General features: G+C 40.6%; 5 protein-coding genes across 5 annotated transcripts; 2 read left to right on the top strand and 3 right to left on the bottom strand.

Moving 5' to 3' along the window:
* The first annotated feature begins 10,003 nt into the window (after window positions 1–10,003).
* On the top strand, window positions 10,004–19,113 carry LOC140998279 (sodium-dependent neutral amino acid transporter SLC6A17-like). Its single transcript, XM_073468509.1, has 11 exons — window positions 10,004–10,286; window positions 13,995–14,152; window positions 14,820–14,946; window positions 16,151–16,332; window positions 16,422–16,532; window positions 16,623–16,864; window positions 17,106–17,298; window positions 17,381–17,573; window positions 17,847–18,006; window positions 18,103–18,265; window positions 18,697–19,113. The coding sequence occupies exons 1-11, from the start codon at window positions 10,004–10,006 to the stop codon at window positions 19,111–19,113; spliced, it is 2,229 nt and encodes a 742-aa protein (XP_073324610.1).
* Window positions 19,114–24,572: 5,459 nt separating this feature from the next.
* LOC140997706 (tripartite motif-containing protein 16-like) lies at window positions 24,573–27,763 on the bottom strand. The gene is made up of 6 exons (XM_073467686.1): window positions 27,341–27,763; window positions 26,660–26,755; window positions 26,354–26,587; window positions 26,002–26,275; window positions 25,614–25,685; window positions 24,573–25,114 (listed from the first exon to the last, which is right to left on the bottom strand). Exons 1-6 carry the CDS (start codon window positions 27,761–27,763, stop codon window positions 24,573–24,575), a joined length of 1,641 nt encoding a protein of 546 aa, XP_073323787.1.
* A 1,251-nt stretch (window positions 27,764–29,014) lies between these two features.
* strip1 (striatin interacting protein 1) lies at window positions 29,015–37,876 on the bottom strand. The gene is made up of 20 exons (XM_073468805.1): window positions 37,749–37,876; window positions 36,173–36,242; window positions 35,981–36,055; window positions 35,755–35,889; window positions 35,489–35,609; window positions 35,215–35,390; window positions 34,994–35,121; window positions 34,715–34,897; window positions 34,058–34,278; window positions 33,778–33,843; window positions 33,598–33,661; window positions 33,436–33,507; window positions 32,956–33,030; window positions 32,367–32,464; window positions 31,837–31,963; window positions 31,575–31,675; window positions 31,411–31,477; window positions 31,219–31,323; window positions 30,930–31,134; window positions 29,015–30,444 (listed from the first exon to the last, which is right to left on the bottom strand). The coding sequence occupies exons 4-20, from the start codon at window positions 35,762–35,764 to the stop codon at window positions 30,197–30,199; spliced, it is 2,067 nt and encodes a 688-aa protein (XP_073324906.1). The 5' UTR covers window positions 35,765–35,889; window positions 35,981–36,055; window positions 36,173–36,242; window positions 37,749–37,876; the 3' UTR covers window positions 29,015–30,196.
* A 486-nt stretch (window positions 37,877–38,362) lies between these two features.
* Window positions 38,363–51,978, bottom strand: LOC140997797 (S-adenosylhomocysteine hydrolase-like protein 1). The gene is made up of 17 exons (XM_073467831.1): window positions 51,497–51,978; window positions 47,235–47,346; window positions 46,889–47,032; window positions 46,601–46,701; window positions 46,160–46,262; window positions 45,412–45,506; window positions 44,835–44,941; window positions 44,598–44,714; window positions 43,662–43,725; window positions 43,254–43,342; window positions 42,924–42,994; window positions 42,738–42,832; window positions 42,492–42,590; window positions 42,018–42,086; window positions 41,773–41,851; window positions 41,452–41,572; window positions 38,363–41,251 (listed from the first exon to the last, which is right to left on the bottom strand). Exons 1-17 carry the CDS (start codon window positions 51,674–51,676, stop codon window positions 41,245–41,247), a joined length of 1,653 nt encoding a protein of 550 aa, XP_073323932.1. The 5' UTR covers window positions 51,677–51,978; the 3' UTR covers window positions 38,363–41,244.
* Window positions 51,979–54,683: 2,705 nt separating this feature from the next.
* srsf3b (serine and arginine rich splicing factor 3b) lies at window positions 54,684–59,753 on the top strand. Its single transcript, XM_073468769.1, has 6 exons — window positions 54,684–54,763; window positions 55,513–55,723; window positions 55,813–55,953; window positions 57,911–57,949; window positions 58,747–58,833; window positions 59,065–59,753. The coding sequence occupies exons 2-6, from the start codon at window positions 55,521–55,523 to the stop codon at window positions 59,090–59,092; spliced, it is 498 nt and encodes a 165-aa protein (XP_073324870.1). The 5' UTR covers window positions 54,684–54,763; window positions 55,513–55,520; the 3' UTR covers window positions 59,093–59,753.
* The last annotated feature ends 220 nt before the right edge of the window (window positions 59,754–59,973 follow it).

The raw sequence follows: 59,973 nt of genomic DNA, 5'->3' as shown, positions 1-59,973 counted from the left end.
AAATCAAAATGTATCAGAGACAAACATCAATTTAACTTTATTGTTTTTCATTAAATTCTTTTTCATTCTAATTCTTTGCTCTCAATAACTTTTAATCTGTATCCCTTTATTGTCTCACCGGGTCTGACCCTGTTAGTTGTTGCACCAACAATTCTTTGTCAAAAAAAACCCAAAAAAAAAACAGTGTGCTTTGCTGCAGGGGTATTTTAAAAGGATTATGTTGCCCAAAAAAATGGGGACGAGAGCTTTGCCCTCAACCCTGCGAGCTGGACTGGCCCCTCTTTGAGAGACCATCTGGTGAAATTCCTCTATAGGCTGTCACATGACCCCGTGCAGGCCCAGCAAGGCAATCTGCCACCCAGTATTAAAATGGGTTTAAAATTGTGTGTAAAGATAGTATGAGGGGGGAAATTTGTTCCTGCTTTAAATCTCGTTCCAATATCCAGGTCAGTTGTTTGTTGATCAACCAAAGCATTCAGTCATTCAGCTATGAAGTACCTCAACAAAACTGTGTTTACATATAAAATGGTGGCAAACTCATTTAAGGGAATTATGAATGATGAAGCCAGTCAAAAACCAACAGGAAGCGTGGATCAACGCTGTTTTAAACCATCTCAAATTCACCAACACTCACATGAAACCTTGAATATGTTGCAACAGATAGGCGTTCCATCTGTTAATAACCATCCGAAACAGAATGGCACACAGGCTTTTTTTGTTAATGAGCTGTCAAAGAGGAAATCTGCAAAGGATTAGTGAGGGGAGAAAACAGCTTTTAATGAGTTTCTATTTTTATGTGTCGCATTAAGGTGAACAGCATGGCCTGACCCACTGCACCCGCTGCTTTCATGTGAGACAGATGCTTAGTAATCGATCTGTGTGTCCATTTCTGTCATCAAGCAACCAAAACACAACCAGATGTTCACCTGTCCAGCCTTGGATAAAGCTGAGGATCACCTACTGCAGTGTATCATGGCATCCAGCTGGTTTTTATTCACCTTTATGTTCCTCACGATATCTTGATGCTGATTTAATGACACGATCTTTTTATTACAACCATCCTGGCGTGTCTCCGTATGCTGGAGCCCTGCAGTGTGACCCACTTACTCCACTGTCTGAACACCTGCACAACACCAGCACATCCCCTCACACTGATGCACTCTGGGAAAGCAGGAGGTGCTACAGTCCTGTGAGGATGCATCTTCGGATAAAGCAGGAACCAGAAATAGTTGGATTTCTTTGTGAACTAAAACATGAAAAGTTCTAATGCAGGTGTTGTGTGAGGCTGATGTGGTAGCAGTGTGAGAACAAGCCTGTCTGACAAACACAGCTCATCCAACATCAATGAACTTTAACCCTCTCAGCTAAAAGAGTCGTTGAATTATTAGTGCATTGATCACAGAAAGCCTGACAAACATCACTTGCTTTAACTCATCCCTTCACATCTGCCAAAAGTGCTGACATTCACTGGCTTTCAGCGGGAATTATTTGGATGCAATTATGTTTGTTGAAGTGCTTGTACAGAGAATAATGGACTAGATAAGCGATACCACAGAGCCCAGTGCAGGCTGAAGCTTTTTTTAGGAGCTGAGAGTGACCCAGACAGCGCAAAACACAAGGGGAGAAACAGGAGGGAGGGAGGGAGAGGGTGGGAGTAAAAAGGATGGGGAGGGGAGAATATAAATGAGACTGGAGTGAAGGAAAAGTACTGGGCGGATGTGGTGGTGCAGATGCAGAATGCATGAGCGCACGTGAGTGGAGAGAGGCGTAGGGGGAGCACAAAAGAAAGCGGGTGGTGCAAAGCGGCGGGGGGAAGATGAGAAGTTAGAGGCGACTGAAGGTGAACAGCAGAGAGGGGTGGAAACGTGTTGAGAGAGGGTGCTGACGTCAGACAGCGAGGACCACGAGATACAACCAAAAGATCCCAGAGAGAAACAGTGCAGAGGGATTGTGCCAAAAGGAAAATGATACAAATGCGAAGAGATCAAGATAAAATTCACAGATAGGAAACACTGTTCGTGAAGCTTTGCTGCTGTTTAGCTGAGATTTATGCTGAGTTAATTAGTCATCAGGGTTGAGTAGTAATGGACTAACTGGAGATTACAAAAATAAGTAACTATGATCAGTCCAGATTACATTAAAAAAAATGTAATTAGATTAAAGTTACATTATCAAGGATTATTAGATTGATTACATCCTTAAAGCATTGCATTTTTTTAAACAGCATCATATTGTAGAATACACGCAGTACACTTGTAGTTTGTGCCAGTGCAGAAGATACATTTGCTCTTAACAACCCACATCCTGCATTCGTTCAGAGCATCTGCTGTGCACGTCCTCAGAAGTTAACGCCACGCGTCCGTAAGCTGCAATACAAACATGAACAGTAGGGGCAGTGCAGGGCCAGTATGGGGATGTGACAGGATCAGCAGCTGGGATATGCGGAAGCCCTAAAGGGCCATGCATTCATACATTTTATTTCCTCCGTTTTCCCGTGATAACGAGTTAATTTCATTTATTTTCTCGAGATCTCGAGTTATTATCTCGAAATAACAACTGCCGTTTTCCCGAGATAACAGGATAATTTTCTCGAGATCTTGTGAAAGCAAAACAATAGTGTAGTATATTAAATCATTGCAGGAAACATCATTCAGTGTAGCAATGTCAGAGGAGCAGGAGCATATTGATCACCGCGTCACATATCTTTTCAATCAAGGCCTGACACAGGCTGAAATAGCATTATGCCTTGCTATTACAGATAATACACACATTAGTGTGCATAATCTAAAAAGATGGTTAGCAAGGCTTCAGCTATATCGGCGGCGCAATCTAAGTGAGCCTGATGTCGTCATTAACTACATAGCTGACCAGCTATATAGTTAATGACGAGATCTCGAATTAATTATATCGTTATCTCGGGAAAACAAAGTTTCGTTATCTCGAGATCTCGAGAAAATTATCCCGCTATCTCGGGAAAACGGCAGTTGTTATTTCGAGATAATAACTCAAGATCTCAAGAAAACAAATGAAATTAACTCGTTATCACGGGAAAACGGAGGAAATAAAATGTATGAATGCATGGCCCTTTAGGGCTTCCATAGAGACAACAAGCTAACGTGTGTCATCTATTTTCCAGTAATGCGTAGCGTATAGGCTAGTATTGTATGTTTGTTTATGATCAAATACCTGCAAAATGACATTCCCATCAGCCTCTGCACTTTGTGTGTAGTGTTAATTAGCAAATGTTAGCATGCTGACACTCTAAACTAAGATAGAGAGCATGGTGAACACCTGCTAAACATCAGCTTTGTTAGCTTCAGCATTAGCTCAGTACAGCCTCACAGACCTGCTAAAATGACATCTGGTACTGAATGAACATATTTCTATTGTTTCACCAAACCACACACTGCATTTGATCACAGTGGGAGTGAAGTGGAAGTATGTGCATTAGAGGCAGGTATGAGTGAGAGGACATGGGGTAAGTGAATGCAGAACAAAGCAGCAGCTCTTCCAGCCCAGATGGGACTGTTCGGTCATTTGCTAACCAGAGAGGGCAGCAGCGCCGCTGTGCCAGCAGTCCCACAGGCCTGCAAGGCTGCTGACGCAGGCTTGATAAATCCTCGAAACATTGTGTGAGTGTTTCACTGAGTGACACACCACTGTCCACTTAGCAGATGCCCTGAAGCATCTGCTACTAGTTTTTGTGGAAGTATTAGTTTACAGTCACCTCATTGTCATGCTTTATGATTGCAATCCTTGTTTTTAAACTGGTTTTATCAGATTGTATCGTTCTGTCCAGCTTGTTTCAGATATGTCTTCCATTTTCCTCTCTGATATTTCTTGTCAGACATTTTCTCCCAAGAGACGAGGTGACAAAAGGTTGTAAAAGCAAATGTGGGGTGAGAAAACACTCCAGATGATCATCTTTGATCCACTTGTGAAACTTGCTCAAACAAGAGGAGAGAAGTCGAGCTAAGGAAAGAGATGTGACACAGTGGATGAGGAGCTATCAGTATAGTTTAATCATTAAAATACTCATGATTTGGATTAAATAAATATTGATCTCCATCTGTCACCTATAGGTTGCCACAGAAACTTCAGACCCAGCAGGTCACACCTGCATTTCACATTGTTCACAAACAATTTATGGAGGGGGGATGCAGAAAGGAGAGTGCAGAGATGAGACGTCTGTCATATGATCCTGAGGTTGCCACAGCAACTGCTCCCGGTAGTCAGCCTGGAGAAGGTGCGTCAAAAGCGTCACCGAGCGAGGACCAGATGTAGAAATAGAAAAGACGGATCAGACTCTGAGCTCGACTTGGATGCTACACTGAGGTGTGTTTTTGGTAAGAATATGAGATATGAGCTGTGATTCAAATGCACTGTAGAGGTCATATGTTATGGAGTCGGTTCAAAGTGTGTTAGTCAAACAGGAGTTAAAAGTCACTTAAATCCACATATTTACTGCCCTTTGTTATCTATCATCACTTAGACCAAACTCCACAATGATGATAATGATGCAGATGAAAAAGCAACATCAAGAAGCAAGTGAGGAAACACATCTGATTAAGACGACCGAGGAGGGAGACATGGGGGACAAAATAAATCCATAAGGTCAGGATGAAAAATGGCCTCTTCCTCCTCTATCTCGGTGGTATTAAAGAGTATTCTGGTGGCTGGTGCATGATTTATGGTCCCCGGGGTGACTGTGTCTGCTGCAGCCATGTCGCGTGTCCAGTGTCTAATAGAGAAACGACCACCCGGTGAAAGTCCAAAGATTTACAGGTTGATGGGGGAGATAAAGCAGTTAGTCAGAGATTAATGAAGAGAAGTCATTTATGAAGAGAGTAGATTTCTGTCTCAACAGATGATTTTGATAGAAACAGACTTTAATATCGATAAAATTGTTTTAAAATTACGGAGAGGGCAGTGATAAAAAGTAACTAAGTACATTAAGTCAAGTAATGTACTTAAAGGGTAACTCCACCAATTTTTACACATTAAAGTGTGTTTACAGGTCTCAGGGAGTACAACTACATATGTGATAAAGTAGTATGAAGTCTTTTGTGGCTCCAGAGGAAGCTGCATGTTATCTAAAAAATGCCTCCGGTGATGTCACTGAGTGACTAAATTGCATTGTGGGTAATGTAGGTGCCAGGTTTTAAAAAGGAAGGAGATTATGAGTGGACAGTATGAGAAAACAGATGTTTTTTTTGAGCACTAAAGCATGTAAACATATTCTAGTAGTGACCAAAAACAAAATGATGAACCTGAAAATGAGCAGAATATGTCTCCTTTAAGTAAACGATCTGAGTAGAAGAATGATAAACATAGAATAACAAGAATAATAACATATTTTCTCTTCTTCAAGTACAAAATGTCCTTCTTTTATCCCTTTCCCTGTATAATTCATTCATTGTCCATGCATTTATGATGAATTTAACTAATTTATTGATGATCATTCATTGTCGTGCAGCGGGAAAAGGATACAGCTCATCTGTTTCTCAGTATGGACAGTTAATACTGTGAACAGACTTCACTGTCACTATTATTTATGACCTTTACTGTGTTTTGTTTTTTCCCCTCTCTTCTATCCTGACAGGCGAGGGTTGAATGGCTTCAATTTTTTATCAATTGAGATGGGGTGTGACGAAAGCTGCGTCACACACTCACTTCCTCAGGTAGGAGTGGATAACCTTGACAAAACACGCTCACAGTTTTGCCCTCGCCCCCCCTCATCAGCATCACACCTTTTCACGCAGAGACGCTTGTGATGGCCGGAAGTGTCCAACAACAAGTGAGCGGCAGGTGATCGTTTGTCATTGTTGGTAACGAGCAGCACTCTGTGCGTCACGGTGCGTCCCGGACTCTCCACCCTGCATGTCAATTGTAGGCAGAGCAGCATGTGATGCTCCGTCCGTCCTCCAGTGTCCTGCGAGCGCTCACTCACAACCACAAGTGCTGGCCAGCGGATGTATTGATGCCTCTCTGCAGTTTTCCTCTGACATCTGTGCTCACAACAAAGCCTGGATATTGTTGATCGCTGCCAGAGACTCACGGTGAGAACGATTTTTTATTCTTACATCCCTTTAAGAGAGGCAGGACAGAGCAGCGTGTCGCCACCCGGATTCAGGAGGATGTTTATTCCTGCGGAAAGTTCACAGACAGCTGCTAAAGAGTTCAGCTTGCTTTCTTCACGCAGAGCTACGCTTGTTTCGAGTCCTGTCAAGTTGTTTGTGATCGTGTAAAATGTGCATCATGACCGAGGTGAGCTCGGGTAAACAACAGAGGTCAGGGAATAATCGCGTGTGACCTTGGGGGGTGTTTAAAAGTCGTCGCATCACTCGCGATGAGCGGTGAAAATGAGAGCTCTGCTGTCAGCATCAGCACCAGATGTGTCACATGAAGTGATCTGTGCGCAGGTGTTGATGAGTGAGGGCACCCAGGAGCTTCACAGCTGCCATGTGCGGCTGGATGCTGGAGTTTAAAGAGTCTTCATGAAGAAACAATGTTGATGATTAATTTCCTGATGTTTTACATCAACAGTGTTTAAAGTTTGGAGATCTGACATTGCCAGTTAATTTTAAATCTGTGTCAATACCAGTGAAACAGCTGATGAACCACTAACTGTAGTGTGTGTGATCAGACTTGTAGATGAGGCTGGTAATCACAGGATCAGTAATCGATTAATGAACAAGCCTGGACATTTAAACAAGACTGATTAGAGAAGCTGATACCTGCAGGGTCTGCTCCGGTTCATCCTGCTACGTGTTGTAATGTGTGACTGGACGTGGCCAATGTAACTCAAAGATAGATGTTGGTGATTTTGTGGCATGTTCTCAGTTAGAAGTGGTCGGGCTTTAACCTGCAGTGACCTTGTTGGTGCTGGAAAGTTACCAGAGTGAAGAATTAGTTCCTAACAGGGACTCTGATGCAGGAACATGCTCACAATACTAAAGTATGCTGTGAGAAAGACCCTGTGTTATTTACAGTCACTCAGATGGTCATGATGTTGCTTTGAACTGTGTGTCTTTGTGAGGGCTGACACAATAAGTCAACTTTCAATTACTTTAAAGCCAAAACATTTCAAAAACAAAACATTTCTTTATTCCAGGATGTCATTTGTGTCATATGTGAGAGGATGTCCTTTGGTTTTTGGACTGTTGGTTGAACAAAACAAGCAATCGGATGTTGTGACAGACATTTTTAACCTTTTTTTATGTTTTAGTAATTGTTCATGTCAGCTGTACTACGGCCAGGCTTTATATCAGTATCGTTTTGTGATATGAGACTATTATCTCAGATTATGGATATTTGGATAAAGGGTCAAAGGACAGAGGATGTCGTTCACTGTACAGATGATAAAGCCCACTGAGTCAATGTGAATGTGATTTCGGGCTATGTAAGTACGATTAGTCATACCTAATTAAACAGCACAGTATTGATATTAGCAGTGTGGCAATGTCACGATATTGAGGATAATTGTGAATTAAACAATGAAATATTGATATTGTGTTGATAACACATATATGATGATATCATTGAAGATGTTCGGTCTTGTGCGTCTTTTCTTTATGAGTTCATCTGGTTGCCTTTTTGCCAATAATTGACTGTAATTGTTCTTTTTGTGTGCTTTTTTTTTACAGTTATGGTTACAGACTCTCCCCACACTCGTATTTTGAGGGTAATGCATTTCCCAAAAAGAGACAAAAGACAGAGTAAACAAAGTTAAAGATAGATTTGATTGCTAGCAGTTTTTGCCCAAATTTCCAGAGATATCGCGATAATATCGTTATCGTGAATTAATTTGGCCTTCAAGATAATCGTGGAGTGAAAATCTGATATTGTGAAAGTTCTTGATTATTGATATCAAGGTACATCGTCAAAAATAGCATGATGATTTTGTTGCCCAGTCCAAGCATGTTTGAAGTGGTTTGGTGGAGATTTCAAAATATTGTGATATATATTGTGTTTCGCATTATTTTAATGCCTAAGCACTCGTCTTGGTGCACCCATTCTTCAAGTCCCATGTCCAAAAACATTGAGTCACAACAGAACATATGACATGGAGGACTGTTTTCCTGAACATTACCGCACATGTTATATTGTTCTTTTTACTTTTTGTACTTTTAACAGTACATCATTGTTGTCTTTAAACAGAAAATTAGTCTATAATGCCCCTTCTGCTGTGGATGTGTCCAGCTCATTGTGGTTTTTAATAGAAGTGACGTACACTATGTGGTAGTGCTGATAGTGGTAGTAATGATGCAAGCAGACTAAGAATAAATGACAAAGACGAGGCAGATGCTTGCACAAGTTATACAGTCACGGGTAAAACAGCTCTAACTCAGTACTGAAAATGTAGATCATCTTCCGAGGACGCAGATGTGCTCGACACAGGAGAAAGATAACATCGCAGGCTTTTTCCTGCCATGAAAAACGTGCCTTCACTGTGGCATAAAATCCCTCCACACTGACAGACTCTTCGCCGGCCAGGGTCATGTGAACTGTGTGTTTTTGGATTATTGGTTGGCTGAGTTGATGTGTTTACAGTTTGCCCGTGTTGGCTGGATGATGCGGCCTCTGATTGATATTACGTGTCTTGCATACTGTAGGATGGGATTGAATGACAAGACAGAAAAGCAGCGCTGGGGGCTTTACAGTTAATGCACACAGGATTATGAAGACTTGTGAATGGCTGTGGATTATTACATCATAGGCTCATCTTAACATGCACAGAGGAGGAAATCTGTTGTGGTGATGAAAAATATATAAGTGAGGGAAGCAAGTGCACAGTCTGAGCACCAAATAAGGACTTTGTGAGTGTTTGTGGCTCTCATGTGTTCGGAGTTTGAGTTTAGTTTTTGTCTGATGTAAGCAGTGACGACGAAGGCTTGTGTGCATCACTGCTGTTGCGTCATACCAGAGGTGCAGCATCATCCTCCTCCTTCATCCTGTAACAGGATGATGGTGACTTAATCTGTCACTACTAACACAGAGGAACAAAAGTCTTTATTCACAGTCTTTTTTTCTGTTCTGCATCTTTTTCCTCCTGCGTGTGAAACAGCATTTAAACAACCCACCAGCTTTGCAGTTTTACATTTCAGCACACGTCAGATTTTTATAATGGACAACGATTCACTCAATAAGTAATGAGCCTACGCGGGGGCTCGTGATGTGGATCAAGAGGAACACATGACGGCACTTCATCCAAAGCATCATGTTCACTTCCTCCATTACGTTTGGGTCGAACCAACCACTCCCTGAAAGAGAGGGGTGAGGATGGATGTTGCTGCGAAGCTTCCGAGGATTATGGGGGATTTACAGAGGGGGGGGAAAAAAAGCTTCACTAAAGTTAAGCTGTGCAGAACAGGGAAATTAAATAGAACAATTTGCAGGATTGGGAATTTTTGCGATGCAAAAAACGCTGCGTGAGAGACAAAGAGATGTGGTGGAGGATTTTTTTTTTTTGTTGTGTTTATTTACAGTATAAAGATTTCCCTGTTGAGTTTTTGTTGAAAGAGAAGGTTGAGTTAACACGCAGGTGTGATAAATGGTCTCCTGTCTTTATGTTGACACCTTTCATGGCTCTGGAGAGGCATAACCATGTGTTACAATCCTTATTACAAGCCTAACCAAGCACTAAATGGAGGAATAATTGTGTCAGCATCTGTGTGAAGTCTTATTTAAGCATCACAGCCTGTAAAAGGAAGCTTAAAATGACTGTACATCATATGATCCCTGTGAAACCTTCTTTTATTTATGTAATTTTTCTCCAATAATGTTTAGATGATGTCCTTGAAACACACATTTACTATGTGACCTTTCTGTTTCTCTGATGCAGGACTGAGCCCCTGACCTGAAATCACTCTCCAGCACCTCCCTCACAGCCACATCCATCCATCTCTTCTCCACTCTCTGCCTGTATCACTTCCTCCTGTTCGCACCAGTCTCCGTCCCCCTATCTCTTTCTCTCTCCACCCCCACCCCCTTCCCCACCCCGATGCCTAAGAACAGCAAGGTGACGCAGCGCGAGCAGAGCCATGAGCACGTCACGGAGTCGGTGGCCGACCTGCTCGCACACGAGGAGCCGCTCGACTACAAGAGCAGCGCCCTGAACGTCGGAGGGGCCGCCGGGAAGAAAGTCCCGCAGCTAGAGGTGCCCGAAAATGACGGACGCCCCGCCTGGAACAGCAAACTGCAGTACATCCTGGCCCAGGTGGGCTTCTCTGTGGGCCTGGGGAACGTGTGGCGCTTCCCTTACCTGTGCCAGAAGAATGGAGGAGGTGAGTCAGTGGCACAAAGGGACTGATTACATTACTGTCACTGTGCTCGACAAACAACATTTAATACAGAGTTCCTTCAGATGTTGTTGAAATCACAGACTTCAGCTGAATTTAAAGCCCACAGCGTTAGGATATTACCATGACCCTTGTGATGGTGGATAAAAAAAGGCAAGATGGCAGATTTAATGACACTGAGGGACACTGGGGGGCCTGAAAGCTTTACTAATAAACACGAATAACATCTGAATATTTAAAAGATTGTATAATCACATAAAAGATCTCCACATAGCAAGCTTAAGTTTGTGTAATGGCTCCGATTTTCCACATATAAAATCACATCAATACAGAAAACAACATTTTTCAGCTCTTCATGATTGTCAGAAAACAGCAAAGAATAGACTAACAAGAAGTGTAATCTGACACAACTTTATCCTTTGACCACCACTTCTTGTCCGTACTGAAATATGTCAACAAAAGTTGGATTGTCATGAGATTTGGTGCAGATTTTCACATCCATCCGGGTTTGTTTGATAAAGTGATCAAGAATGATTGTGTTTGGTGTTCAAGAACATTAAATCAGACTGAATGATGTTATATCACACAGGTCTTTTACATTAGTCATGGGAAAGGAGAGCTGTTTGAGTTTTGTTTTTGTATCAAGAAGCACAAAAGCTACAGAATGATGTGTTAGAGTTTATTCAATTTGTCCTATATCAACTTTCAAGTTACAAGTTTGTTTTTTTTTCTGTTATCCAAATTCATTATTCATACAATTTATTTATATCTCCCAAAGTGACAAATCACATTGCCTCAGGAGGATTTACAGTTGTACAGTTCATGACGTCCTGTGTCTTTAGATCCTTGGTTCGAGTGAGGAAACCCTCCAAAAAGAAAACCCTTTTAATGGGGAAAAATGAGAGAAACCTCAGGAAGAGCCACAGAGGAGGGACGTGCAATAGATGTTGCATGTAAAATCAGAGAATATACAGATTACAGTGACAACATTTCTGATGCATGTAGATTAAAATAACATAAAACCTCAAATAAAACATATAGATCAATTCAAAAGTTCTCATACTTGTCTCATGCATCAGTTTTGTGTTTTTCCATATGTTATGTATAAATATGGAAAAAAATATTCATTACACATAACATCAAGATGATTCTCACACTATGTCTCAGCTCTGTTTGACACCAGTGATTTGCTGTTGAAATCTTTTAGTTACATGATTGCTCATATATGAAGTCAACATCTGTTCAGCTTCTTATTTGACTGCCAGTCTTTCACTTTTAGCAGCTTAATAACCTCCAACCATCACAAACTACTTGTGATTTCCTTTCAGTGCAGATGTGCCAAGAGAGCAGCTGTAAATGTGCAGAAAACAGCCAAGTCTAAATATAGCTGCACTATTGATTACTACTGCCGGCAGAGCGGGCCGGGCTGAACTGCTACTCTGGTACACAGAGAAGAACTCGATAAAAAATCCTGACTGTAACTGTATAGTGACGAGCATTTATTTTGGTGCATGTAATCGGAGGCATACATAGTGTAAACCTGTGTTCACTATAGGAGAGAAACACCTCGGCATCATGGATTGATTGACGTGCTTCTGCTTACGTCGATCCGACTCCTTAAATGTTTGTGTGTTTGCTGCTTTACTGCCCGTGTCTGATTTACTGCATATAGGCAGGATTTACTGCCTTTACAGATGATTTATTGACACTAGGCTCCCAGACCTGTCAGGCTATGTGACCTGGCGAGTGGCCATTTTTCACAACGTAATTTTCTGTCAAGCGGCCAATTATAGACACATTAAAGGCCAGTGTTGTTTGGGATTTATCGCTGTGTGGGCTTCTCTCCCCTCCTCGTCACTTCTTCCCTCATTTCTCTCCCTCCATTATCCGTCGTATTTCACATCTATCAGGCTCCAGTTTAAATAACCTGTGATTTAGTGGTTGATCTGACGATCCTGGCAAAGCCCCAACACTTCTCACTACATTTAACCTCACTATCCTCTCTATTTCAGCCATCTTGATTTAGCCTTTCGCCTCCTCTCTTCTCTCCGCCTCATTACTCCTCCCTCTATCAAACGTGTGTTTGCCACTGTATGTAATTCCTACTTTTGAAGTATTAATAGTAGGCTAGTGCATGTTTTCCTGCTATAAGTCCCGGATGATGACTCACCCTTTGCACCTAAAACACAGTTGCATCCTGATTACGCGTCTCTGGATTAAAGCTGCAAAGGGACAAATTTAGACTTCCATCAAAATGAGAACGAAATTTCAAAGAATATTCATGAGTGGAGGCGAGGGTGATATATAAGAGAGGAGCAGGGTGCAGGAGGATGAATATCTCAGTGAATCACCATATCTTATATTGCAAGTTAAAGCAACATTATGTAACTTTTTGACCTTAAAATAACAGCTTCAAATCATGTTGATGGTATAGTGTCCTGTAATAGGATGAATAGTGTCTCTGTCTCAGCCACTCAGCCCCCCCATCACTTGTTTCTGCACAATGTAACTTCAGTGAGAGGGTAGGATCACAGCGGTACATACATTTACTTCAACATACAAGTTTACAACTCATAACATTGTTATGACGTAATGAGTTCTGTTTGTAGTCAGCACCTACATTATGTCTGACAAAGTGTAACAGACCTGGGATTTGTATTTTACGACGGTGGTGTTGCACTCTGCACCAATTTCTACATAATGTTGCTTTAAACTGATGAGAAATTGCTGAATTATTGTTCAAAGCTTGCAGGTTTTAAAAGACACATGAACAGGAAAAGTTTTGTCTAGTTACTAGAAATTACCAACACACTAAAAAAGCGTAGCTGTTGATCCCTAGTTGGTTCAAACTCAGTGAAAATCCACAATTTTATTCAACATAACAGTTTGTTTCATTTGTTCGCCTGTTACTGTAAGTTTAAGGAAAACGTGAGATGATACGTCAGAGAGTGAGGAAGGAAGTTGGTGAACTAAATAGAACATGAATAAACCTGTCAAACATTAGCATCTGTTGAAATTTCTCACATAGTCCCAGTGGTGGTTGTTTAACAATGAAGACAACAACTCGCTCGATCCTGCACTATTAATGTCTTTGAAATTACAAACTGTGGCTTTAATTACATACTGTGCGATTCAACCAAGCATGGAGAGTAACAAAATATATGTAACAGGATTATGTAATCAGGATACAAACAAAGGAACTGTATTCTGGTAAAGGTACAGAAAAAAAAGGTGTAGAGATTACAGATACATTCAGTAAAAGAGGGGATGACTAACAGGATTCAAATTTTAAAATAAAGAATGATATACTCATCCGTAACCATGCACATGTGCACACGTGACAACAGTCTCACAACAACAACAACATCAGTCTGATGTGAAACTGCATTCACAAGTTATTAAGATTAAATAAGAGACGTCTTACTGCTATTTATTTTCTCTAGTCTTTATCGGCACGTGTTTGGTATTGAAGTAATCCAAAAGTACAGAAAAGTAATCAAGTTACATTACTTTAATATTGTGATACTTGGATTACGTTACTGACTACATTTATTAACAGGTAATTAGTCAGGAATATATTTTTAAAGTAACCCTCCCGACCCTGGATGCAACCTAATACACCTGTCCTTTAAAAACACAACATGCAAGATTTAAAGGAGGCCTACAAAAACTGACAGCCTCCCTGTTTTCCAGGCGCCTATCTGGTTCCCTACTTCATCCTTCTCCTCATCATCGGCATCCCGCTTTTCTTCTTGGAGCTGGCAGTGGGTCAGAAGATCCGACGTGGGAGCATCGGGGTCTGGAACTACGTCTGTCCCAGCCTGGGCGGGATAGGAATGTCCAGTCTGATGGTAAGAAGGGAAATCACAGGTTTTTATCTTATTTAATTGATTGACTGTAAATCTATCTATCTATCTATCTATCTATCTATCTATCTATCTATCTATCTCTCTCTCTATATATATATATATATATATATATATATATTATGCATGTTTATGGAAACATGAAATCAATATGGCAGTGGGCAGGATAAAGTTACAGGAACATCTGGAGTCACCACAACAGCCTTATCTCTGCCTCAGCGTCTCTTGGGTTTATGGGAGGTATCGACGTGTTTCAGAGTGAAAGGTAGCCTTTCTTTCCAGTTGCACGGCTGGCGCAGAAGCAGCTATAAATATCTCGTAGAAGATCAGTGTTGAAAAGAGAGCGCTTTAATTATTCATGCTTTCCTCAACCTTATTTAGCTTGTGAATGTCCTGGCTGGCACGACTGCTCAGAAGACTGACAGCAACGCGGGACATGCAGAAAGCACGCTGCCTCATTTGCATAGTTTCCTCACTCTGTGCAGATCTCATTATACAATGTAGAGGAGGTGTATAAAACATGACACCTTATAGTTTTGATTTCTTTACTGTGATGTATGCTGGTTGTTTACATCACATAGAAGAGGGAATACTGTGAAATGTCTATAAACAAATAAACAATAGTTAACCATCTGTCTGTCTGTCTGTCTAGGTGTGTGGCTTTGTGGGTCTCTACTATAATGTGATCATCGGCTGGAGCATCTTCTATTTCTTCCAGTCCTTTCAGTATCCTCTGCCATGGAGCGAATGCCCGATCAGAAGGAATGGGACACTTGCCAGTGAGTGACATTTAATGTTAACCAACAGACAAGGAAAGTTATTTAAATACCGTTGTAGCATCTTTCGAATACAGAGGCGATTTACAGTCATTGCTTTACATGGAGCAGATAAATACTTCAGAACAAAATTTAAAGACACAATGAAGAGAGAAATCAATCAAAGAGTAAAATGATATTAAATAAAACACAAAAATACAACACAAGACTTAAAGGCTACAGCCACTACGAAAACTGGCTTCAAAGCTTCCACAGTAGATAGATGCTTTCATTTAATATCAGGAGTGCGTACATTTTCAGGATCATGTTTGCCACAAAATCCATTTGTGTCCTTGTTATAGTCAGTCTCTGTATATGTTTGTATATGGACCCCAGAGTTATTCCTCAACGGGCCACCAGGCTACAAGCTATAGGATTAAACTCGCCTTGCATGAAGCCGTGCAGCTTCCTCCTCTATCGACACACCTGCAGTAAGCAGATCAGACAAATTGTGTTAACTCGCTTACAACTTTCTGTCACGACATAACCCAGATTAAAACCCTCTGGAGTTTGATTAGGAGTGATAATAACATAACCCCAGGGCAGCCAAGAAACACTCAGCATGTGTATGACTCAGCCCTGCCGAGACTGCTGGCAGACAGACGAGGAGCAGAGATTCAGACTGAAGGACGCTGACGCTGAAGGACAGCAGCAACAGAAGTGTGTGTGTGTGTGTGTGTGTGTGTGTGTGTGTGTGTGTGTGTGTGTGTGTGTGTGTGTGTGTGTGCTTCTTATACACCTGCACCCACAGTGACACACAATGCATCACAAGGGAACCAGACAGTAAATAATCAATTAATTTAATTTAGCAATTAATTTAGCAGAGGGCGTATTGAAATCATCAGATTTAGATTGTGTTACATCTATAAAGAGCTTACACTGCCGACTCTAAACTCAGCCACACACAGTATATATCATCTCTCAGAGGTAACCAGAGGATATACTGCATGTGCACTGTAAAAATCTCAGGCGTTATGAATTGGAGGTTCACGCTCGGCATACTAAGCACACAGACGACCTTGTTGAGCTCCCCTTATGTCTGATAGGTGTAAACCAGATGAGAATTGAGATGTTGACCCTGAGCAAACATCCTCAATCTCATTATATTTCTGCCCTCTCTGCGACACCTGAGCCTCACTGCTGCATCTTCACACCCATTTCTCTTCAGTTGTGGAGCCGGAGTGTGACAAAAGCTCGGCCACAACGTATTTCTGGTACCGTCAGACTCTCAACACGACCAGCACCATCGCAGAGAGCGGCGGCCTCAACATCAAGATGACTCTGTCTCTGCTGGTGGCCTGGATCATCGTCTGCCTCGCCGTCATCAGAGGAATCGCCTCCTCTGGGAAGGTAACAGAGAGGATGGATGGCATGATGAGAGAAAAATATGACGTGTTTCTCTTTCCTGACTGTATGTTTTCTCTCTTCTTCTGTCACAGGTGATGTACTTCAGCTCTCTTTTCCCCTATGTGGTGCTGTTCTGTTTCCTGATCAGGGGTTTAATGCTGAAGGGATCAGTGGATGGTATCGCTCACATGTTCACCCCAAAGGTGAGAATGGCAGAGCTGCTTCTTCCTTGTGTGTTGAATCGTTGACCATGTTGGCTAAAAATACTGACTTTCTGTCTCTGCCTGTCACAGTTGGAGAAGATGCTGGAGCCCCAGGTGTGGAGGGAGGCAGCCACCCAGGTCTTCTTCGCCCTGGGTCTGGGGTTCGGAGGGGTCATAGCGTTCTCCAGCTACAATAAGATCGACAACAACTGTCACTTTGACGCCGTGCTCGTCTCTGTCATCAACTTCCTCACTTCTATTCTGGCCACACTGGTGGTCTTCGCTGTGCTGGGCTTCAAGGCCAACCTCATGAATGAGAAGTGTGTCGTCGAGTAAGTTCACATCTGTAAAAACAAACCCTCTGCTGGCCACAAAGTCTTTATGCGAAATATCAAAACACCACCTTCAATTTTATACTTATACATGAATGACTTGTCTTTATAATCTTTGTGTGAATGACAGTTTATGAAAGAGCGTTATTTAAAGCATCTGTTGAGAGCCACCACGATTACATTCCTTATGTCAACACACTTGACCAATAAAGTTCATGATTTTGTCCTTTTATTTTGGTAGGAATGCAGAGAAGATCCTGGGATACCTCAACTCCAACGTCCTGAGTCACGACCTGATCCCTCCACATGTGAACTTCTCCCATCTCAGCACCTCAGACTACGCTGAGATGTACGGCGTCATCAAGACAGTGAAAGAGGGCAGCTTCGCCCAGCTGGGTCTGGAGCCTTGTGTCCTGGAGGACGAGCTCAACAAGGTGAGTCTACATCACAGTCCTCCTACACACGGATCCATAGCATGTTCTCACCTGATTTCGCTCCTCTGCCGTCTCTCTGCAGGCGGTCCAGGGCACAGGCTTGGCCTTCATCGCCTTCACAGAAGCCATGACCCATTTCCCGGCGTCTCCGTTCTGGTCGGTCATGTTCTTCTTCATGCTCATCAATCTCGGACTGGGCAGCATGATCGGCACCATGACTGGCATCACCACACCTGTCCTCGACACCTACAAGGTCCAGAAGGAGCTTTTCACAGGTAAACCTCCACACTGGCGCCCTATTATGCTAATAGTTGAAACCCCTTATTCAGCACAGCGTTAAAACACTACAGGGAACGGGCTGCATTAGGAGCTGTATTATTGCTCCGAGTGCACTGAATACAAAACACTTGCAGGAAACAAAACAACTTACCAACAATAAAACCATTTTATTTTCCAATTTTCTCATCTATCAGACCAGAATCTTGTCCATTCTTCATCTTTTACTCTGAATGAGCGCTAATTCTTCATCTTCTCCGGGTTTGTTTCAGTGTGTTGTTGCATCGTGGCCTTCCTCTGTGGACTGTTGTTCGTACAGCGCTCAGGAAATTACTTTGTCACCATGTTTGATGATTACTCTGCCGGACTGCCTCTCACTGTCGTGGTCATCCTGGAAAATCTGTCTGTCGCTTGGATTTACGGCACAAAAAGGTACAACTGTGTGTCGGTCTAGGAGTGTTAAATAAGTGAAAAATGATATAAAGACACATGGTCATGACTGTACTTTTGTTGTTCTGGCTTCGTCAGGTTCATGCAGGATCTGGAGGACATGTTGGGCTTCCGACCATGCATGATTTATTTCTACCTGTGGAAGTACGTCTCCCCTCTGTGTCTCATTGTGCTCATCTCAGCCACTGTCATAGAGATGGCCATCAGCCCACCAGGATACAACGCCTGGGTCGAAGAGCTGGTCAGTCTGTGTGTTTGTGCCTGTGTGTGTGTGTGTTTTCAGCTGTCTTCACTCCAGGTTGTCTTAAATCACTGTAAGTCTCATGTGAAAGGAGAGTTAGTCAGTTTAGTGAGCTAGCTAATATACGTGACCAGCTCTACAAGGTTTCTGTTATGGGTTTCGGTGAGATGACATCACTTATGCAACTGTTGAGTGTGTAGTCTTTCTAATTACATATTTTCATTAGTTTTATGACAAACTGCGACTTTCTTGAGTTGAAAAATAATCTTTTAGACAAACTTCATATGCGTGATTCATTGCACAGTTCAGTTTTTAGCCTGCTTGAAGCCAAAAAATGTCATTGTTTTGGACCTCTACAATTAGAGAAACCTTTTTCTTTTGATTTTGTTTTTAAATTACATACAATCACTAAACCCTGTGTGTGTCTACAGGCTCAGGAACGCTTCCAGAGTTACCCTCCCTGGGCTCTGGCCATGTGCTTCGCTCTCATTGTAGTGGCCATGCTTCCTCTGCCCATCGTCTTCATCGCCCGTCGCTTCAACCTGATGTCAGACGGCTCCAACAAGCTGTCTGTCTCCTACCGTAAAACCATGATGAAGGACATCTCTAATCTGGAGGAGCAGGACGAGGCCAGATCCATCCTCGGCGCCAAGCCCGGCGATGCGCCGTCATCGGGGCCGGCACGCAAAGCCTACCTGACTCCAGGAACGAACAAACCTCTGGACCCCAACTCCCTGTCTCCAAACAGCTGCTACGGTACGGGCTACCAGAACGCTGCCATCAGCCCTACAACACCGACTACACCTACCATGCCGACCACACCTGTCACACCAGAGTCTGACTCTTGACTGCTGTCCAAACACCTCTCTGACACCCAGTCCTGTAGCACCGTTTACCTTTCAGCCATAAAGTCTGCGCCGGGGGTCACTGCAGCGCAGAGACTCCCTACCACTGTCCGACTAACACCACAAAACTGTATGTAGCCGCCCACGCTTCACAAAATAACACCAAGGAACCATCTGCAGCAGGAATAAAAAGCTCAACACTGAAATCAGGGTGAGATCAACAGTGATACACTGTACATCTGTAATCTGTTCTGTATTTACCATCACAGGGTTTAAGATGAAGTTTTCTTTGCCTTAGCATAAGGATCCTCAGCAGACACACATCCCTCCCACCACACGCACACAGCTGAATGCACATCCCCGTCTGCTGCACAGTGCAGAGGAGCTGAAAGTATGAATGTAGAGGAGCCAGTGAGGGTCCTGCTGAGTGAACAGGTTTTCACTCAGTACACTGGCACAGAGAGCCAAGATGAATGTGAGTTTAATCAAGTTGAGATTTAAAGCCTGTCAGTGTTTTTTCGTCACTGCCCTCCAAAGTGGTACTGTGTGTCAAAGCCATACAGTCGAACAAAAACAAGATCTTTACAGGAGACATATTATGTTTTTTCCTTTCCTTCAGTGATTTCTAAAAGTTCTTGTGCACGTAAAAGACCTTGAAAGCTAAAAAGTCCACACCGACAGAAGCTCCTCTCTCCCACAGAAAACACTGCTCCTGAAACGCCTCGTCAGTAGTCCCGCCCTTTAATTCTGTGACTTTGTGACATCACACTATATCACTGTGTCACACGGTGGCATACTTTGAGCCTAGCGGCTAGTTTGGCACGTAAGAATTAGTTTAGCACAGCTGCTCTGTTGTTGTTAGGGGTGCTGGGTCAGGTGTGTGTGCTCTGACCAATCAGAGCAGACTGGGTATTCAGGAGGAGGGGCCTTAAAGAGACAGGAGCTAAAACAGAGCGTCCTGCAGCACTGGACAGTAAGAGAAGACCAATGTGTTCTTTGAACATTAAGCATGTAACCCAATTCCAGTAGTGCCCAGAAATAAAATTATGAACCTGAAAATAAGCGTAATATGTCTCCTTTAACGATTAGATCTAAAGCAGTGATTTCAGTGAGTACATACAGTATGTCTGACATGCACTTCTAATGCCCTGAAACAGGAAAACACAAAGCTCTGTGTATTGTAAACTATGCTTACGGCTGCTCTAAACATGTCCATTTACTGTATGTTTCATTCTCTTCCATCCCCCGTTCTCTGCTGTGTTTTGTGTGTAGTCAGTATTGTTCTCCCTCATTCTGTAAACAGCAGTGTACAGGATCGTGATATGCAGTAGGATAACATAATTTTTGTTCTAAACCCAGTCAACCATTTCACATGCGTTATAACTTGCGGAAATCACTCATTTCAGTTTCTCCGCCAAAGAGTAAAACATAGACAACAAAACACTTGAAAGGACATTATGTTGAAGGTGAACTACAAAGAGTTTGTTTTAATTCTTGAGTTTTAGTGCAGCAAGAGAGGTAGGACTCAGACTAGAGGATGGATTTTTTCAGTGTTTCTATCTGATGCGTTACAGGGCTGCACATGTGAAAAGTGCAATGAGTGCAACATTTTACATGTAGCCGCCCACAGAGGAAGATAAACAAAGGACAGTTTTCAGCTCTTGTGAACCTTTAAGTCTTCAGTAACAGAAAGCACAGCTTGTTCATGTGAATTTGAAAAAAATCTCTGTTCCTTGCTCGATGCAATTTGGACTTTCCTCCTACAAAAGCACAAAACCGATTTTACGCAACTGTTGTGCACAAGTGAATTACTAACTTTAAGTGTTCAGGTGGTGTTTTGAACATTTATGCACGTGTGGAATTAATCGCTGCCGTCACACACAATGATTAAGCAATATCGGAGCACAAACCAGAACGCACAATGTTCACTATGGACCAAAAAAAAACACTGAACATGAAATAAAAGAATCAGCTTTGGACCAAAAGATTTAGGAATTTAAGAAACAAAAATCCAAATGGTGGAATAATATGAACTTTTGTATGTCTTGAACTCCTTCATGCACAAACAAAAACATAAATGCACACATGATCAAACCCACACATGCACACTGTTTCTGTGTGGAATAATAGACCTCTGAGTGTTATTTACACAGACAGTAACATCACACCACGTTTCCTTTGTGATGCAGATCTTTGACTCCTGGCTCAACTGCTGTGAAACCAGCAGACAGTCTGAACGGGTAAAGTTAAGACGGACATGTTTCATTTTTGTACACACTGATTATGAGTAGTTGTGCAAAAGTGTCTACAAGTTCAAACTGAGCACATTCAAGTTCCTTTCACATGGAAGAGGATACGTTTATTTATTTTTTTATCACAATATTCAAAGCCATGGTGTTAAGGATTAAATGGACTATATTTATATTCCTGTATATTTGCAGTGTGTGTAGGTGTGATGAACAACAAAGATTTATCTTTTAAAAGTGACCAGTATATATATATACTGTATATTTTCATCTTGTGTGAAGCTTATTTAAATTGTATATTTAAAGACTTATCTATTTTGTAGTTTGTGTAGCTAATTCTAGTTGTGGGATGTGAAAATGCTGCTGGGAGGTGGAGGTGATGTGTGATGTGAAGTGTGGTGTTATGTGGGCCACAGCTGGTTCTCTGTTGTGTTCACGAGAGCTGTGTGTTCCTCTAGCTGCACCTGGTGTTAGGATACGTCCACTCCCGTCTCCACTTTAGCTTTACTGGTCTACTTGTTTTATAGCCACACTAGCACCACCTGCATTGACACAGATCATTTCCCATGAATCCCCTGACTTATCATGTGGCACCACCTGCAGGTCAAAATGTCCTCCTGTCCAACACTTTAATTCACAAAATAATTGAGTCAGCCTCAGTTATACTTGAGATGAATGCTAAGATAGCATGCTAACATGCCAATTGTATAAAAACATACTAACTTCCAGAAAATTACATGCAAAACATTAGCATTTGGCATAACCTGCAGGGCAAACATTCCTCTTGTTCAATAGCTGCAGCTGCACTTGAGATGAATGCTAAGAAAGCCTGCTAACATGCTAATTGTATAAAAACATACTAACTTGAAAATGTTATATTGCATATAATATATATTATAATATATAATAATTCCAGTCAGTCTCAGATATACTTGAGATGAATGCCAGGATAGCATGCTAACATGCTAAACATTATCAGGTTAGTAAGATAACTTATATTGCATATAAGACTGCTAACAATCCATTGAGCTACTTAGGTTAGGTAACCTTCTGCTAGCCTCGTGGTCATTAAAACAGACTAACTGAGCTACTTTTGCAGTTGATAGCTCTTTGCCGCCAAAATATCGTCTTGCCCAACAGTCAGATTCAGCTGGACTTGAGTTGAATATTAAGATAGCATGCTTACACTTCTAAAAAAATCCATCCATCACTCTGTGTGTACGGAGCATTACCATCTTGCAGGGCTGCTTGTGTGGCTATAAACTTTAATTGAAACTTGTTTCATCTCTTGTCTTGTTTTTAGTCTGTGTGAGTCAGGCACTTCCTGCTGAGAGTGCGTCGTGTAGAAAAATCTCCTCCGTTGTCCAAATCTGTAAATAACCTTGTGTAGTCAAACTATTCTGAAGATAGATTTTATCCATGTGAAGTATATCAATGTCTTAAAAAGTAACTGTTTTAGCAGTAAATGTAACATAAAGTAATAATGAATGTGATTAATGCACTTTTTTTCACTAGGACCGCAAAAAAAAGTTAGCATTTGTTCTGTTGTCCTCATAGCAGTAGGTGCGAGGTCTGTGTAAAAGCAATATCCAGTTAATAAACTGAAGAATAATTTAGGCTGAAAGACACATTAGTGTCAGTTATAGCAATGATTAGGAGCTGCCCCTTGTAGCCAAAGGGATGTTCGACTCTTCCTTACAAGTGCTGGAGTGTGTGTGCGTATATATATATTTAAAAAAATGTGTGCGTGTGTGTGTGCGTGCGTGTGCGTGTGTAAACTACATATTCCTTCTTGTTACCTGTGGGTGCAGGGCCTTACTGAGCACATGTTTCAAGCACTGTCTGTACAGGAGACACGTTTAGAAATGTCCTTTTACAGCTTCTCTCTCGCTCTCTCTTTCCTCAGTCACGTTATGATTGTATGAGACTGATGAATTATTGTAAAAAATTGTGTACATCACCAAAAATATTATTAATAAAGAGTGGACAAGTTGCTGTCAGATTTCTGGATGTTTTTTTGTTGTTGTTTGTTTTTCAGATTTAAGATTGAGTCTGTCTTTTCCAAAGTGAAAGACATTTTTATTAGCCGTGCGAGCAGCGGACTGTCTGGATGGCAGACATTGTGATTAAATTTGGTACAGATATGGATGGTGCCCAGAGGATTACTCCTAATGACTGTGGTGATCCCCTGACTTTTCCTCTAGTCCCCACAGCATGTTGATATTTGTTGTTTTTTCAGTCAAATATCGTTACAGCTCTTGGACAGATTGCCATTTAATGTGGTACAAACATTCAGACCCTCTGGATAAATATTAATCTCTTTGGTAATCCCTTTACTTCTCCTCTAGTGCCATCATCAGGTCAAAATTTTAATTTGTCTAACATTTTATAAAACACTGTTCTTGGCCAAATACCAGTGATGGTGATGGACCAGTTCCACTCCATTCATAAAAGCCTCAGATGCAGTTTGGATTTAGTGTTAATTAGCACTAAACTACTAAACTAGTTAGTTAAACTTAGGTGGTGAACATGGTAAACATTATACATGATGGACATTAGCATGTTAGCATTGTTATTTTTGAGCATGTTAACATACTGACATTAGCATTTATCTCGCTACTACATACATTTCTTATGTTTGTTATTGAATTGTATAAAGAGGGAGGATGATGTCATCCTCTGTAGCCTTGGCATGATTAATGGAGGCTGTTTTGTTGACTCAAACATTTGTCAGATTATTTTCAGAATAAAAACACCTGCATGTGAAGCTTCTGTGTGTACAAACAGCAGGCAGACAATGACATGCAACTATTATGAAGTTAAAACATTTCAAATATGTACAACGTGTAACAAAATGCTGCGTTATGTTGAATTCATCTGTAAGCTTGTTCTTCAGGGGTTCCCAAAATGTGGTCCATGTCCCTGCAGAGGTCCTTGAGGTCATATATTACAATAATAAACTGAGTTTATATAGTTATAAAGTGCTTTACAATAAAAACAGAACACATTTAAAACACAGAGAGAATAAAACAAACTAAAAGCCATGAAACTAAACACATAATAAAACACAAAGAGCGGTAACCCAAAGGAGCCCCTATTACACTGAGATATAGTTTAAGTACACGGTTATTTAAGTAAATTTGCTCAGGAACATAAGTGATAAAAAAAAGTTTCATAATTCAAAACTCAAACTCAAACTTCCTCGGTGGTTCACAGTCAGTCCTGTCTCAGATCACAGATCCTGATGCAACACTTCTCTCCGAGCCAGAAGCCGGGGTACAGCTCCTCTGTGAATTCAGCCTCGACCTTGTAAAGAAACTTCATGCTGTCTGACACCTCATAGAAAGACAGCGCTCCCTTTCTGAACTCCAGATAGACGCCGATCCTGTGCTGACTGGGGGATGTTGTGAGCTGGATGCTGTCACCTCTGTGGCTCACAGAGTAGTTTGTGGAGCGATCGAGACTCCAGGAATATGCATTGCCCCCAAAAGCTGACAGGCTGGTGCGGGATTTTCTGTCCATCCTTCTATAGGCGAGGGCGATCTCAGCCTTGTCTCCCTTCACCTCTACCTCGTAGTAGCAGCGCTCGGCCTGCAGTCCCTCCCTGCACAGCACCTGCCGCCTTTGGATAAACCTCTCGGGGTGACGCGTGGTTGAGCTTTTATCGTTCCGAGGGCTCAGCCTCACCTCTTTGTCTCCTGCGTGAATGGCCAGGTCCTGGTGAGCAGTGGTGGGGTCCAGGCTGAGGCTACATGCATCTGAGGTAATGAAGACAAAGATGTGAAACACTCTCAGATCCTTTACTTCAGTAAAACAACGTGAACACTATATTGTCACTCTCCAACACTGTCTACATGAGAGGTTAAAGCTGCGACAAGAAACTTTCATTTTTTGTGATTCTGGCGGCACCTGTGGACAAACGACGATATTGTTTTATTGTTTAGTGCCGTTCCACCAGACGACAGAGCGGCTTCTTTCTTCAGCATAGAAAAAAATGTTTTAATTTTATGACTCATCCAACCCGAATAAGTAGGAAACAGACCTGGAGACAGACAGTCAGAATGAGTAATTCAGAAAAAACAACAAACAGAAATAGCCAATCTTCTTGCTGATGGTCTCATGTGCTTATGTGGCTCATTTAGATGCATCAATATTAAATTGACTTTTTCGTAACCAGTTAGAAGTTCCTTGTAGTTTAAGGTATAGTTGACCAAAGTGCTGATAAGTGTTAGGTAGGACGTAAGACGATAAACTCACACTGCAGGAACTCTGCTCTGGTTTTAGGCTCCACAGTCTGTTCAGTCACAGTGTTGTTCACTCCTGAGAGACCTGTAAAGCCGTCATTACTGTTAGTAATAACACCTGTGATTTAACTGCTGTGACACAACATCTCCTCTACATTAATGTTTACACCTTAAAGGGTCAGTTCACCATATTACAAAAACGCAGCAACGTAAAAAGAGAAATTCAGCTCATACTAATGGTTTTACCTGCCCATTTAGAAAGAACAAATCAACAGCCAAATCTCTTAGTTTATAAAATCCACACACCTTAATGTTGCCACAGGTTATAGTAATTATTAAGTAAATGTAAATAAACATTAGACGTGTTTTTTTAAGTTTTTAAGTAAGTTTTAAGTACAAACCGTGGGACTGTGAGGTACTGGCTTCACTTCTGTGCTGCATGTCGTCCTCCTCTGTCTCTCCTGCCGACTCCCACTGCTCTCCACTGTCGGCTATAATACACATACCAGTTTGAGAGACCGTTGCAAATTCCTTGTCACAAAATGCCTCCAGCTGCCTCCCGAGCTCATCGACAGCTCTCTTTGTGAGCTCAAAGGGGCGAAGTGGATCCTCTGAGGCCCCACCGAGAGGATGAAGATGGTCTTTTTCACAGAGGCGCCGCACAGAGGGCCATTTCTGTGAACAGACAGAGACATAGAAGCATCATCTAGCAGACAGATTCAGGTTAACTTTCTAGGGAAGTGATCACAGTACCTCCAAGAAATCGACATCGACGTCAGTCTGTGCCAGACGCTCCAACTCAGCACTCCTCTTCCTCATTTCATCCATCTTCACCTGCAGGGTCTGTAGAGAGGTCTGAACCCGGGCGGCCGTCGCCTCCTCCTGAGCTCCGATCAGCTCCTTCAGTGATAGGAAATGTCTCTGGATGGAGTCGATGACGCCGGCCAGGACGGCCTCACAGTAGTCCTCTGTGTTCCTCGCCTCCTCCTGTTTTATACACACAGGTTTATTTTCCTATTTTCACGAGCACATAAACATGAAGTCGCATGTTCTCCTCACCTGAATCTGTTCAAGAGTCTTCTTCAAGTTCTTCCATTTCTTTTCTTGTTTCTGGAGAATCTGCTGGGATTTCATCTGGATGTTCTTCAGCTCCTCCTTCAGAAATACACATTATTTGTTTTAGACCTTTAAAAATAGGCGCAATAAAATATCCTTCTGTCTGTTGAAGTGGGTGACCCAATTGTGGTTTGGTTGGATTTAACTGAGCATGTATTTTGGAAAGTAGCTACTTCTTTTTTTTTTTTTTGCCTTTTCTCCACCATATGAAGCATTTGATCTATTTGCATTTTTTGTCTGCAAACAGGCCGTGAAAGGTGCATCCAAAGATCACTCATTACCACTGTATTAGAAAGGTATAGTGAGTTAGAAGAAGAAGAAGAAGAAGAAGAAGAAGAAGAAGAAGAAGAAGAGCTCATTCTGGATGTGTGAATGCAGCTGACACAGATGTTTTGTCTGGGATGGAGCTGAAGGACAGGGTGAACTACAGTGACTTAGACCTTGTAAACCTCACAGACTGGTTTCTTTATTCATCGTACAAAAACTTGTGGCAGGTGCAACTGAATGAAAGCTGTTTTTTCACTCATATACTCCCATATTTCACAGGTTTACAGCTGGAGAGTCTCCTGAGTCAGTAACTAAAGGACATAAAAGTCAGAAATTGTGGTGCTCTTTGTGTTTTACCTGTTTCCTTCTTCTTTCCCCGCTCACAAACCCAAAAGTGTGCCCCCTGTGCTCAGCTGAAGCACACACTTGACATATGATCTTCTCATCCGTGCAGCAGTAAACATCCAGGGAGCGGTTGTGCCTCCAACATAAAGGACTTCCTGCTTCTGTCCAGGTACGAGCTCTTTTCAGGGCCGGTGTGTCCCTCACCAAGTCAGCCAGAGTTGTGTTCTCAATCAGCTGAGGTCTGATGGGAAACTTGTTGCCACATTCAGGACAGCTGCAGGGAGAGCCGCTCCTCTCCTCGTGACCCCAGCGGTCCTGGATACACCGCATGCAGAAGTTGTGCCCACAGGGAATAGTGACAGGATTCCTGAGAACCTGGCTGCAGATTGGACAGCAGAGGCGGTTCATCCTCACAGGTATACGAGCCTCTGCCATGTCTGTGTGGAGAAAGGCGGGCTGTGTCAGGTTTGGTTTCGTTTCCAGCTCAAGCGAAGCGATAGTCTTGTGTTGTGTGTGTGTGTGGTTTCCTGATGTAACACTGGAGATGGGTGTGACTAAATTATTTGAATTATGTTCAAAGGGGAGGGAGAAGAAAAGGTGAACAATGGTGTGCTAGTGCTTTAGAATTGTAATGTAAGAAATGACTCAAGGGCATTTGCTTTGCAAATTATGCGTGAGGTTGAGACTAAAACACAACAGAAGAAGGAAATTACATTGCAGCATTACAGCTGTCTTTGTTTCTGTCCAATCAGAAAGAAGTGTTGTTCCCGCTTTTCCTGTAATCTGAGCTGTGGCTGTGTTTTCTCAGATGCTGTTGTTTTATGAAATTACATTTTTTGTGAAGTTCATGAAATGTTTTGTGTGACATGCTTTGTTAAATGTTGCTTTGTTTGTTGCAATTGTATTTTTTCTGAATTGTGTTTTGTGAGATGTCACGTGTTGTGAAATGTTGTTGTGTTTTCTGTGATGTTGCTGCATTTTCTGAAATGCCCTATGTGTTTTTTGGACTGTTGTGTGTTTTCAGTCACATCAACTTCAGTAACCAGTTCAACATATCACAAAAAATATTTCAAAAGTTTTAACACATACAATTTTGCATACCTGCGATACTCATTTCCATATTATCTCTCAGGTTTATATCGGTATCCAACTTCACTGCTTTTTAGGCACCAAAATGTGCACACAGAATTAAAAACCAAGTACCAAAAGTTGTAAGATCTTGTTTACATTCTTTGATTTTCCAATTTTGTTACAATTTTATGTCTGCATTTCTGGCTGCATGTGTTAAAACATAAAAAACAACTTTGTCCATGATATTTGGTTTGCTAAATGCACAAAAAAGGGGTTTAGAAAAGAAACTTCTATCAAAAGAGTTGAAAAGTTGTTCACTGGTTAAACTTCTCCAGTTCCAGATAATATTTCACTGTCTTTTTACCCAAATGTGACAGCTGCTAAAGTGCTGAGGGCCATCTGTTGCACACATTTTGGTTCTGTGACACATTGTCACAATACTGGTTGTCCATTTTTGCCTTGTACACTAAAGTCACAACCAAGAGAAACATTGTAATGGACTCAAAATCTGCCATGTTTCCCGTCTGTATCTCTGCGACCAGAACTAAAAAATGTAGGCAAAAAATGCCAAAAGAATGAAGAATCTTTCAAGAAGAAAAATAAATGCAACATGAATGACAGTAAAATTTTATTACAGTATTTGAGTCAATGTAAAACAAAGACAAAGCCATGATAAATAAGTTTCACAATGTACATGTATTCTCATTTCCTTAACCTTTAAAATAAAACGAAAAGTAGATGAAAAGTAGAAAAAGAGAAAAAATGGTTCTTTAACTGGCAAAATAATGAAGTTACCACCTTCAGTTCAAAACAGAAGCCACAGCTCTCAAACCAGAAACTTAAATGTTTCTTTCACGCAATCAAATCATGTGACCGTGTGCAACCAGGTGTGTTTTTCCACACAAAAAGCAAATTAAGATACTTAGAAGTTTCTTTAGATTAAAAAAAGAAAAAAAGGCTGTATCATCGTTCAGCCTGGTGGTCAGGTGAGGTCTCAGTAATCGCCTCTATGGTCCCAGAGCAAAGGTGTGTAGGCAGCAGTCGGGTGACAAAATCAGAATAAAGCAAATAAAACTCAAATCAGATGCAAATGTAGCAGACCAACAAAGGGTAAGTCACGTAAACATAAGTTTATCCCTTCCAGGTTATAACAATTAAAAAGTGATACATGATTTCAAATACAGAAACTATTCCTGTCATCTCTCTGATGAAGGTAAACTCATGAGATGTACCATGAAATATTATATTTATTAACACACACACCTGTTTGAGTCTTAACCATTAATGCAAAAAATGTTTAGAATTATTAATTTATTCCAAATATATTTCTTTAAAACTAAGACTGAACATAATGTCATGTAGTGCCTCAAGGTCAAACTTACAGACCTTCTGTATCAGGTAAGAGGTACAAGAAGCAAATACCTGTGTGTGTGTGTGTGTGTGTGTGTGTGTGTGTGTGTGTGTGTGTGTGTGTGTGTGTGTGTGTGTGTAAAGGTCCACAAACAGAGCGAGATTTAGCACTCAAGTCTTTTTCAGCTAAAAAAACGTGGGTGGCATTAGTGTAGGAAAAGTCTCAATAGTTCAACACGTGAAGCTTTTGGTTGGCGTGAGAACTGACAGTCTAAACCTGGGTGACTTCTGAGATTGAAATCCATCTGTCACCTTCAGTCTGTACAGAACGTGTAACATAATGCTGCGATCTGTGAGCGATCAGTGAGAGCACTGTTGGTGGTTTCTCTGAACTCCTGATTGAAGCAGTTTTATTTCACGCATGAGGATATCGACAGCTGTTGATTCTCACTGTAGCAGTTCTTCCCAGGAAATAGGTTTGGAGAAGACCTCCCGCTCCAGCCAGAGGTCGTAGTTCATTTGGAAGTCCTCAGGTAGGTCCACCCGCTGTCCCAGAACACTTTGCAGGCAGTTGTCCACAGGCAGGAAGTCCGGATTGATGTGGCTCTTGTCGTAGCGGCGGCTGTTGAAGCGTTCGATGTTGGCCCGCAGAGCGCACTCCTCGGCCTGGAAGTCCCAGGGACGAGCGTCCAGGTCTGCTCCAGGAAAACAAAAACAAGTTCAAATTTAGGGTGAGAACACAACTTCATTCTGACTTTGATTTTAACCTGAATGACTGTATTCAACAGAGATTTACTTGATGTGGTTTGGTTTATAAAATGTTATAAAATGATGAAAAATGCCATCAAAATGTCCTTAATCCAACCTAACTTTTGTCTGACCAACAGTGCAAAGCCTAAAATATTCTGTTTACTATCTTAGAGGATAGAAAAAACATATCAGGATAGTTGCCAATTCATTTTTTGTCAGGAATCGATTAATTTAATGACAGTGTCAGCTCTTATTAGTACCAAATACACTTCACTGCAAACTCCTGGGCAGGCACCGCAAATCAATAATAAACAAACCCTACAATGCAATAAAAAACAGTATATCGTTTTATTCTACTTCTTTTCCCAGCTGAAGCTTCTGTCATCTTTGAGTTTATCTGAGGGGATGTATAGTTTGTGTTTCCTCTCACCGTTTCCATACGCCCAGTCGTCGTTGAGCCGATGTCGGACCTTCTGGTAGATGGCAGACATGGTCTTCATGTTGCTCTTCCTCCACTGGCGTCCGAGGTATTTGGTCTGCACCTTGAGCAGCTTGAGGACGTACAGCTGCATCATGGCCTGCTTGACCTTCAGCGCCCTCTTCAGGATGGGAGCGGACTTAAACACCACCAGCATCTGGGAGGGAAAAGATCATGTTGAGGGCTCCACAATGACGTCTTTGACAAATGTCATGGTAATGTGCATGTTACAGGGTCTCACCATTGTTCTGGAGTGCTTCCACTTGGTTAGTTTGTTGAGGATCCTCAGCAGGTTAATACAGGAGAACAGATTCCTCCAGCAGAACTGATTGTTGTCTCCTGCTTCCTGTAAAAGACAAAATATCAACGTTTAAAATGACTTCAATTCTGCGTTTGTCAGTGCAACACAACTGTAAATCATCAGAAAACTCACCAAACTCTCTGCAGTTAACTCCGGGAGCTCATGCACCACACAATAAGGGAAGTCAAGGACTGAAATGCTGTTACGGAAAGGGAAGAAATAAAGGAAACAGATTACTGACATTTCCTGTAAATGGGAGTCGTGATTTTCCTTATTCAAAGAGGCCGTGACTGTACCTGTTTTTAGCTGTGATGTAAGACATGATGTTCTGGTTGAAGAACTTCAGAATGAGGGGGATGCAGTTGGCAAACACCAAGTGTTGAGCCATGTACTCAAACTGTGAAATGAGCACACAAAGACAAAAAACATTTTGCTATTTCCTTCTATCCACATGAAATAATAAGAATCCTCTTTAATCCTCTCAAATGTTTTGGGAAATAAATAATACAGTTGCACGAAAATCTGGACTTGGAGATGACAAGTGTGTGACATCCTCACCTGATAGATGTGGTTGAGTTTGAAGTGTTTCAGAAGCAGCAGCAGGATGGCAGAGATGGCTTTCACGATGATCTCTTTGTGTCGATTCACATCGACGCCAAGTTTCATGCTTTGCAGCACAGTGGTCCTGCAGAGTCAGACATAACAAATCAAATCTATTCAAGTTTACTGATGATCCTCAGAGAGAAATCTACAAAGTATTTTACCCTGATGTGGTTTATTCAGGTCAGAGAACATTTAATTTCTGTTTCTATTCTATCAAGTTAAGTTTAAAATCTTTTCAAGTGTGCTAATCAAACCTTTGGCTATACAATTTTGAATGACTCTTTGTTGTGGTTACATGTCCTGATAAGAGTCACTCCTGCAATTCTAACTACATCCGAAAGCAGATGCCAGTTATTCTTGCCCACTGCAAATATAAATCTAACTGCTGAATTGTTACTAAAGTTAGGATGTTTTTTCTTGGTAGGAACATAATGTTGCACCGGAGGAAAAACTGGCAAAGCTTTTAGAGGCACTTCATCACTTACGGCATCTCCTCTGGCAGCACGTCTGCCAGGATGTTGATGGAGTCCGTCTTGGCTTTGGAAGTCGGAGCAGCTGCGAGCAGGATCTTCAGCAGGGCGATCTGACATTGAGAGAGACACAGCATGAAGTCAGTTACAAAACAGCCTGCTCCTGAAGGGCTACATTAGCAGATGAACAGTAATGGCTTGTGCTAAAAAAAAACAGATGAAGTATTGTGTAGTGGCTATAAATGCAATGCACAAATTGTCTGTCATTAGTGCTGCTTGTATGGACATTTGACTTCACAATTCAATATCAAAATGTACGATTACATGGTTATCTGAACTTGAACTGCCTGTGTGATGCTCTGGCTTTTTTCTGTCTTAATTTCCCTAAATACAAGAAACTAAACAGTGAAATGCACCGTAACCCTTCTCTATGCAGGATGATTAGTGTGTGCCACAGTATGAAACTATGAGGTAAATCTTATAGTTTTGTATAGTAACTTTTATGCTAAAATCAATCCAAGAAACATTAAGCCATTTAAAGCATGAACATGTAAATAATAAATATTGTGTCTGTACAACCTCATTGAAAAGGTACAGTACTGACCATGTATTGAGGCAAACTTGGCAGTATTCCCTGATAGAGCAGCTCAGTGGAGGACATATCCACGTCCTCTTCACCCTGATGACAAGGAGGTAAAAAAAAAACACACACAGAAAAACTTTACCAGACCACGAGACAGTTTGGTCCTGCAGACACAGTGTCTTCAACCTTCTGCTAACCTTAACTAGAGGACAGAGTGAAGACTTAACCTCACCTGCTCATATGCAGAATGTATCGCTTATTGTGAAAAAAACATGGGAAAGGATGCTAAATACTGCATTGCGCTGAGATTTTGGAGAAAACAAGTAATGTGCATTTTCTAGCTCAAAACTTAAGACTACATGTAACAGCATGATAGCAGAGATATAACCCTTTAAATTAACAAACACAACAGTTAACAAATTAGACTACAGTCTTGTCTCTCGAGCAAAGACATCATCCTCAAACGTAATGAATTATCAAGGTGAGTGTTTTTTGTCTTACCCCAGACAGAGGTGTTTTCTGAAACTCTTCCTCCTTTATTATCTGTATCTCAGCAATGGAGACGTACTTGTGCTGAAACAGATGAAAACTTGACGTGTGAGTTCACAGTACGCACTCGTTAAAAGTAGATGTACTGAAATATGGTGAATGGCAATGTGGTACCTGCTTTAACGTCTTTATGCTCTCATGAATTGGCCTGGGTAAGCCAACAACTGTATCTGTATCACTGCAAGACATGAACAAGGATAAACGTGCATTAATGCATTATTACAGCACACACAATACAGTAAAATACAAGTCTCAAGTTACTTTGTGTTTGAAGCCAACACAGAGAAAACTTACCTTCCGAGTGTGTAACCAATAAATTTACTTCTACTTGATTCCAGGAAATTTTCAATGTCCTTTTCTCTGTTGGAGTAAAAACAACAATATCAAAACAAAACTGATCAGAGTTTGATAATTATGAATTTTTCTTTAGATTTATACACAGGAGGAGGAAATCAATAAATCAACTTTCCTTAAGTTTCATTAGAGGGAAATAACATAATTACTGTTACAGAGTTGGCACTATTAAAATGTCAACACATATCCAGTATTATCATCCCGTCAGACTGAGCAGTACCTGACTTTCGGAGCCCACGGCAGCCCTTTGGGAAAGGACACCCTCTCTGACGGAGGGTGAGGAATAGGCGGAGGCATCACCTCATCCCTCTCTAGAGGGAAAGTCTCTGCCTCTATAGAGTTGTCATTGTCATCGTTGTCATCCTCATCCTCACGGGAGTCATCGGCCTTGTAAGGATCCTTTTCGTTGAAGGCGTCAAGGTTGTCCTGTTTGATTAATGCCTGCATGAAAAGGAAAGCGTAAAGATATTGAGACATGGTGACTGCAGCAGTGCTGTTAAGGGGTGACACGTGGAAAATATAATACCATGATGTATGCAGGCCTGAATAAAGCAATAAAACCTGTCAGTCCACTAAAAAAACATAATCACCAACACCAGGTAAGATATGCATGATGTGCAGAATATTATAATAATTAATTGGTTCAAGTAAGTAAGGCGTATACATGAGAAAATACCCTTGAATACTGTAGCTAAAATTAAAACGTTGTGGTTTAGTTTGACTCTAGTTGTATTAAAGTTGTTGTCTACATGTAAATCTAATCAGCATAGTCCTAACTGAGTTAATAATGTCATACTGATGATAGATGTTTCACCTACAGCTAACTTTAAACTACAATATGGTGTTGTTTTGAGCAGATAGCAGCTATAATGTCTACCTTGTGTTCACGGCGCGCTCGTTTCTGCTGCTGCTCTATGAGGTCGGATGCAGATGCAGGAGGAGAGGCGGCCCTCATACTGCGAATCACTCGGATGCTGTCCTCTGGCAGAGGGGGGAGACTCAGCTCCTCACGCTTATGGACCTTTATGCTTTGGAGCTGCTCAAACCCTCCGAGTGTGAACTGAAACAGAGGAGAGGATTTTAATATTTTAAGATGTGAGATTGTGTGGGAATTAAGAGTTATCAGTCATTAAGGTCAGATATTTCTGTCTCTCACCAGTATACTCTTCCACAACAGCAACAACACCTTCTTCATTGGGAAGTGAGGGGCATGACCACTGCAAAACTTGGTAACCATACTGAAGAGCATGACAGAGATGGGCTCGTTGTTGAACAGAGGAGATCCTGGATTAAAGAAGGGGAGTGGAAATAGTTTACTCAGCAAGTTTTTGTTTCTACCATGACATGACTGCAGCTTTTGACTCTGATGAAACTTACCCAGTTCTGCTCTGAAGGTTTCCCGGATGATTTTCCATTCAGGCTTGTCGGCTGGGTCGTCCTGTTGTATCGTCTCCACCATCAGGTACATGATGTTAAGCAGCACTCTGAGATCTGTGCTGTCAGCGAGGGAGATGGCTGGTTTTCTGACAGCACTACTACAGGCAGCACTGTTACTGAAAGGGAGAATGAAAATGTTAGCTATGCTTCTGCAGACAAAAAAAATGTACAGAAAATGCATCAACTTGTTATGCTTAATGGATGGAGAACATACTCAATCTCCATGTTGAGTAGTTCCACCAGAGCAGAGAAGGTCCCAACATCCAGCAGCAGAAAGATGTTGTATCTCATCCAGTGCTGCACCTCAGCCTCAGAGCTGCACTCTGCAAAGGTTCCTGGAGAGAAACAAAATGTACCACTTTGAAATATAAAGAGAAAATTAAAATTGCCTTCTTGATCAATGATCATTCATTCTCTCGTCCTTGTTCATTCTCTTCTAATTCAATTCATGCTAAAACCTTCTATGTGATGTGGACTGACCCTGAGCCATGTAGAGAATAGCTCTGGCAAACCTTCAGCTCTTCTCCCGGGCAATCACCTCCAGACTGTCCAACAGGCGCATGGCGTGAGCTCTGTGCTGAGCTGCATCGAGCTCGGTCCACTTCTTATCAGCAACTAAAGACACAGAGGAGGTGGAGATAATAAACTTAAGATAGATCCTTTCTTCATCTAAGATGTCATAAATTATTAACGATTGTTTACATACCATGTGCTCTGAATTCCACCTCAAAGCACTTCCTGTTGAGAGCAAACTCTGGTCCTTCAGTATAACTGTACAGCTCTGAAACATACATTAAGAAAATATAAGTAGTGTGAACACGTGTTGCAAACAGAATGAAGTTCGTGAGGGGAAAAAAAGGAGTTAGGAAATCGTAATGCCTATGATGATCACACACACCTGACAGCTCTGCAGCCCACTTGTCTGTATCAGCATATTCAAACTCGAGGTCTGGAGACTCACACAGCCCCTGAGCACAAAACATGAGACATTAAATGACTTTATGATTCAAGAAATTATTATCAAACTCTCCAACTACAAGCCTAAAAGGATCAGTTCACCCAAATCCCCCAGAGAACTGATTCCAAATAGTCCGTTCCATTGGAAGTGAATGCATCAGAGTCCGAGCACATCAGTTTCTTTTACTGTTCGATGCCAGCATGTTTCTCTGACAGTTGTACATTGCAAAACAAAACGTCAAACTTATGCATCTACACTAGGGGCGCAACGACACAGTTAGCCCATGGTTCGATATGTACCTCAGTTTTTGGATCACGGTTTTTGGCTTGGTATGCGTTTCTTGTGAGGAGAAAAAAAGCTACAATAGTCCTATTTAAAAAATCTCTTTATTTTGCTTATTAGCAACAACAAAAAAGCTTTACATTTCTGGTGTATTGTATAATGTCAAATAAATAAATTCACAAAAATGAAAACACTTTCAAATGTGAAAAGTCCCAAATGATCCTCTTGGCCCTGACTACTAGTATGATAAAAAGAAAAAGAAAAAAAAGTGAAAAAAAAGTAAAAGTGCACTTTTGTCTTGACAAATGTCTTGTATACGAAAAACTAAATGGCAATAAACCTGTTTCTGAGTTAAGTCACTCTACAGTATCAGATTTTGCATGCAAAACATAATTATTATCATTTTATACAATACAATATATCCACCAGGACCAGCTGCATCATTAAAAATCTGTCAGTAATAACTTAAATACAAAACTATAATACACATAATGATAAATCACAATGAATGGTGCTATGTAATTATGCATGTACATGTAAAATTTGGAATGCAGTCATTTAATAGCATATAGATCATTTCCCCTCAATCACATTTACTGCTTCAACCGTTTAACTATAATTTCAATGTATTTTGTTTGTGTATTATCTCCTGATTGTTCAAAAGATTACAAGAGGTCAAAACTCCCCGTGCATTAGTTAAAAAAACATGAATTCCGGAAGTGATTTAATCACAGATTAATTCATCTGAGATCTTACACTGTCATGCAAAAAAGGACTGACTCTTTGCTCCATGGTAAACAGATATAGCATGGAGTTATATTAACACACCAGGCCAGTACATTATAAAGAAGAAGCCTAACTTATTTGCAAACAGGACCTGGTAGATTTTGTTTTCAACAGGTCGCCCCTGGATTCCTGACAGACAGTTCAGTCTGGCCCGTCACTAGCTAGCATCAGCTAGCTAGCCCCTGCTAAGCTACTCCGCTATTCAGGATAATATAGATTAACACTGGACTTTAAATAAAACATTGCACAATTAGAGGCACTTTACTTCAGTAATGTCAAGAGCTAGTTGGCGTCGCTGAGTCATGTTAGAAGTAATAATTAAGCAACACTAGCCAGACAGAGCTAGCTAACATTTAGTGTTACTGTAGCAGCAGCAGCAGCAGCAGAAAAGGCCTTCTGTTTATCATAACTCACGACAAAAATGTGTCACAAACTTCTGTACACGTACCTCTGAATCTTTTCTTGGGTTGCGGGTGAATTCGCCCCTGCTTTTGTTTGGTAGCATAGCTCTCTGTTTATTGTTTAGAGGAAGCCCACCACCGTTCCCACCGACGTCCATAATTTTTTTGGGCGCAGCGTCTTCTCGCGAGATGAGAGTTCATCTGCGAGAGTTTGACTGTAGTACTCCTCAGCTGTCCAGTCATATTTTATTTATATCAAGTATTACTGCTTAAAACATAGGGAAAACATTATCTATACCCTCTATTTTATGTCATTCAACTCCTGTTGTTTCATATACATATATATCAATCATACTCACTGTTTGCTTTTAGTTTTAGTTGGACAAACAGTTTCTACTTCTTTCTCCTTATTCATTTATCCTTTTTCCCCTCTGGTTTTATGTTTTCATTAATGTGATGGTGGGATTTCTCCAAAATGGAAACATTCTCTATTTCTAATGCTCCAAGTGCGGTACCTATTTATTGCATTCATGGTGATAAAATTATATCCAAAATCCTCAAACAAAATTACAGTGTGTCATTGCCACAAATGTAAACATGTAAGTTATATATGCAATGAATTTGGCCTAATCATGTCTGTAAAATGATGCATCTGAGCCACTTTTTAAGTCAAACAGCAGTTTATTAAAGGGAACTGTGCACAGCAAGTTAACAAGGGTGTACACTGCTGAAATCGTGTTCTTCAAACTAAACTACAGTTAAGAGTGTTGAAAATATAGGCCTACTTTATAACTACTATATCATCTACAGATCTTCATCTCCACATCTCAACTTCAAACCAGCAACAGTGTACAACTGTACAACAAAATCACAGTGGTATGCTTATTCAATTCAGTTTGACAAGAGGCAAGCTGTTTGCTCCAGTGATAAGACATTCATTTGTCTCTGTAGTTGAGTTAATACTAGGTTAAAATTACTGTGATTGGTTGTAAAACAAAAGGAATTGATAATAAAAGGGAATTTTTCTAGTGCTATTGTGAAAATACCACTGTGTGTGATTGTTACAAGAAATAAAACTAGGATGGGACATATACATTGAAATCAAAGTGAAAAGTACATACTGCCAGTACAACAAAATTTACTTCTAATGTCTAAAATTGTTAGTCATCTTACAGTAATGTGGATTTCTTTAATTGATGTGTAATCATTAAAATACTTTTGACAGAGGAAAACTGTGGATGTGTTGCTGCATAGCTCTCACTGCATACTGCAGAAAAACAACCATGTTGGGCATTGCCATACTTGGAGAAACACACAGATGTACATGAATATAAATTACTAAGTGAGTCACAAGGCACTGTCAACTGCCCAGTAACCATGGTTACAGCACTCATCTTGCTGACAATGATGTCCTCACTGAAAGTCCTTAAAGCTGATAGTGCAAAGATAAAAGCACTTCATAGTAGCATTATGTAAGCTACTGTACAGTTAAACAGCAGTGACAAAAATCAATCAATTAAAAATGGAGAGAAAAAAAATATATACAGGTATTAGCTGTAACTCTGCAGATGAAGTTTAAATTTTGTGCAGGGTGATTTAAAATATGAGGATACTGAGTAAAAAAACAAACAAATGTAACACCTCACAAGGTGGCAAACGCTTGGCAAGAACAGTAATACTGTCAACTGTTTGGAGTAAAATCAGCCCACAGATTACCAGCGTGAAATACAGCATGTTGTGATGTGTTGAAGAGCTTTAAATTCAGCAAGAGACGACGACAACCTGCGCACTACTTTGAATTAAAAAAAGAATCACTCAACCAAGTCATCCACTGTGGCCACTATTTTAAAAATATTACAAGTAAATAAAGAGGAGCAAAAGTGTCATAATACGTTTGTGCACTTAACAAGCCTAACGAAACAGTGCGTAAGCCTTTTGAAGAATGAAAACCGTCAGGTAACCAGACAAAAGACTGTTATCAGAATAGCTATAATGATGGTGCAATGCTACAAAAGAACACAGAAGGTAACGCTAACACAACTGTTTAGATAAATGTGCTGACAGAGAAAGCTTATTCATGTTTAGGCCCAGAGTATTTGGATGTCTAAGTTTACTTTGCGTTTGTTAACTCGTTAAATGTAAAAACAGACATCGTCTAGTCAACACAAGATCAGAGTCTTGTGACAAATCTAACAACTTCTGCAAATACCACACTGAGACCAGCTGATCAGAGGCTGTTGCATATACAGAAAAACATACTGTGTGTAACACTGTTCTGTGACTTGAGTTAGCTTTACACAGAATAAACATAGCTGCAGATGACTTGCAATGATTTTGATCATAGTATCAAAATCTCTAAAGCTATTTTACAGTTCTACTGTAAATAAGTGAGTTTGACGCTGAGTTTATAGATACTAACGTCAAAGAGTGTTGATCTGGTAAAAAATATATTTACACATAATTTGAGATATTTGAACAACCTGAGGTGCTATTCTTTACAAACACCAAAACCCCATAAATGAACACATCTTTCCGGGAAAATGAAGGCAAAGCTCCCTTCCTATGTTTGCTAAGGTCAAAAAAGTTCCTTTTTTACCCAGATCTGCTGAAGGTTAGCAGTAATGTGGATGGTATTACAGAGAACATTTCTTCTTTATCTCATGGATGGAATGTATGAAGTTAAGTGAGTACTGCCACATCAAAGCAGAAAACAAACTTTAAAGCTGCATCAAGCGATTTTTGACCAGTGGGGGCAAAAAAAACTCACAGAAACACAGCCCTGATTGATAATCAGATTATCGAGTTGTTATGGCTCATTGGGAAGCAAACAATTGCCGACTTAAACATTCAGAAGACACACAGCAACATCTTAATGGTAGTCAAATTCTTGGCCTGCTGATAAATGTATGGCCTTTTAGCTCTGATTTGGTCCACCCTCTCCTGAGAAACACATCTGGAGCATGACTTTCATCACCAGCCAGGAGTTAACATGAGCTTTGTCACTTTGTGTAAGGTGAGACTTGTCTAATACCGGAGGTCAGAGTAGAGCTAACAATGTTTACAAAGCTCAGTGAGCTTCAGAGTTTCGTAGGATTGGAATTTCAAGTGACCCTTTAACATTATATGGAGGAATTTTACATTTGTACTTTAAAAGTATCGCTTAGTGCAGGTTTAACTGATTTCACAACTAACCATTAACATTTCACAACAACTATAACCTTTCCTCGTCACACTCTTTTGGCACAATAAATTGATACATTATTCAATATCTATCAGAACTCCAAAATAACCAAGGAAGGAATAGATAAAATTGATATACTGTAAGTGCTGTGGTTACAGTGACTTATCATAGCCAGCTGGGTGCCCTGTGCAGTTCTGTAGGACGCAGCAAGAAAAGAGAAAGCTTGCTGTTTACAGAATACAACTAAATATAAGCTGTGCATCCTGTGAAGAGTATAAAATACAATATACATAAATGTTTGTTTTGTCTGAGGGGTGGATGATGTTGGGTTTAGATGGTCAGAGATGTGGTTCCCCCGCAGACTAATACCTGTGAATACCAACAACAAGTTTAGATAGAGAATGCTTACTGGGAAAATACAAATCGTAAGTGAGACAAAATTAGCAATTTGACTCATTAATTAATTTTGATATTTCATAGTCAAAACAATTATCTAATCACAATAAATCACATTACTCATGAATTATTAGGTTATAGTTTCACTACTATTCTGTAGTCAAACTGTGTACCTGTAGTAGTTGGGTTTAAAGGGACCGTTCTTATTCAGGCCAAGATATTTTGCCTGCTCATCAGTCAGCTCTGTCAGGTGGGCCTCAAAAGTGGCCAGATGCAGACTGGCGACATATTCATCTGAAACACACCAATATGATTTAATAAGACAGAGATACAGACGAATGCACAAGACTCAACACAGGAAATCAACTTATATCTAACGGGTAGATTTTCACTAACACAGTCAGTTACAGCACACAATCACCAGAGGGCATGAGTAATGTTACTGTGAACACGTAACTACTACAGGTCAAGGTTAAGTATCTAAATATCCTCACCCATCTTCTTGGGAAGCAAGTAAACATCCTGCTTGTATCGTCCCTCAGGAGCGTTGTACAACTCTATAAGGGCCAGGGCCTGAACACAAACATGGATCAATAATACTGTTGAAACAGGATGCACATGATGGATTTAATGAAGTCCAATACATGTAAATAAGCACATGGTGAAACCAATAACTACTGTTTGTCTTTAGCTGCTGTAAAGTTTATTGCCGGCTGTTTGGAAAGAATCAACATGTTACCTGAGTGGTGGCTGTGATGGACAAGACGAAAGTAGGAACGGTGGAGCAGCTGAGATTAAGGAGACGTCCCTATAGAGGAAAGCAACATGTTAGCAAGAATGAAAAGTTAAAAAAGCAAGTTTAAGTTTTGCTGTTCCAACATAATAAAACCTTGTAATTAAATGTGCGATTGTGTTCTTTACATGACAAAAATTGAGACTGGTTATTGTCAGAAAATTCATCAGTTTGCAGTGGGTAGTTATAGGTGGGTCCTTTGTTTATATTAAGAATGTTTTCTACAAATTCAATTGTTTTCTTTTTACACACCATCTAAATAATGTTTGTATGCTGCATACAACAGTAGTTCTATTTATGACATATGTTATTTGCTCTATTTGTTGTTCACTTGCTTTAAACTGATAGCAAGTAAAAGAATATTATTGGTTTTCCACAAATGAGACAAACAGATTAATAAAGAAGTTCACATCGCATTACCTCAGCCAGAAGGATGACCCTCTTGCCATCAGGCCAAATGACGTGATCCACCTGAGAGCGCACTCTCTCCCAGGTCAGCTCGGGGGTCCGAAGACTTGCCTGCAAGAGACGACAATAAACAGTCCCCCTCATGTTCTCGACGAGGGTTCGGCACAATGCACTCATACACACCGGTTAAAAATGTAAGCATCTTAAGTACATATTAACTCAGTCTGTAGGATATACAGCACCTCGTCCACTTCTTACCACATCAATCTCAGTGTTGGAGTGGCCCATGTTACAGACAATAGAGCCGTTTTTCATCCGGTCCAGCTGGTCTCTGGTCACCACATTTTTGTTCCCTGCAGAAAAAACACATTCACATCAATCACAGATTAAAAATTTAATCTCACATTAGTGCATCCCAATCAGCATGATTTCAAGGGGAGTTACCAGTGCATGTGATGATGACATCAACCTGGCGAATGACCTCATTCAACTTGACCACCCTGAATCCGTCCATGCTGTTTGTAACACACAAGAGAGAAAAAAAAGAGGTTCAGCATTCAGCCTCAGTGAGGACAAACTGGAGAGTATCAATTATTTATTGACAAGCAGCTAAATTCAGCTGAAGGGCCAGACTCCCTGTTGGGTTTATGTAGTGAGTTTGAGTTTAGTCATCTCACAGTGCGCTTGTTAAATAATTGACAAAACTTGCTATGCTGTTATCCATACTGCTGTCTATTCATATACTGAGAGATCAGCCTAGTATGTTTTCCTCACCAGGCCTGCAGGCCACAGATGGGATCAATCTCTGTTACATAGACGATGGCTCCCAGAGCTTTCAGAGCAGCACAACATCCTTTACCAACCTGAAAAGACAAAATAATTATTTTGTGACCTTAATAAAGAAATTACTTTCGTCAGTATCAAAACACAAGCCCATCAAGGCTCAATGTATTGACCATGACAACCCTACTAATCCCAATGCCATGCAAACCTTGATCCTTTAACATCATCTAGACTCAACAGCCTGACACTGATATATTCAATGTGATGACAGCTATGTGTGTTATGAGTCCTTGGCCTTTGTTGTCTGTCTTTGAGCATTACAATATGTCATCATGTATGCGTCCCTAGCTTTATGATCAAGATTAGTGTGGCATGTTAACATTAAAAGAAGTATCTCACCTCACCGTACCCACATACGACCACCTGTTTGCCTCCGAACATGACATCTGTGGTTCTCTTCAAGCTAGAGATGTTTGAGACAAAAAAATTAGCACCTTCTGTGGCGGTGACAGACTGCCAGTCTGTGTCTGTGTGACTCCAAAATCTGGTACTGTTTGTACTAAAAGCTTTCCCACTACAAAAAAAACATTTACTGAGCTGTCCTTAAGGGCAAGTCATCAAGTCATGTGTTTTCTGTGACGGTATAACTTTCTATAGGTGGGGATAATATGACACGTCTGCAAAATAATAATAACATTCTGTTATTTCACAAACAGATCATCAGTTTCCTTAAATGTCCCAGTACAATAAATCATTGGTGTCATTATTCATAATGGAACACCTGCTACAAGACATCAGTGTACTTTACAGATATTTAATCAGAAGGAACAGCAGTTAATTACGGTGAGTTAGTGGTGAGGTCAGAAAGCACTGACTCAACAGCTACATGTTGTTAAAGAGTACAAGACTATTTGTACACTGCCATGGTGATAATTAACAGGTGGGTAATAAATACAACCGTCATGTTCTCAGGCTGTTTTGTGCCGTGTTAAGCAGAGTTTTCAGTGTGCACAGTAGGAGTATTACAAGGGCAACAGCTTTTTAAAAAGCCGTTGAGGTGACATGTGAATCTGATCTCTATGGAGCGATAGTCCTGTGACGGTAGCAATGTTTCCTGACCTTTACGTCACTCCAGCGTTACAATAGACAATGTTCTGCTGTTAGGCATGTGTGACAGATTAGTTTCACGGCACAAGCAAAGGGCAGTTGTTGGATGTTACATTTCTTTCAAAGCTTAGCTGTCCAATAAACAAACTGAAGTGTTTCATCATCCATTTGACTTTGTTATTACAAAGCCTTCCAACAACAAAATACCTCAAACCTAAGCCCACTCACCCGTCCAGGATTGACTCTCTGCAGCAGTACAGGTTGTCAAACTTCTGCTTTGTCACAGAGTCATTTACATTCATAGCAGGCACACACAGCTTTCCAGCTTTAGACAGCTGATACAACCTAGAAAGAGGAAAACAGGAAGGTGGAAACATTTCACTTCATGTTGGTGCGTGTTGCTCTGGTTGTGTAACTGAATATTTTATAGCTAGTGTATACATCTATTATTAGGCAGTAAATTACCTGTGAACTCCAGTGACACTCTCCTCTACAATGCCCCTGATCTTCTTGAATACATTGGGGTATTTCTTGTACATCCAGTGTGTCAAGTCTCCTCCATCATCAAGGATCTAATGGATAAAAAATATGATTTCATTTTATGATCATGAATGTTAGTTAAAGCAGCTAGCAGCTTTCATTTTTTTGTTGATTCTAGTGACCCCTGTGGACAAAAGCGGTAAGATCTTGATCTGGCTAGCACATGCATTTACTTTGGAAGCAAGTGAAAGAAAGATGCAGCAAATTTTTATTACTATTTTTCTTTTATAATCACAGCTGGCATTAAAAATGACAATGGTCTCATTTGCTTATGTACGTCATATAGAGGCATTATTGTTTTATAACCAGTTTAAAGTTCCTTGTAGTACGTTCAAGAGGCACACAGGCAAATTTATTCAGTGTGAGACAAAAATTGATGTACAAATGTGTTTGTCTATATCATTCACATATCACAGTGCTGTAGATTGCTACACAAACTGTCCCCTCAAAAAAAAAAACACTGTTCCCTCAAAAAACTAGAAAATCAATTGTTTTCACGTACCATGTTAGGCTGCCAACCCTCAGTGTTGATACAGTGGTCAATACACCACCAGAAATCATCCTCAGACTCCCCTTTCCAGGCAAACACAGACACACCTGAAACAAAACAGATGGGACACATCCTCAAGAACTGTCTATCAACAACCCCATGTTTGTCTACCATCTTGGGAATTATTCAGAAAAACTGACCCGTCGAGCTCAAAATTCTGTAATAATTCTAATTACATATTTGTCAACATGTCATTTAGTGCACCTCCAAAGAGATAATGTGAATTTCATTCAGTAACATTAGTTTTTTTGTAGATAAAACAGCTCAGCGTGAAGTAGTTGCACAACAATAACTCACTGAACAGTAGACACAAACTCAAGCACCCAAAACATGCATGATCTCCACTGAGTGACTCCTAAATCTGTGGTGACCCCCCAAGCTTGTCACATCATGAAAGGTCTGCTGCTGAAGTTTAGTACATACTTAAAGCATCACATAGCAACCACAGATAAAAGGCTCAAGTAGAGCTGTTCCCTCACTGAATGGCAAATCTTATATGTTCCCATTATCGCTGCAGGGCTGATTTTTCAAGAGTTTATTAAACATTTCCAAACAGTATCCCTGGTTCTAGGAGACATGAGGCGCTAACATGGCAAAGCACAACTCTGCTCATGTATGATTTCTATTCCTCAGTGTTAGATAGGAGCAGAAACAGTGTTCATTGTAAAACTAAATGTTCTTCGCCTTCTCTTCTGCTTACCGTTCTCTGACAGAGCTGCAGCCACTTCATTCTGTGTCGAGTATATGTTACATGCAGTCCAGCGGCACTGAGCCCCGAGAGCCACCAGAGTCTCGATCAGCACCTGGGCACACACAGGTAGGGAAGAAGTGGACGAGAAAATAGTCATGATAGAGCTATTCACTGCACACAAACAGACGGACACTCTGTTGGATCGGCTGGTTGTTGATGGCTGATGAGTTGTCCTTGAAACACAGCCAGTGGTGTATTTTATGGGACTACAGACAAGTCCCCCTTCACACTTTAATCATTTAAGACTCTAAAATGAGAGTTGGTGTTTTATGGACAGTGTGTGGTTCAGAAACTGTGACTAAAATTGACCTAATCCTGAGTAACAGGCACTATCAAACTGTAGCATTTGCTTGGACCGTTGGAGCTCAATGTCAGAGAGAAATGTCTTACTGCAGTCTGGGCAGTGATGTGAGTGCAGCCCACAATTTTGGCACCTGCCAATGGTTTCTCACTCTGCGCTCTCTTCCTGAGTGAGATGAGTGCTGACATGTCTGAAAACAAGAGAACATAAAAACAGGAGAGTGAGAAAGACAGCAACACAGACGTAACTCAAATTTTGCCACTCTGAGCAGCAAATAAGTAAAATTAAATAACATCAAACATTTTATATACCAGAAAACAGAATAATGCTGGATTTAGATGTGAATTAGACAGTAGTGAAGAGACTTTGTGTCTCACCTTGTTCTGCAATCTCGATCTCACGTCTGCCAAATTCAGCCTGTTTGATGTTCTTGACACAGAAGTCGCTGCTGCCTTTGGTGTTGACCTGAGTTTTGTCCCGTGGTGAGGTCTCATCGTCAGAGCTATCCGTGTAGGATGCAGCTGCACAGGAAACAAAGTCATCAAAGAACTCACCAAATTTAAGCCACTGAGGAGTAAAGCATTTGAACAGGCGTCCCAGCGGTGTTCAATGTGCTTAAAGGCTTGCTCTCTAGAGTTTAAATAAAAACTGTGAGAGCACAACATTTAAAGTAAACACACTGATCTATTTTGAGTAGTGAATATGGCTGTCTTTCCCTCTTACCGGAGCTGTAGCTGTCTGTGGATGACTGAGAGATGGAGCGGGACAGGGAGCGACGGCCTGCCTTCGTGGGGAACCTGCTGAACTCCTGCTTGTCCTCCACGAACTGGATTTGCTGTTATAAAAAGAAAAGGCCATGTTACCACTGCACATTTAAGGCTTTCATTGCAATTGTAAAAGCTCATATTATAGTTCAGCAGTGGCTGGGCAGGGAGTTGGGTTTTATATTATACACTACATTCTTGTTCGAGGTCTTGTTTATATTGCCTTGGCTTTGACCAGATTTGGATGGAGCTAAATGAAGATCTTTGCTAAAAACACTTTGGCAACATGATAATCCTACTCAAACTTTAAAGCTTGTTTTGTCGTATTGACAAAAATAGATTTCTGGCAGCAGACCAAAACACGTTGCGCCATCAAAACAGATGTCCCAGAATTAAGCTGCCAAAGCCAAAATGTTTCTTGGGATTCAGTTTAACACTCCCCTGTTGCTATTCTAAAACTTCCAAACGGATAAAATCACAAACAAAAGCACACAACTCTCCCACCTGAAATCAGATAATTAGCAGTATTAACAGACCACAGCACTTCCACTGTTGTATGTAAAACTAGTTTTATTTCATTTGCTATTGAAAATGATAATAACCTGTGAAATGCATTATAATATTGTAATGTTGAACAATGTTGTGGTATGACAGTAATTTGCAGTTTAATCTCCTGCTCATTGCAAATTTTTCTAAATTCAAATGAGTAGTTTGTGCATACTCAGTTGGAGTTGTGTGTAAGAGGAAGGAGCTGGTGTTTTTGTTGTGTGTACATAGCTTTGTGCCTGGTCAGCTAACTTTTTTTCTTTATAACACAGCAGTAACTAAATGTTTTTGTTGACAAGGATTTTTATGAGATGGTGAGAAAAAATTCTCCAGGTGCTGAAATGTTAGTTTATTAGGTACGCAGAAGTTGTCCGGCAGATCTCTACACCTCAGCATTTCCAGAGAATGTTTTCTTTGCCAGACCAGGTGAGATATTTTCCTATTTTAACTCTGAGATATAAAGAACCTGAGCATTGGGGAATAAAACAGACGAACAGTGTGAGTATGATACCATTCCTGTCTTGAATATCTCTCAGCTTTATTCTCTTCATCTTAAATGAGAGTCAGATTCTTCATTCTGGTCAGTCTCTAGTTTCAAGTTTAGGCCTTGTACTGAAAAACCTCCACATACCAGTGAAAATAGCACGGCAACAAGGAACAATGTGAAGTAGTTTTCTTGAGATTAAGGGGACAAGACATCACATTTTTTCCCCCCTTGGACAGGACAGAACGAGGTGGGCTGCAGGGTCCCAAAGCCCGGCTGATACTGACCAACTTTAATTCCCTCAGATTTGATTATTAAAGAGCCATTTTAAAGATTGTTTTTATTCACTGCAATACAATGAAGGGCTCCAGGCTAACCTCTTACGCTTTTTGCACTGGTGCACCTAACTTTTTCCATTTAGGAGGACCAGAATATAATTTCAGTGACCCAATAATACATTTTAATTCAATTTACTAACACATTTGGTAAACAATTGTTCATAGGAATTAATGTGATGGTAAATGTTTTTCCTCATTTAAATCACAGCACACACAACAAGAAATTTCAGTAACAAAGTACTAGTGTCGAAGTGATGATGGCGACGTTGACTTTCCCCTACACTGAATGTGCACCTGTTTATCATAATGTATTAAAGAGGACTTAGAGGATTTTCTGTGTGCTACTTTCCAGAATATTATTTATTTGTTTACGTTTCCTTTACGGCAGTATTTGTCATGTAATCGCTGGCACTGTTTAGTTTTTTAATGCCTTTCAAAGAGATTACTGGGATATGATTAAAAGGAGAATGGTTGAGTGGCTGGAACAACAACCACACAAGACTCCATATTCAACCATCCTTCTTGAACTTCATTTCCATGCAACTTTTCTTAACCATTGTAGTGATGAGCGTCTACAAGCCACCTTAATCGCAGCTGTATATGTTATCAGTGTTGTCATGACTGTTGTCAGCAACAACGTGTGCGTTCTGGTTAATAAAGGAGCAGGTTAAATTTACAGGGGATTCTTTTTAATCGTTACTGTATACGACAACCATCAATGCCTAAATATTAACTACAGGACATAAACATTAAACAAAACATCTGTAACATAACACCTTAACATAAGCTAATCATTTCTGTGTCAAAACAAATGTCCTCCACTGGGCTTTGACCCCAAATCACTGAGTGCATAAACCACATGGACACAGCAAACAGTCCTCTGGTCTGCCTCCAAAATGGGCTGGGGCTAACTTTGACCCGACGTGGTGGATGTGGACTTTTCTTGCTGTGTCGTAAAAACTTGAACATTAATTAATTCATATTCAAATAATTAATGAATATTCTCATCTTACTGGCATCACATTAAATAACGTGAAGTATTATTATAAAGTTTCCCAAAAGCACACATCTATTGAGTGAGTACGACTGATTTCAATCCAAATCTTCCCTCAATTATTTTCCAACAAACTGTTCTATTTAACATTGCACGCCGATGATTGCTGTAATATTAGGTCCCTCTTAGGAGAGAATGAGGATATGAAACAACTGGTCTATAATGAGGCTATGTATATAAATCACATGCTGAGAGTGTTGAGACTTTGCATTTTACAGTTTCCTGACCACAGTTGACTTTATTTATACACTCAGTTTCCATTTTATTAGGTACACCGAGCTTAAATCAATGCAGGCTGATACAAAAGTCCTGCAATAAATGATACAGTATGTTCCTGAAAGTTATGATGTTCCGTTTTTGTAGAAACCGCTATAGAGGAGTCTCCTGCCTTCCGGGAGGAGGATGAGGAGCCTCCGAGCGAGAACCAGCAGACTGAGAGACAGTTTCATTCATCAGGCCATCAGGATGCTGAACTCCCTCCCAGCGCTGCCCCCCCTTCCTTCTCCTTCTCCGCCCGCTGCCCCCACTAACTATGGACATTGTTGACCCCCCCCCCCCATGGCACCAGCCACTTTTACAACTCAAAAACACTTTAAAATCTATTTGCACTGTGTAAGAATGTTTACAATTTCATTGTCATAGACCAGTTTACACCATTTTATACTGTCATATTTATATCAAACTGCCATATTTATATCTATATTTATATCCAATCCCAATACTGACATACCTATTCCACACTATTTATATCTCCGGACTTTATATTCCCGAATGTCTCTTAGCTGTACATATTTTATTTTTATTTTTATTTTTAGATCTATATTTCTATTTTATTTTATATTCTTATATTTCTTATTTCTGTCTGGACAGAGGGAAACACAATTTCAATTCTCTGTATGTCTTGTACATATTGCAGTTTTGACAATAAAGTCGACTTTGAACTTTGAACTTTGATTCGGCTGTATGATCATTTTGGGGGATGTAGTTTGTGGTGTTGTTCTTGTGTCTGTGCATTTTGTCTTTAACTGGTAGTCATTTATCAGCACCAACTTAAATGAGGTGTGCAAATACTTTCCACTCTAGCTACTAGATTTTATTGTGCAACCCTTCCTTGTTCCTTGAAGGTGTCAGTTAACACCCTCCTTTTGTTAACGTTCTCAGTCCTTGATTTCTAATAACAGTCGCCCCATCATACTTAAGTACAATTTTAAAGGTACTAATATTTCCATTTTGTGCTGCTTTATACCTCCTCTCAGAGCCTAAGTAGTGCATTTTTAAATCAGTGTCTTTTATCCGCGCTCGGACACAAAAAACACAGATGCCGATAATCTGTAAAATGTTGAATATCGGCCCTGATTATCGTCCAGGCTGCTAATCTGTCTACATCTAATATATAACATAGATACATATACATAATTAATCTGCCTGTTCCTGCAGTGATGTGTAGGCTTTATTTTGCATCACAGAGTGAAACAATCCAGATTAATTTATATCCTTTGTTGTGTGGATTATTATAGAGCTATCGTTTTCTAATATTTATAACTGTACATTCCATTAGATGTGTCAACATTGTTGGAACATTATTATAGGCTGTTGGCTTCATTTAGCAAAGCACTGGAGGATATATACACTCACAGTAGTATATAGTGTGTGGCCAGTACTATAACATGTTGTACACCCCAGTGTTTCAGGTACCCCGTGCAGCCAAGTGAGCAGCAAACACAGATGAATAAAGTAAAATAGCTACTGACAGAAGTAAAAACAGTGTGCAGTTATTCAGGGCTGGTGTGGAGTCTCACCTTCTTCACTGGTTTGTGAGTGGGCACAGCGCTGAAGGCGGACGACAGCTCTCCCATGTTCATTTCGCTGTTCTTGCTCACGGTCATGGCTGAGTATTTTTCCGCTACGTTTTCGCTCTCTTTCACCTCTTTGCTCGCCTGTTTCACCTCCAGCTTCGCCTCTCCGGACGGCTCTGACATGTTGTCGGTGGCCTGTCTAACGTTACCTGCTCAGAAATGCAGCAGTCGTCGCGTTAAGCCCTCTGTGGTGGGGACGTCACACGCTATCGTCAGTGATATCCTCTCCTCGCGCTGCTAGCAGGCTGCTCCGCAACGACGAGTGGAAGAGAGGCTTTTCAAATTACGGACATGTACAAAAGCGAAAGTAAATATAACTCCCGTGTGTGTTTCACTATGATTTAGCGCTGACGGATATCGTTAAGTTGTCTGTTATGGTGCGTTCAGTGCAGCCGTGTTGGTCCCTGCTGGCTCAGCTGTCACCTGGCTGAGTAACTTAGTGGGCGGCAACTAACAGACTGAGGGGGCGGTGACTTACACAGCTGCGTTCAGGGACAGTAGTCTTTTAATAACTTTATCCACTTCGCGATCTAAGCAGGAAGTGTCTGTGAAGTATGCAATCTGCAGCAATTTGCATAACATGCTGTTTTGCCGGTTATTATTTCCTGCCCGTACACTGTTTTGTTCGAGCAGGAAATTAGAGAGACAGACATCGCTTAAGCTTACATCTTAACATCTTTTTTTCAGTTGTGGAGGACATTGTTTCATATTATGTTTGAGAGATGTTAGTCCCCATGAATTGATTAAAGTAATTGTGTAATTCTACAAATGCGAACACCCGTCCGTGTGTGGGACCGGGACAGGGGTACAGCGTTGAAACAGGCAGTTCCCAGGGTCTTTGAACGCAACATTAAGCTGAATCCTCAGCACGCATGCTCCCTTTGGCTGGCTCCTGATTGCGAAAATACACACTACAGTCACTCGTGAGTATCTCTCGTCACGAAACAGTGTGCCTGAGGAAGTAGATTTTCCCTTTCTGCATTTGCCACGAATATTTCAGATAATACGTATGACACACTGCCATGTCCCACTACTTACCCTGTGTCAGTTCTGTGTCAGTTCCAGTTACAATCAGCTGAACGGCACATTGTTATAACATTATTCCTGTATAAATGATTCACTATCATTATTCCAGTGGCATTCACACACAGTGACTGCCCAGTGGGATTACAATCTTCTACTCCTCACTGAGCCTCAAAAGCATCTTTGCAGACTTTAGAAGGAAGGGAGAGCATGTTGCGCAACCATCTGCATAAAATCTGACTGCAAGAGTGTAATGCATTATGGGGAAGGTTTCAAAACACCACGAACATGATAAGCAGGAATAGACACACACATAGTCACACGACCTGTGTGACCTCTACTCATCCCATCAGAACCTTCATCCTGAGTTACAACTAGCACACCCACAACTCTGGGGTGCACTCAGCCTTGCACAATGTGACTTGTGATTATTCATGGGAATGAGGTGTGAACAGAAAGATAAAGTACCATGAGATGATTATGGATTTTCATACACTTGGTTGGCTTAGAGATGTGACAATATTAAATGACTGAAATTTGCAGTAGAGCAGAGGTTAAAAGATCAGTTTTTGCACAAGTGGCATTATGAACTCCAGTGTATGTCATCATGTGATCTATATTGTGAGAGTTTGAAAGGTACTTACTTTGTGAAAATAGGCGGCACGCCCAGGCTATTTGCAATCTCAGAGTTTCTAATAACTAAACTAAAATAACTAAAATAACTGGAAGATACAAAGGTCTGGAATAAAATATTTTGTACTTTATGTCATCATAATTGCCTGGGGGAAGAATATCATGTTTTGTTTGAGTGTAAAAACACAACTATCGTCGATATTAGAAATAAATATTTGACAAAACACTTTGTCAGTCATCCCTCTATGTTTAAACTTTTACTGTTAATGCAGACCGATAAACCAAAGATTGTATGTTAACTAGGAGTATTTTTGAGAAATGTTTTGCCCTTTCTTTAAATAACTTGGCTTGTGCTGGGAATCTATTCTGGTTGTTAACTATTGTATTATGGCTTTGTATTATGTTTGTATTTCAAACCACAATGTAGTGGATTAAATAAATCTAAATCTAAGGAATAGTCTTGAATTTGCCTGAAACCCAAAGAGGGAATTGGCTTGATCATCAGTATCATCATCTTACACTACATGTTTCATCCTTATTTCCATTGTAAAGCTCATAAGTCTTTGTTCCAGTGAGGATTGTTGTTGTGAATTTTCAATAGCATCAAATTTGCATCATTAAAAGCTGTATTAGTTTGCCTGTATTGATACTATTTAATGTGTAATTGCAGCCAAAGCAAATACAAAGGTGGTATGCAAATTTAGATGCTACATTACATAGCTGTATTCTTCATGCCAGGATGGACAGATTTCAAGGATAACATATTCAAGAAAAACAAAGAGTACACCTACACCAACAGATTAAAGTTCAGTCATAATAAAAGTAAGTATATCATATTAAACCCATCTTTTTAATTTGTCTTTTAACGTGGATCCATTTTATTTTTTAGTGTATTATGTCAAGAATGTTACATTGTCGTTCTTATTCTTATGATTTAATTGTATTATTTTTTTATTATTAATTTGTCTGCTTGCTTTTCTCTGATTTAATGCAATTTCTGCTTGTTTTAACCTGTTATTTCATATATATCTTTGCATCTAATGCCGTGATTGGTCTACCAAAACTAGACACCTGGGTTTAAACGTAACATTGCATTGACTGTACACTGTACATCATTTTATTCAATAAAGGTTTACTGTGGTGAAAAAAATACCCCTGTGAATCCTTAGCTTCAAAAAATGTCGAAACAGCGCCGGAACCACGTTGACTCCCATGTTGTGGCCAAAGACGGTATCGCAGCTTTACCAGCCCATGTTAAAAAGGTGCGTTCGTTAATGCCAGTTATCTCAATAAACGCCTAAATCATTCTGAAATTCATCTTACTGTTTCAAATTATATGCAGCCTTCGTAATACCGATCAAAAGACACTTAAATTGCGTAGATAGATGTGGTGAGAACTGTGACTAACTACGTAACCCCGCCCTCCCCGGAGCAGGAACCTGGTCATCCTACCGACAAACGTATTTTCCGTCACGCCATTTTCCTTCGACGACCGAGAAGAACAAACCACCGGGAGGATCGCTGAAAGTCTAAGCTGTGAATTCAACAATCACGGTAGAGTTTGAACGCAATTCTTAATCATGTGTCGTGCTGATTTTTTTTTTAGGAGCATCATGTTGTGGTCGATCAGTCGGTATCGCAACGCCGGTTGTATTGTATTGTTTTATTTGTGTGTCTGCTCACTGAAAGCGGCTCCTCATCACAAGGCCTCGGAAAAGCGACAGCCATTTTAGCTATCGTTAACTAGCCATTAGCTACCTTTAGCTTCCATGCGTCGAACATAATCTGTTGTCACACGTGAGAAAACACATTTTAAAGGCGGGATATGGGTAACAGCGTATGGCTAGCCGTGCATTTAATCATATAGTTACTATTCGCAATTTATTTAGGGTACTGCATTAGCTTAGCTACCTCGAATAGGCTAATTTCTCGTTAAGCTAAAGTTAGCATCATGTTGGGCTTCGAGTCAAAGACAAAAGTAGGCCAGGCATCTTTACGTTTCTCAGTATTATCAAGGAGTGATTGTAGATGTGGTTCTTGTGTCGTGTAGTGTGCTTTGCATGCAACGCAAACTTAATAATGTTAGCAGAAACATCACTCCATGCATTTTTTTGATGTAATTCCGGCTGATGTGTTGTAGAAAGGTATTTGGCGCAACGCATATAACGGAAATGAGAGCATTAACTTTAAATACTAAGCCACAGGCCTGGTTAATTTGTCCCAATTTACTGGTTCAAGTTTTTCCCATAAGAATCTGCTGCACTAATAACCAATTCCCTTTCTTCTTCTTCATTGTTTTTCAGATCCAGTCATGCATCGTGACTGTCCTCTTGACTGCAAGGTCTATGTTGGAAATCTGGGCAACAATGGAAACAAGACAGAGTTAGAGAGGTCTTTTGGATACTATGGTCCTCTCCGCAGTGTCTGGGTTGCCAGGAACCCTCCAGGTTTCGCCTTTGTAGAATTTGAAGATCCCAGGGATGCAACTGATGCAGTGCGTGAGCTTGACGGAAGGTAGGTAGCATTGTAAACAAATAAGATTTTGCAAATATGATTAAGCTTGCCACAGCTATAATGATCAACGATGTATGCTTGTTTTACAGGACGTTGTGTGGTTGCCGGGTGCGAGTAGAGCTGTCCAATGGTGAGAAGCGCAGTCGCACTCGTGGCGCTCCTCCTTCATGGGGCAGGCGCCCCAGAGACCGAGATGACTACAGGCGTCGTAGTCCACCACCCAGGCGAAGGTGACCCATGTTTTTGTTTGACAGTAACCAGCAGAGAGTACATTTGACTTATCTTGCACATAAATCCATCAGTGTGACTTAATGATTCCAACCTCTTACCCACAGTATATTTCCTGATGATTGCTTATGTTTCTCCAGACTAGGCATTTCAAATGTTTTATCTTTTCAACTGATTTATACATTTGTGATTGTTGCAATGTCTAAGGCTTGCAATTTCATCTTCATTGATAATATTAACCATTTTATGTTGGGAACCAAGCAGATAAACATTCATAACTTAACTATGAAAACTGACTTGGAATAGGACATTATACTGGGTTAATTAGTGAAGCTTTTCTATTGCAAAATGCATCTTAAATTCTTGTCTGAAAGACTACTTCTTCAGGCACTAATCTTTCTTTTGAAGTGTACATTTTTGTGCACTTTTACACATTATCTACAGTTTAACTGCTTTTAAGTGGCAAAATAGGGCTTTGAAATATTTGGTAGGTCCTGTGTGGCAAAAAGTATAACCTGTTTAAAATATTGGAGGGATGAAAGTGCCAAATGTGATGCATTTTTCTTTTGTTTGAGGATGCATTTTATTTTTCATCTATATTAATAAGAATGAAACCCGTTGCAGAGCCACCACCATGCCTCTTCTCACCACCCTCTGAGTCAATCAACTAGTCCTCTTTCAGCATCATGTGACTGCTGACCATCGTGCCCCAATCAGCTTGGCTGGTGCTGTCACATGACCCAGGCATGGCCAGTCGTCAGGTTGCACCAACCCATTGGTTCCTCAGCATGCCGTTCTCAACCTCCTCCTCCTTCAACCTTAACCCAAACGGCAGCAGCCCACGTCACATTCCCGACCAATCGGCGTATTACGTTCCCAAATGTCTACAACCTACCAACAGCAGCCTTCGGCTAACCAATTAAAGCAGGAAAAAAGCCACAGCCAGCCCCCATCTGCCTGCCACCTAATCACCTTGCAGCATCTGGCCAGTCCTATTCAGCCAATTCTACCTACCCGGCCGACAGTCTGCCTCCCTTTCGTCATATCTAGCTTGTTGAAAACCAAAAAGACTAGTAAGTTTTCCTGCTTCATTCAGTACACTGCTGATACAGTTTTGAAAGTGAAGAGACAGCTGGTTTGAAAAGGGTTGTTAAAAAAAATATTTGAATCAATCTGGAACTTCACATTTCCAGAGATTTCCATTATAGACATTCATCTGGTATGTCTTGGGGGCTCTGAGCAGAATTATGAAGTCACACAAATCAAAACTCTTCTCAACCCCCCAATAAATATCAAAAGGGTTTTTGTTTTGATTTTTTTCCTTATTTTTGGGCTGTATGGTTGGTTTTAGAAGATCTTAGCCTGGTCACCTCACAAAACTTATTCCCAGTGACCAGTATATAGGTTTTTTTGTTTTTGTTTCTAGCTTCCAATATCATATGTTCTCCCCTTTTGTGTGGTGGACCAGTTTTATACAGATGGTGGCCTATGTGTGTCATTTGATTTCCACACTATGGCCAGTCCACAGTGCTGCATTAAGTCCTCTGATAGGGGCAAATGCGCTAGTTGGCTTCCTTGGTTTGTTTTTGTTTTTTTGATGCTCAGGCACCATGAAAATACTTATATAACTCATATATAAATATCTTACTTTGAATTATAATCCAGTTTTTAATTTGTTAAAGATGCCCATAGCACTGTGGAATAGGTGAGAGAATTACCAATCACCTATTATCTTTATGCACTTGGTCCATTGCCAGTAAGTTATATTTTGTGATTTACATAATTCTTGTTCCAGGAAAAACACCCCAATTCTTTTATTCCATTTTATAGTTACTGTGATAGACAAAGGGCTGAGTTGAAGGAGGCCCATGTAAGAAAAGGATCAGAATAGTTTGCATCTCTACGGCAGATCGGTGCATCTGTGTTTGTTCTTAACGCTTTTGTATTTTCCCTGCACAGATCCCCACGCAGGAGGAGCTTCAGTCGCAGTCGAAGCAGGTATGTCAGCTTTCTTAATGTCAAGTATGCAGTGACCCAAACAATTAAGACTTTTTCTGAAAACGGGGATGTTTTTTTGTTTCAGTTCATGCCCTGCATTTAGAATATCCAACTATTCTTGTAGATATATTTTATGTCAGCTTGTCTGATTAAATAAGTATAGATCTTGCATATAATGTTATGATTTCATCAAGAAACAGTGTAGTCATTTACTTTCAACTCCCAATCCAACCTGATTAGCTTAAGCTTTCATTATTTGCAAGTAATTAAAGTTCCAAATTACTGAAAATCAAACATTCAGTAAAGATCTCTTTACACATGCTGAAACTCCTGAAATACTGATTCAAAACCATTAAGTGGATGAGCTCAAAATGTATTTGCTATGCATAAAAAGTGTAATTAGGGGAATCTTCAGCACTTGAAATGCAGCAATCAGCTAATTTTTCTGGAGAAGAGTCGGCCGCAGAGTGTTGTTACTGTTAAGGAATTAATTTTAATGGGCTACAGCTGGTATTATATGCTGCCAGTGATCCTCCTCATTTTAACCATCAAAAACAATTGTTTGTGCCAGCTATAAATGAGAAGCTTGGAAATGAATGAATGATTCTGCTTTGATGTTGTAGAATGAAAAGTAAAAGGTTCAATTAGAGATGGATTACCATTGGAGCTTAAAAAATTTGTGTATTCTTCCCTGCTAAGTCTCAGATTCAACCATAAGCCCAACCCTAGTAATCATGTACTTAACAGAACAGTCTTTTGCTATTTGTTTACTTAATGGGATGGTTTGGCTTTTGCAGGTCTTTCTCCAGAGACAGGAGGAGGGAGAGGTCCCTCTCCCGGGACAGGAACCATAAACCTTCGAGGTCCTTCTCACGATCAAGGAGGTACTGATATATTCCAAGCCATTTCAAAATCTTGTGTCCCAACAGATAGTTGACAGTCTAATCTGAAAATGCACTACTGAGAATAACACTTCGACATGGCTAAGCAGCATATAGATTGAGGCGTCTTTGGTCTAGTTCTTGTTTGTGTGGTGCTGAGAATGTTGCAGTGGCAGCTTGGTCAATAATTCCTGCTCGCTTTAACTTTTGGTTGTTTTTTTTCCTTCCCCACAGCCGCTCCAGGTCCACTGACAGAAAGTAGAGAAGAGTCTGTCAGGTGTAAAGGGAGCTGAAGATGAACGGTTGTAGGACCGTTTCATATGTTGGACTTCAACATGGCCAACATGGTCATTTTTGTGTTGGATTTTTTAAACAATCATACATTTTAGTGTCCCTCCCCCTTGTTATGGTAATTTTCAAAAACATTGAGTGGGTGTGTACAGGTGTAATGCCTCGCCTCAGTCACGTCCATCTTGTCGGCCCTGAGACAGTTGTGCCACCCAGCATTCCAGTTCACCAGTTAATCTCTTAAGAGCTTTGGTTTTTGTCAATGAATGTACTGTGTAGTTTGACTTAGTGTGAGTCGTTCCTCATTTTCATTGTGTAAACGCCAGCATTTGTTTTTTTTTAAGGAAGGGTTGGAATGATTTGTAAGAAAGTTTCTCTTTTTGATTGTCTGTAAAGCCAACCTATTTTCAACGTGCTTCTTTCTTACTTCATACTGAAGGGTTCCATCTGTTAATGGTTGGATGTTTGTAATAAACGCACCCCTCACCTCTTTCAAAATGCAAAGCTATGGCATTTATTTAAAAGAAGGTGTGATGAACACGAGTTAAATTTTTGTCTATGAAGTTTTCCATTATTTTTCATTTGTTTGATACAATGTGAAATGGTCTCAATTAAAATACAGTTGATAAAAAAGACGTTTGTTATCTTGTTCTCTTGCCACTCATGAAGAAAGGCCAGTGTGCTAATAGTCTGATTCACTCTTTTCCACAAGAGGGCACTCCTACAGCATCAATGGGCATGGTCCAGGTCACAGTCTGATCATGTAGCTTAGTCACTTGTGACTTGAGCTAGTGTAAGTTGCAGTTTATAATACTTTTTATTTGTCTATTGTTGCCATTTGTTTAATTTTACTTA

This window comes from Pagrus major, chromosome 6 (genome assembly GCF_040436345.1).
Source record: "Pagrus major chromosome 6, Pma_NU_1.0".
In the NCBI taxonomy this organism is placed as follows: domain Eukaryota; kingdom Metazoa; phylum Chordata; class Actinopteri; order Spariformes; family Sparidae; genus Pagrus; species Pagrus major.
Note: the sequence above shows the minus strand (reverse complement) of the source record. Positions and strands in the feature narration are given on the sequence as shown.

Excerpts from the sequence above, each read along its gene's own strand:
- LOC140998279 (XM_073468509.1), top strand. The coding sequence starts at position 10,004 with ATGCCTAAGAACAGCAAGGTGACGCAGCGCGAGCAGAGCCATGAGCAC. Across the intron at positions 10,287-13,994 it reads GTGCCAGAAGAATGGAGGAG|GCGCCTATCTGGTTCCCTAC; the intron begins GTGAGTCAGTGG and ends CCTGTTTTCCAG. Across the intron at positions 17,574-17,846 it reads CCAGAAGGAGCTTTTCACAG|TGTGTTGTTGCATCGTGGCC; the intron begins GTAAACCTCCAC and ends GGTTTGTTTCAG.
- LOC140997706 (XM_073467686.1), bottom strand. The coding sequence starts at position 27,763 with ATGGCAGAGGCTCGTATACCTGTGAGGATGAACCGCCTCTGCTGTCCA. Across the intron at positions 26,588-26,659 it reads AGACTCTTGAACAGATTCAG|GAGGAGGCGAGGAACACAGA; the intron begins GTGAGGAGAACA and ends TGTATAAAACAG. Across the intron at positions 25,686-26,001 it reads CAGTACCTCACAGTCCCACG|GTCTCTCAGGAGTGAACAAC; the intron begins GTTTGTACTTAA and ends ACGGCTTTACAG.
- strip1 (XM_073468805.1), bottom strand. Across the intron at positions 34,279-34,714 it reads GAGCGCGCCGTGAACACAAG|GCATTAATCAAACAGGACAA; the intron begins GTAGACATTATA and ends CTTTTCATGCAG. Across the intron at positions 33,662-33,777 it reads ATTGGTTACACACTCGGAAG|TGATACAGATACAGTTGTTG; the intron begins GTAAGTTTTCTC and ends CATGTCTTGCAG.
- LOC140997797 (XM_073467831.1), bottom strand. The coding sequence starts at position 51,676 with ATGTCAGAGCCGTCCGGAGAGGCGAAGCTGGAGGTGAAACAGGCGAGC. Across the intron at positions 46,702-46,888 it reads GATCGAGATTGCAGAACAAG|ACATGTCAGCACTCATCTCA; the intron begins GTGAGACACAAA and ends TCTTGTTTTCAG. Across the intron at positions 44,942-45,411 it reads AGGGTTGGCAGCCTAACATG|ATCCTTGATGATGGAGGAGA; the intron begins GTACGTGAAAAC and ends TTTATCCATTAG.
- srsf3b (XM_073468769.1), top strand. The coding sequence starts at position 55,521 with ATGCATCGTGACTGTCCTCTTGACTGCAAGGTCTATGTTGGAAATCTG. Across the intron at positions 55,954-57,910 it reads AGTCCACCACCCAGGCGAAG|ATCCCCACGCAGGAGGAGCT; the intron begins GTGACCCATGTT and ends TTCCCTGCACAG. Across the intron at positions 58,834-59,064 it reads TCCTTCTCACGATCAAGGAG|CCGCTCCAGGTCCACTGACA; the intron begins GTACTGATATAT and ends CCTTCCCCACAG.